The following is a 71,014-nucleotide window of genomic DNA, read 5'->3' as shown; positions in this document are numbered from 1 at the left end:
TCCCCTAGGTAACACTCCTAAGCCTATTTCAATTGATGATGATTCTATGCTTAGGAAGGATGGTAATGGTACCTCTATGGTTGCTATTACAAAACATCTCGCTATTCATACTAAGGCATTGCCTAAGTATGTTGCTCCTAACGTGAGAGGACCCAAAATTGTTTGGGTACCATCAAAAAGTGGATGAATGTGTATAGGTACCATGGCATTAGAGGCTTGATTCAATTGTTTTCATATTAATCAGTTGAATCAAGCATTGAAGCTTAATGCAATTATGTCCCAATGCCAAGCCAAGAATTAGTAAAGTCCAAATGTGCTTCAACATACAAGTGTCATGATCAAGTTATGGTGATTTATTGGATTATTTGATGGCTTGCTAAAATACTTGAGTTAAAGCTTGCAAATTGGATGATCATGAGCTAACCAAGGTATATATCTTGTTTATCATTTCATTTGGGTGCATATGAGTTGATTGAATTGGATAAATATTCATTGTTGCTTGCTATAAGATATTTGAATGGATAAATTGATTAGTAATCAAGTTTGGATTGATTTGTGTTGGATAAGTTCATATGATGACATATATAAGTGGATTGAATGGATTTATGTCTTGTGAAAGTATTCAAATAAGTTGATTTCAAGTTTGATTCACATTTGAAGTATAGCTCAAGTGATCGAAATCTGTCCTATATTGCAAAATCTGAGCTAGCTGTGATCTTAGCCATGTTTGAGTGATCAAAACTTATTGTATTAGCATAAAAATTGGTGTACATGCTCTAGAATTATGGTATAAGATCCTGTATAAATTTCATGAGAATTGGATAAGAGATGCTTTAGTTTTGGAGTGAATCTTGTCAGCTATAGTGCAGCAGTTTTCAGCATGTGGCAGTGGTGGAAGAATTGAAATCTGGTAGCAATCTAGAAATCAAATGGATCTCAAATTTTTATAGCTTCTAGATAACTTAGTTAACCACGTCTGCACCAAATTTCGTGGCATCTAGATTTGTGTTTTGGGAGATATGCATTTTTCTTTGAAGAGTACAAAATCTGCTAGAAAAGTGACAAATGTTGGATTGATCTAGAGTCACTTTGATTAAAAGGTCCTCAAGTTGGAAACATATTTATAAGTAATTGAGGCACCTAAGTTTGGTATTAAGATGATCTTTAAGCATGACAAGCAAAGAGTACAAGGCCATTTGATTGTGGAGTGTACTTTACACACATTCGGTACTCAAATTGGAAGATCAAGATCAAACTCAAGATGAAGATGAAGTTTAAGTTCTAGTGACTATTGGAAATCATTTGGTACGAAGGAAAGGACTTAAACAAGTAGAAAGAAAGGGACTTAAAGAAGAAATCAAGGTTACTCATCAAGTTAAGTCCATCACTTGGATCAATCAATCAAGTTATTTTAAGTGAGTATCAAGAATGATTCTTGGAGAGAGGTCACTTCTCCCTAGTGTAGGGGCTTACCGCCTATGAGTAGGTAAACCAAGTGTGGTACTTAGAAGGCTAACATGGAAGTGGTGATCCGAGAAATATTTGAGATGCTTAGTTGAAGCAATCGAAAGGGTTGACCGAGAAAAACAAGCAGCACCCAAAAGAGAGCTAATCATAATATTTTAAGTGGTATTCTCACATTGATGCTCTCATGCAAGCATTGATCAAAAAATTAATCAAGCCAACCACAACAAGAAAGTGCACTTGATCATAAGTGGTATTCATTTTATATGGGTGAAGAATGGAATTCAAAATGGTATCTATTGGTCTTCACCAAGCTTATAATTAGACTTCATATTGCTATTGGAGTAATGAATTGGAATCTATATGACTATCCCCTACTTCAACATAGCAAAGGTATCATTGTAATGTCCATGATCATTTCATCCCTTACTAGTATGCAGTTAGTGCATTAGTATATGCCTTATAGGATCATGCATAACAAACAAAAGTTTTACATTCATAGCCTACCACTATTGCTTGAATGATTACTTGATCTAGTGGTTAGTATATGAATTTATTCATGAGCTAAGTAAATCCAAGTACTTGATTTAATTTGGATTGCTAACAAGTGACAAGTACAACATTGGCAAGATAACCCTTGTAAAATGTGTGTAGAAACTTGTCATTGGTTCAAACCGGACTTGGAAGTTGAGGCAAATCAATTTAGTTCAAGTCAACTTAGAAGCTTGTGATAAGTAACAAGAGTATAGGCACAAGACAACAATGCAAATGGATATCTAGATTGTTTGTTACAAGTGGTATCTAGACTCAAGTATTTCATCAAGAATGTACAAGTGATGTCTAGATCAACTCACAAGTGATATCCTATAAGTGGTAATCATGAAGATAACAAATGTTCAAGAAATGGTTTTTTATTAATAAATCCAACAAGTGGTTCCATACTAAAAGATTCTTTCAAGTGGTCACATGGAATCAATCATGCAAGACGATGGTTCCACAAGTGATCCTCAACTTTAAGTGATCATCAAATAAAGAATGTATCCCTCACCTATAAGAGCTCAAGTGTATCAAATGAATGACCCATGCTATCACATAGGGGAGGTGTCCGACAAATTGATACCAAGATCAAAGATCCTATGTGTGGTATCTCAAGAAGCCCTACACAAGATACAAGTGGTACAAGTTACAAGTGGTATCTACAAGTGGTGTCATTCCAACAATCAAGTTATGTCCATAAAAAATGCAAGATTCAAGCCTCAACCATCTACCCCAAATGCACACCTTTGCATCAATGAGAAGCACACCTTTTTTTGGAAATTGATGACAAAGGGGGAGAGATTGTACAAAGATATGAAAGCTTTGAGATTGAGATCGTACAAGAGGGAGAGATAAGATATGAAAGCTTTGGGAGAGATTGAGACAAAGAAGTAGAGGTTGGACATGGACATGGACAAAGAGGGAGCAACATTGAAGAAAAGAGATGGATCAAAATTCTTGGACAAGAGAAGCACATAAGTAGGGGGAGCAAGCTCATGAACTTTGATTGATTGCATTTGTGTTGACACCGTTTTTTGCACGTGTCAAAATAATCGGAGTGGACTAATCGGCAAGGGGAAAGTTATTGAATACTTTGATAGCTGATGAAAGCCAGTTTGAAAAGATGGTTGCCGATAGCTGGTGATGGTCGATGGAAAGGTTGATTTGGACTCGGGCGTTGCCGATGAGGTTGGAGGTATTATTGTCGATGCCGATGAAGGGAGGCTTGAGGACTACTGCCGATGAAACATGGAGTATGCCGATGAAGGGAGGCTTGAAGACTACTGCCGATGAAACAGGGAGTATGCCGATGAAGGAAGACTTGAAGACTACTGCCGATGAAATAGGGAGTATGCCGATGGAAAAGAGGACGGTGAAGTTTCCATCGTAATTGAGGCGGACAGGGAAATAGATAGGAGTTGATTTCCTTTTCTATATTTGTTAGGGTATGATTCATGTAAGAGTCATGTGTTCCTTAGATATGGGATTGGTGTCCTAGTTGTGTTTGGTTGTGTCTCTTTAGATCAGGGTATAAATATGGAGTAAGGGGCAATGTAATAGAGAAATAACATCAATCAATATCAAAACCAATTTTTACTCCTATTCGCATCTACTTACTTTTCGGCGACTTCGTCAATTTGCATATTTTCCCTTTTTTACGAGTTCTCATTGATTCGGCGAGCTGCATCGTTTCAGTACGACCTTCGGCGATTCTTGAGTTCCGCGTGAGCACCTCTTGGCCGTGACTTCCAGGCGTATCGCTGTTGTCAGGACCAAAGTGTTCGTATCTTCATCCTTGTCGATTAGCAGGTCAAATCGACTGGCACGCTTTGGATATCGATTCGGGTATTAGCCCTTTGTGTTTGCAGATCCACTTTTGCATCAACACATCTTTTGGCACGCCCGGTGGGACAGATCAATCAATATGTTCAACTCCGAGATCGATTCAGGGAACATTATCGCAGTATCAGAAGAAGATCTCAAGGAAGAACAGAGGCAGGCTATGGAAAAGGCTGTAGAAGAATACAAGCAGCTTTGCCTGAGATCGTTTAGCTTGAACAAGAGTGGACAAGTCATCCAGAAGCAAGATTTGCCGTTGCCTCGGCAGGTTACCTTTGACTCCAATCCTGGTAAACTTCAAGAGATGGTTAATTCTGCAGTAAATCATGCTTTGATTAATCATTCCAATGTGCTGTCCAATACTGTTCATAATGCTGTGGTTCGAACTCTCAAAGAAGGACAAGCGGCGCCACATTACGTTGGGCCTGCCTATCATCAACCAGAGCCGGCATCTGTCAAAACTCCATCGGCTCCTTCGGCCGTTGTGGGTACAGAAGTTACTTCCCCTCCAGTATTGGCAGGCTCACCTAATATTCAATCTACACCGATACAATCAGATCAGGTACTACCAGGAGGGCGAGTTCAGCTTAATACAGATCTATCGGCATCAGCTATGTCAGGCCCTGTATCTCAGAATAGCCAGATTCCTACTAATTGGTGGGGATATGGCATGCCTCCAGAGTCATCTGCTTTCAATCCTAGATTACCTCAAGTGTTTGATGCAGTAGGAAGAGCGCCTATACCATCGGCCGTTTCGCCGATGGCTCAAGTGCCTCAATATGCCGCAACTACTTCTGTGCAACCAACTCCAGGAGGTTTCCAGATGCCTATGGTTCAAACATTCAATTCAAGTCCATCGGCGAGCTTACTGCCGATGCAGCAGAAAGCCCCTGCTATGAGTCAAACTGGGGTTCAGTTCATGCCTCAAACCAGTTATAATTATCCAACAATATCAGCAAATTACCAGCCATCGGTAAGTTTTGTACCGATGAGTTCTAATAATGATTGGTCAGGACAGTTACCTGTTCAACATACAGTTCAGCGAAATCAGCAGGTTGCAGGGATTCAACAAGGTCATATGCAAGCTGGTTTCCAGAATCAAGCATCGGCAGCCCAGCCGGTGAATCCTTTCCAACAGGCTAATGGGCCACAAGTAACGGCAAATATGCCGATTGCTGGAGATCGTGGGCTACAAAGATATGTGGAGGGATGTCAGCAGGCACCTCCTGTAGAAATTCAACCAGTTCGTCAGCAGGAGGCTGATGCTTTTTGGGCCGATAAGATAGCAGAAATTATGAAGGATCAATTTGGGATAAAGCCCAAGGTCAATACTTATTCTTATCGGACTCCATACCCTCCTGCATATGATTTAATTCCTCTCCCAAATCGGTACAAGGTACCGGATTTCACTAAATTCTCTGGGCAAGATGATACATCAACAATGGAACATGTCAATCGCTTCATTATTCAATGTGGAGAGGCAGCTAACAGAGATGAATTAAGAGTTCGATTATTTTCATCATCTTTGTCTGGATCAGCATTTACATGGTTCATTTCATTACCACCAAATTCTATTATTACTTGGGTTGATCTAGAAAAACAATTCCATAAATATTTCTTTGCTGGAATCCATGAAAAGAAGCTTACCGATTTAGTAAAATTGAGACAGCGTAATGATGAATCGGTAGAGAACTTTGTACAAAGGCTACGAGATGTAAAAAATAAGTGCTACAGCCTGGTGCTGGATGATCGGCAGCTTGCCGATCTGGCTTTTCAAGGGTTATTGCCACATCTTAAAGACAGATATGCTTCTCAGGAGTTTGAAAGCCTCAGTCATCTTGTGCAAAGGATCTCTGATCAAGATACTAGGGTTTTTGAACCTAAAAAGAACTGGAGTAAAAAGGTATCATTTGTTGAAGAAGTAGGAGATTCTGACTCTGATGAAGAACCAGTTATCGGCTTAGCTGAGTGGGTTAAGAATAAAAGGCCGATATCATGTCCCTTTGGTCAAAAAGAGCCAGAAAAGTTTACCTTTGATATCACCAAGGCCGATAAAATATTTGATCTTCTGCTTCAAGAGGGCCAAATTAAGCTATCACCTAATCATGTGATCCCATCGGCAGAAGAGTTGAAGAAGATTTTGTACTGCAAATGGCACAATGCAACTTCACACAGTACAAATGAGTGCAAGGTATTCAGGCAACAGTTACAATCGGCTATTGAATCTGGGAGAATTAAGTTTGGTACTTCCAAGGCCCAGAAGCCGATGAAAATTGATCAACACCCTTTTCCAGCAAATATGTTGGATGCCAAAGGAAAGACCAAGGTATTGACGTCAGAGGCTGCTGAGAAAAACGCGTCAGTGGACCCCCAACATCGGATAACTACCGATGATGCAAAGAGTAAGGGTTTGCTAGGAGAAAGCAGTAGTTCCAAAAATCCTCCTCGACCTGGCATTGTGATTACTCATCGAAGGCAACAGGAGGGTTGGCGTCAACGTAATGACCGATACCGACAACAGCAAGAAATGAGACGTCAGGAAGAATGGAATCGACATAAAGATCATTGGAGATGTCCGTTTTTCATCCATTGCTGGGAAGAAGGTATTAAATTGCCAACTGTTGAAAATTGCCCTGAGTGTAATGGTTATTACGGAGTCAATCGTTCAGAAAGGAGGTTTCAACGTGGTAGTCAGGGTTTGTCTATCAACGAGCCGATCAGAGGCAGAGCATCAGTGCATGATCGGCTGGGAGGAAGACTTAGTGTACATGAGAGGCTTGGTAAATGCGCTGGATATTTTCCAAGGAATCAAGAGGAGCTTGAGGAGATGGCAAACACAAGAGTTCCCGATGAGGAAATATTCTACAGGGACCCTAATATACGTCGTGTAGAACCAACTAGGACTTGTTATCAGCCGGTTTGGAAAACCAAGTTTCCTCGATGGTGCCCAGAGGGTTTGACAAAGACGCAGAGAAGGAGGATGCAACGTGAGCGTCAGGAGGATTTATACCAAGAGGAAAATTCCTCCAATGAAAGGTCTGGTCATCAGCAGTGGCAGGTGAAACACAAAAATAAGGGTCCATCGGCAGATGTTAATATGGTATTCATGTTGCCGATGGAGTTTCTGGCACTATCCGATAATGAGGAAGAAGTTGTTCTCTCTGATCAAGTAGCTCAGCTAACACTAGATCCAATGATGGCTATTTTTGAGAAACCTACCGATGACGAGAGACAGCATCTTAAGGCTTTATTTGTGAAGGGCAGAGTTGATGGGCAGCCTGTGTCTAAGGTACTTATTGATGGAGGGGCTGCGATTAATATTATGCCTTACGTGATGTATCGGAAACTTGGTAAAGGAGATCAAGACTTGACCAAAACCGATATGATGTTGAAAGATTTTGAAGGCAATGTGTCACCGGCTAAAGGGGCAGTGTGCGTTGAATTGACCATCGGCAGCAAAACCTTGCCAACAACGTTCTTTGTTATCAACGGCAAGGGTGCATATAATTTGCTTCTAGGGAGGGATTGGATTCATGCTAATTGTTGTGTTCCTTCTACAATGCATCAATGCCTCGTACAGTGGATTGGGGATAAGATTGAGGTCGTCCCTGGTGATTCTTCTTATATCGTCGCATCGGCAGAATCAGATACTTATGAGCGAACTAAATGCATATCAGGAGAAGCTTGGGAAAAAGAGTTCCTTAGAGTTGCTGATTATGAAATTCCACCGATCCAAGCAGTCGGTTCTGAAGAGGAGTTTTAATGGATAGGTTTGCCGATGATGGAAAATTAGGTCAAGGGTTCACATCGGCAGATGATTTAGTAGAAGTAGATATCGGTGGTGGTGATAGGTCAAGACCTACTTTTATTAGTGCTAAGTTAGATTCTAAGTGTAAGCAGCGAATAACAGATTTGTTAAAAGAATATAAAGATTGTTTTGCTTGGGATTATACTGAGATGCCTGGATTAGACCGATCGATAGTTGAACATCGGTTACCTATCAAATCTGGATTTCGGCCACATCAGCAGCCAGCGCGCCGATGCAACCCTAATGTACTTCCTGACATTAAGGCCGAAATAACTAAATTAATTGAAGCAAAGTTTATTCGGCAATGTCGATACGCAGAGTGGATCTCTAATGTGGTTCCTGTTTATAAGAAAAATGGAAAACTTCGTGTCTGTATTGATTTCAGGAATCTCAATAAAGCCACACCGATGGATGGCTATCCAATGCCAATTGCTGATTTGTTGATTGATGCTGCGGCTGGACATCGAATTATCAGCTTCATGGATGGTAATGCAGGTTACAATCAAATATTCATGGCTGAGGAAGATATTCCCAAGACTGCTTTCAGATGTCCGGGTCATGTGGGGTTGTTCGAGTGGATAGTCATGACGTTTGATTTGAAGAATGCCGGTGCTACTTATCAAAGGGCTATGAACTTTATTTTTCATGAGTACATCGGCACATTAGTGGAGATCTACATTGATGATGTAGTGATTAAGTCTGGAGATATCACAGCACATTTAGCCGATCTGCGAAAAATACTGGAGTGCACAAGGAAGCATGGATTGAAGATGAATCCTAATAAATGTGCATTCGGTGTATCGGCAGGACAATTCTTGGGTTTTATGGTGCATCAGCGGGGCATTGAAATCAGTAGGAAGTCTATTGATGCAATTAACAAGGTAATTGCTCCTGCCAATAAGACTGAATTGCAATCTTTGATCGGTAAGATTAATTTCATTAGAAGATTCATATCTAATCTGTCGGGTAAGATCAAGGCTTTCAGCCCACTACTTAAATTGAAAGCTGATCAGGAATTTGTATGGGGAGTTGAACAGCAATTAGCCCTTGATGAAATTAAGAAATATTTATCAAATCCTCCAGTGCTAGTTCCACCTCAACATGGGAAGCCTTTCAGGTTATATTTGTCAGCTGATGATACAGTTATCGGTTCAGCTCTTATTCAAGAATTTGAAGGGAAAGAACGTGTTATTTATTATTTGAGCAGAAGATTAGTGGATGCTGAGACGAGGTATTCGGCTATCGAAAAATTGTGTCTGTGCTTATATTTTTCTTGTGTCAAATTAAGGCATTATTTGTTATCTGCCGAATGTACGGTCATATGCAAAGACGATGTGGTCAAGTATATGCTGTCGATGCCGATATTAAGTGGTAGAATCGGCAAATGGATTTTAGCATTATCAGAATTTGAACTACGCTACAAATCAACTAAGGCAGTTAAAGGTTAAGTGATGGCTGATTTTGTCACTCAGCATTGTAATACGGTGGACTCTCTGGGGATTGCTCCCTGGACACTTTTCTTCGATGGGTCCACATGTGGTGAAGGAGCAGGTATCGGCATTGTGTTAATTTCACCTCAAGGAAAGAAGTATGAGTTTTCATTGCCGATTGTTGCTACAGCGACAAACAATCAAGCTGAATACCAAGCCTTGATAAAAGGGTTAGAATTGTTAAAGGAGATACGTGCCGATGTTGTTGAAATCTTTGGTGATTCTATGCTAGTTATAAATCAATTGGCTGGAATTTATGAATGCCGAAGTGAAGCTTTGATTTCGTATTATGAAAGATGTTTGCAATTGTTGAAAGGATTTAGAGATTTTCGTCTTGAACATATCTCTCGATTGCATAATGAGGAAGCTAATCGACTAGCTCAGCATGCTTCAGGGTATCAGCCTATTCAGGAAGTGCTAACATCGGCAGTTGATACCGATGACTGGAGGAAAGAGATTGTCGATTATTTAAAAGATCCATATAGAAAGGTTGAGAGATGTATAAGGTTCCAAGCTACCAAATATGTGCTCCTCGATGATGAGTTATATTATCGAACTATAGATGGAGTTTTACTCAGATGTGTTAGCAATGATGAATCGAAAAGCTTGATGGGTGAAATTCATGAAGGAGTATGTGGGGCACATCAATCGGCTTTCAAGATGAAATGGATGATCAGAAGGAATGGGTACTATTGGCCGACTATTCTTGAAGATTGTTTTAAATATTTTAAGGGGTGCCAGGGGTGTCAAAAGTTTGGTAATATTCAAAGAGCGCCTGCATCGGCTATGAATCCTATAATCAAATCATGGCCGTTCCGGGGATGGGCTATTGATCTCATTGGTCAGATTTATCCGCCATCGAGTAAGGGACATAAATTTATTCTGGTTGCTACCGATTATTTCACAAAGTGGGTTGAGGCAATTCCTTTAAAAAGGGTGACATCGGTCAATATGATTGATTTTGTGAAAGAGCATATTGTTTACCGATTTGGTATTCCTCAGACTATCACTACCGATCAGGGTACTATGTTTACATCAGGAGAATTTGATGAGTTTGCTGTAGGTATGGGAATTAAAATTTTAAATTCTTCTCCATATTATGCTCAAGCTAATGGTCAAGCTGAGGCTTCTAACAAAGGGATCATCAAACTCATTAAGCGCAAAATTGAAGAAAATCCTAGGAGGTGGCATACAGTATTAAATGAAGCCTTGTGGTCATATCGGATGTCATGTCATGGTGCAACCAAAGTAATGCCTTATCAGTTAGTATATGGACACGATGCAGTATTGCCTTGGGAAATTAAGGTTGGCTCTAGACGAATACGTTCTCAAAATCAGCTGACAGCCGATGATTATAATACTCTTATGAAGGATGAGTTGGAAGATGTGGCGGGTCATCGGTTAAGGGCTTTAGTTAGTATCGAAGAAAATAAGAAAAGAGTAGCTAGATGGTATGACAAGAAGGTGAAAGTAAAAGAGTTTGCCGATGGAGATCTGGTCTGGAAGTTGATTTTACCGATTGGGACCAAAAGTTCAAAGTTTGGAAAGTGGTCTCCTAATTGGGAAGGTCCATATCGGATAAATCAGTCTATTCCTGGTAATGCATATATTTTAGAAACCCTCGAAGGGGTTGTGTTTCCTAGAGCGTTAAATGGAAAATATTTAAAGAGATATTACCCTAGTATCTGGACAGATGCATAAAAGTATAAGTGCCGATAACAGTACTATCGGCTAGAATTATGCAAGGGTGTCAATGTCTCATAAAGTGCCGATACAATAAATAAGATTACACGTTCAACAAGGATTGGATAGCTAATATCGCACGCAGGCGAATCTGGTCGGCTTCCTCCATTTCTTTGATATCGTCATCGGCAGCACCCTCCACAAGCTTGAGTTTTTTCTTCATGGCTAAAGCTTTGCGAGCTTGGATATCTCTTTCTTGCTGAAGGGCTTTGACGGCATTGGGTAGCTGGCTTTCTTCTTGTTGAGCATGAGTTAAGGCTGCGTCGATTTCTTTCAATTCAGCCAATAGAGCTACCTTCCTTGCTGATAGATCCAAGATTTTCTGCTTAAGTGCAGCACCTGAAGTCTGCAAGTTGACGATGCCTTTGTGCTTCTCATCAGCGATTTGTTTCAGTTGTAGCATCTCTTCTTTAAGTTGAGCTTGAGCTGCTCTATCGGCAATGCGCTGAGCAGCCCGTTGATATTGCAGTTGGCGGCTTTCTAAGTGAGCTGCTGGGAAGAGTATTTCTTCAACATCGGCAGGGACCTGGCCACGAATTGTTTTGAAAATTGCCTTTGCGGGGTCCGAATCATCTACCAGTTGGGCGGTTCCTTGCTGTAGCAAGTTCAGGAGGGTTTCCAATTTGGATTTAGTCTCTGCCGATATTGTTCCCAGTGCAAGAGAAGAACTTGTCTCCTCTCCATCGTCGTCGGAAATGTCAATGGCAAAGGAAAATAAGCTGTTCGGGGAATCTTGTTCCTGAGAGAGAGAAAAGGAGATCAGTTAGGGGTAAGTATGAGTATTGTAAAATCAGATGGGCTGATTGGTTTACCTGTTTCAAGGCAATTTCCTGTGCTTGACTGGAGGAGGCAACCTGGAGTATGTCGTGTGGGGGATCGGCTGAGCTTGCCGATGGGATATCCTCTGTGACTTCATCGGTGGTGGGCTCTTGAGGTATGATGACCGATGACATTGGGGCAGATGTAGGGATCGGCATAGACCTTTGTCGTTTTGGCTGTGCTTCAGTATCTGTTGAAGCTTTGCGCTTTGCTTGAGCATCGGCAACGATTGGCTGGGGGGCATCGACACTTGTTGGTTGTGAAGCTTGGACATCTGGTACGTTTGCCGATGTACCCAATTGTTGCTGCAAAACAAGTGTAAGATATGATATTTAACAGATAAAAGGTAAAGTCAAGAAGCTACCTCTGAAGGAGTGGTGCTTGATATCGGCGGAATTGCCGATGATGATCCAGTAGCAGCTCTTACCCCCTGATGATTAAGGTTAATACAGTTTGTGATCGGCATAAGTGAAAATAAACAAGGTTGTTACCTTAAAGGCTTTGACCAAGGTTGTAGCAGCGGCCGATGGAGTAGCCCTGGATGTAGCCAATTTGGACTTAGAAGTGATGGTCTTGGTACAAATCTTCTGGTGGGTCAAAGCGGCTAAGGTGGGAGCGTTGTAGCCGATCGGCGATGTTGGGGAAACAGGCCGGAGATTGAAGGGTTTCCCACTTTTGCTCACCGATGGTGCTGGGTTGTTAACCTGTTACAAGAGAATCAGTTACTGATATATGAAGGGAAAAGCAGAAGGGAGTTAAAGGAAACTTACCGCGTCGTCAAGGATGGCATATTCAGGGTCGATCATGTGCCGATATGTGTGAGCAGAAGTTGCGAACAGTTGTTCTTTCCACTCTCGCCACCATTGCTTATATGACTCGGTGATGAAAGATATTGGTGTCCAGGTGGATATATCAACATCTGTAGTATCGGCATCGGGGGAGAGTTGTACTACCTTGTTCCAGTCTGTTCTGCAGGTGATTGTTTCCCTGGGTTTGATCACATCGGCAAAGCAGAGTTTGATTGGCAGTTGCCCAAAAGCCAATTGGCGGGATACTGCTGATGGGTTGTAAAATTCATATGTAATGTTGGTGTTTTTCCCACTGCCGAATGTGTTTACTGGAATTGCCCTGGGAGTGATGATAGCCATCATGAGCTCATTATCTTGATTCAGAGTGTCATCGGCAAAGTTGAAAAGAAGGGGGAATCTGTTTTCTTCGTCGATATAAGGCACCCAGGCCCTATGATCACGAGAAAGACCATTGTAGAAGCTTTGAAAGAATCTGCCGATTTGGTCTTCGTTGGCTTCTGTTCCAGGAAGGACAATTATGGCTTCACCAAAATTGAGGGGTGAGCGTGTTGCCGATTCATCATCCCCGAGCACATAGTCTTCAGCAATTTCTCGTGGGAATTGTTGAGCGAAAAAGTCCCATTGCAAACGTTTGTGCATATGGGCATTCAGCCACATGTTGATAAACCACCACGGGCCTCCCAGGTTGCCGATGGGTTCGCCAAGCAAAAGTTTCTGAGACACTTGATGAAGAAGATGATAAGTGGAGCTCAGAAGGTATCGGCCAAGAGGAAACCTTACGCCATTAGCCAAAAGTTCAGCTGCAGGGAGGAAGGCGTTGGTTGGTCCTACTGATCGACCACAGAAGATAAATTTTTCTAACCACATATTCAGGAATATGGCATGTTCCCTCTGGCTAAGTGTCCCGGTTTTCTGGTATTCTTGAATATATCCTGTCCAACCGCCGATGTTGCGGGTATTTACCCTATATTCAGACTTTCTACCATAGATGGAGCCTTCATCGGCAGTTGAGATGTCCAAGCCAGTAAGCATGTGGACATCGGCAAGAGTAGGAGTAGCTGGGCCATGTCCAAACATAAAAGTATTGGTCGTGTCTGACCAAAAATAAGCAGCTGCAATTATCATTGATTCATTTTTCTGCATATCGGCAATAGAGAGCCTGATGCATTGGTCTAGCCTTCGTTCTGCCCAGTATACTTGCATCGATCTATTAACCCTCAAGTACCAATCTTTCCACCCTTTGGTGGTTTTGGGCCAAGATCGGAATGTGTCTTTCCACAAATTCAGAGAGAAATTTTGGGCTCTAAAGAGGATTCTGTTAACCTCTGCATTGATCAGATCGGTTGGATCTGGGTTGCCCATTGGTCCAAGGCATTGGACGTGCGGCTGATCGGTTGGGATAATTAATTTGTTGCGCAGTTCCTAAGGTTATGGAATCCAGAAGACAGAAGAAAGGAAAAATCACCAACTGAATGAATTTGCAGAAAGATCAAAGTAAAAGGTAATGGAAGTGGAGCAAACCGCGGGGACGTCGAAGTTGATGGCCATTGTCTTGAGGAAGGTGGAGGTACGAGCCGGAAACTTGAAGTTAGCGCCGGAGAAGGGTTCTTGTTGGTTGAGGTCGCGCGGTTGTTCGTCGGAGTCGCCGCCGGAGAGAGAGAATGTCAAGGATTGGAGGCTGAAGATAGAAAATGAGGGTTCCGGAGAAATCTATTTATAAGCCGCCCAGAATAAGGGTATTTTGGACTTATCTCTATGTCGCGCGCATATAGGTCAAGGCGGTTCAGAGGGATATGGTAACTGTTCGCGCGATAATCAGGGGATTGTACAGATGAGTTGATAACAAGTAATCATGACTTGGAAGGGATATCGATACATGATATTTTAATTCTGAAAATGGCAGCATTATCATGTTAAGATCTTGCCGATGGGTTATTGTTTTGGTATCTTAACCATAATCAAGGCAAGAGTGGTTGGCGATTGTGCGATATTTACTGAAGTGCGTGAATTAAGATTAGATTTGATTGGATTTGATAACAAATCAAGTTTTGGCTTGGAGAATGAGTTACGGTAATCGGGCAAAGGCAAGCGTTATCTGGAGTAAATTTCGGAGCATTAATGGTTTTATACTCCGAAATTGGGGGGCATGTGTTGACACCATTTTTTGCACGTGTCAAAATAATCGGAGTGGACTAATCGGCAAGGGGAAAGTTATTGAATACTTTGATAGCTGATGAAAGCCAGTTTGAAAAGATGGTTGCCGATAGCTGGTGATGGTCGATGGAAAGGTTGATTTGGACTCGGGCGTTGCCGATGAGGTTGGAGGTATTATTGTCGATGCCGATGAAGGGAGGCTTGAGGACTACTGCCGATGAAACATGGAGTATGCCGATGAAGGGAGGCTTGAAGACTACTGCCGATGAAACAGGGAGTATGCCGATGAAGGAAGACTTGAAGACTACTGCCGATGAAATAGGGAGTATGCCGATGGAAAAGAGGACGGTGAGGTTTCCATCGTAATTGAGGCGGACAGGGAAATAGATAGGAGTTGATTTCCTTTTCTATATTTGTTAGGGTATGATTCATGTAAGAGTCACGTGTTCCTTAGATATGGGATTGGTGTCCTAGTTGTGTTTGGTTGTGTCTCTTTAGATCAGGGTATAAATATGGAGTAAGGGGCAATGTAATAGAGAAATAACATCAATCAATATCAAAACCAATTTTTACTCCTATTCGCATCTATTTACTTTTCGGCGACTTCGTCAATTTGCATATTTTCCCTTTTTTACGAGTTCTCATTGATTCGGCGAGCTGCATCGTTTCAGTATGACCTTCGGCGATTCTTGAGTTCCGCGTGAGCACCTCTTGGCCGTGACTTCCGGGCGTATCGCTGTTGTCAGGACCAAAGTGTTCGTATCTTCATCCTTGTCGATTAGCAGGTCAAATCGACTGGCACGCTTTGGATATCGATTCGGGTATTAGCCCTTTGTGTTTGCAGATCCACTTTTGCATCAACAATTTGATATGTGCATATTCATGTGCTTGCTTGCATTGCATAAGTTCTTAAATTCAATATGCATGCTTGTGTGGTGTATGCTAGTTGTAGAATTTGTTTGAGGAAATGAAAACTAGCATGCACAGGATGATAGCTAGACACTTGATATGTTCTTTAAGTAATGCTAGTACCTTGCTTTTAATGTTGATCTCACGAGGTATGTAGTGATTTTATTTCCAAGTGATATCTAGCTAACCATGATGCTAAGGATGAACTTAAAGGTGAAACTCCGATTGGTATCACACTTCAAAGGTTTACTCAAAACACCTTAGCATCATTTGGTAGTAATTACTCTCCCACATTTCTAATCTATGTATATGTATGAACTTCAAACCAAACACTCTAGCACATATGTAGGGGGGGCTAATACTACCATCTCAGGTTTGTGGTACTTGTCCAAAATTATTCTCACATGGTAAAATTGCTTGGACAAGCAACATGAATTCAAAAGAACTTAATTTCTATATCTTTGTAGAGTTGTCATCAATTACCAAAAAGGGGGAGATTAAAATGTCCTTGTGTGGTTTTGGTAATTGAGTGATAACCTAGGTGGACTAATTGTGTTTATGTAAGATACACAGATGATTAGTCCATAGGTACATATGTGTGAGCAACATATGCCATAAAGGTGAAATGGCTTGGAGATGTTGCAAAGCTCACACATGTGATGATGAAGGAGCTTATTGCACATGATACATGACATTGAGTCATGTGATCAAGGTGGAGAAGATCAAGACAAGACTTGGCTTGATGGACCGGTTGCAAGCGTGAAGGGCAAGTCAGAGGCTTTGGAGCGATGGACCACGTGGAGGTGGAGCTTGAGCAAGACTTGGCGTCGATGGACAAAGGCAATGGTGAAAAGCAAGTAAAGTCAAGATCGATGAACCAATATGATCACATGATGATATGAAGTGGATCATATCATTGTTGATCTATTGGTGCATATGTTGCATCAACATTGGAGGAGATGGAATGGAATGCGTAAGGCAAAGGTATAACCTAGGGCATTTTATTTCACCGGTCATAGGTGTGTAGAGAAGTTATCAAGAGGGGCAAACTTGTTTGCATATCGGTCATCTAGTGCCAACTTTGCATCATCGCTAGGATCGAGTGGCATGGCTAGTTGAGTGACTAATCCTTTGAAAAATGTTTGTAAAAAGCTAACACACATACATATGGTGGTGCACACTTGGTGGTGTTGGCACATTTGCAAAGGAGAAGATGTTAGAGTTGTTGTGAATCAACTTAGAGAAGAGAAAAAGGTTTTTCGGTGTACTCCAAACTATAGGATGGTCCTTGGATTGGAATACTGCTTTGATTCATTATGATTTGGATCAAGTATGCATGTGGGATGTGTAGCCCTCTGAGTAAGCTTTCCAAAATGTCCAAGATCATCGAAAATCGGAGTTCGAAGCTAAGAGTTATAGCTGCTTTAGTGCTGAAAGATTTGTGACCAAACACTGGCATGAAAAATGACCAGACGCTTAGGGTCTGCGTCTGGTCAGCACCTACGAGTCTGGTCACAACATCCGATCAGTGTTTTAGCGTGTCCAGAAGCGACCGAACGCTGGAAGAGTTTGGTCAGTGATGACCGGACGCGTCCGGTTGTTGAAAAACATCACTGGAACCTCTCTGTAAGTGATTGGACATTGGGTTCTAGCATCTGGTCATTATGACCTGCGCGTCCGATCAGTACGCGCTATGCCAAGTGAAGGGGTAATGACTATTTTAGCCCTTGGGGCTATAAAAGGAGTGTGTGGCCAGCCTTGGGCTGGTAGCTGAGCACCCTCATGCCTATGTGGCTTGTGTAGGAGTGCTTGGATGCTCTCTAACTCACTTGTTCTTGCAAGAGTGTGAATCAATTGCGAGTGAGTGTGATTCTAGTGCGTTGCATTGTGAGATTACATCTAGTGGCACTAGGTGATCGAGTTGCAAGCCGGTGGTGCTTGTTACTCTTGGAGGTTGCCACCTCCTAGATGGCTTGGTGGTGGTCTCCGTCAAAGCCCGCAAGAAGCTTATGCGGTGCTCTAGAGAAGAGCTTTGTGAGGGGCATTGTGCTCGCCCCGTGGGAGCCACGAAGAGCAACTCTAGTTGAGCGTGTCATTGAGCTACCCTCACTTTTGGGGTAGGTTCTTGTGGTGCCTGACGTACGGGCTTGGTGGGTGATACCAATTAGCCATCGAACCACCAAGTGAGCGGTCGACACAACGGGGACGTAGCATGTTGGCAAGCACGTGAACCTCAGGAGAAAATCACCGTGTCAACCTTGTTCTTCCCGTTTGTCAGGTTCATAAACCCAGGGTCCCTCGGGGACCGACTTCTGCGCCAAGGCTCAGCCCAAGAGTCTAAAAACAATAGGACAAAGGGACGGTCCAACAACTGATGAAAGGCCAGGCCCAAGAAGAGCAATGCCCGCTCGTCAGCTACTTCGGCCCACCTATCCGACTGGAGCGCTCGATTCGAGCTTCAGCCGCCTCTGGATGGCCTCTCCGATCGAAAGGCCTACCCCGAGCCCTACTTTCGACTCTGACCCCATGTCCCTCCGACCGGGGCTCGTAGGAACCCTGCTCACTATTCTTCTCCGACCGGCGCACTCAGAGCCAACTGGAGCCATCTGACCCGGGACGCCCGTTCGGTAGGAACCAGAAGATGTGCGAAGAAAGGCAAGGCAAGGCTCACAAGTCAAAACCACTGTACCAGGGACCATACCCTACATGGAACAATACTCAGCAGCCACCCTGACACAAATAGTATTGTAGGCGCTGATATCTCCCTCTATAGTATTGTAGGGGCCGCTAAAACTCCCATACGGTAAGGCCCTCCGCGTGTCTCTGGACATCGATAGCGGTATAGGCACCAGGATTTACCATACCAGGTGAACATAGTGAGACTCCTCACATGACTCTAGGAATCAAACAGTATTTATAGGTACCGACGTCCACCATCCCTGAAAAAGGCAGCACGACCTTCTGTGTGCATCTGACATTCTACAGTGACAACAACAGTGTTGTAGGCGCCTACCACTATCTTGTATCTGTCGGTGTGGGCAACAAGGCTCGGTAGGCATGGGCAACAAGGCTTGGCAACATACGTACCCTCACCCTCTCACTTGTAAAGCCATTCTCTTCATCTATAAAAGGGGGTGTGCTTCCTCCAACAAAGGGAGACCAGACCAATTCCAGTAGGCCAGAGTTCCTTAGATCGATAGCTCACAACCACAGAACCACCAGGTTTAGATCTCAAGCACCCGCTTGAACACTTAGCTCATAGCAAAGTTTCTGTCATTCTCGGCCCTTCCGGTCGGAGCTGACCGGACCTCTTGTACACCCTATCTTTCTCCCTCTCGTTTGTAACCCCACTGCAAACTTCGAGCACCCGGGCTTAGGAATAAAGCCACCGACCGACCCCAATTGGATGTAGGGCACGTTGCCTGAACCAATATAAATCATGTGTCATTGAGTGCTAGGCCACCTTCGATCACAACGTACAACAAAACTATAAATATTCACTAGTTGGTCACTTTCTGCACCGACACCGTTGGTTTGTAATCCCTCTACACAAGCTTATGATTACTTTTATATACATTATGCTTGCGTAGTTGCTCTTGTGATTAGTTAGCTTGTGTAGCTCACTAGTTACCTTCTTGCTTGTGTAGCATAGAAGTAGCTCCCTTGCGTGGCTAATTTGGTTTGTGTAACCTTGTTAGTCACTTTGCTTAGTTTGTGTAGCTAAGTATTTGTGTTCTCTAATTTAGCATTGGTTGCCTTGTTATTGAGCATTGCTAGTGAGCTTAGTTGGCTTTGTGCTTTTGCTTATTAGCATGTGTAGGAGCTCCCTCATTGCTTGAAATACTAGTGGCATATGTTTGTGTGACCTTGCTTTTAGAGTTGGTTATGTGAGCTCTAGTTAGCCCGACACCTTTGTTGCTTAATTATGATCTTTACAAGGTGCTAGAGAACATAGATAGAGGGGTGTAGTCTTGGCTAGACTGATAGTTTTAATTCCGCACTTGTTTCGGTTAGCCGATGCGATTAAGTTTTAAAAATGACTATTCACCCCCCCACCATCTCGACCCTTCAACAATGCCAAACAGATTTAAAAATGATCAGTTGTCTCGTTAAATTAAATATCAAGATCATCTTGAAAAAGTTGAAAAAACATTAAAAAAACACAGAGCTTACCAGGGTTAGAACATGTTGCAGTAGATAATTGTTATTTGCAGCTCATTATGGTTGAATATATAAAAAAAGAAAAAGTAGTGTCGTGTTGGATTATTAATTAAATAGTAAAATGCAAACAAAAATTATTTTTTTATAAAATCAACAAGCTGTTAGGTTTGAATGGCTTCCTTATGTTCGTTGAACTAACAACATGTAAATACTTTGGTGCATTTTGCATACTGAGAACCGGTTTAAAATATTTGATTACAGGCACTCTACATTACCATCTATTTGGAGGATTCATAATGATTTCACAACTGGAAGTGTGCGCATAGATAGGCGAGCTACCTTGCCCCTCGTCATGGAAGCACGGGTGTTGCAGAAGTGCAGAGTCTGGAACCAAGCATTAAGATGAAGCAGTTGTGCTGGGGCTTGGGCTTGGGGTGAGGGGCTTCTACCTTCTAGGATGCCTCCTCTCTGGCAACATAGGGGTTTCTACTTTTAGTGGTAGAATAGCAATGGCTCTTTTCTGAGCATATGGGCAGCGATGGGCGAGTTTCAGCACAAATCTTATGATACACATGCAAGTATAGAGTACGGTTGATATTGATAATAAGGAGTTAAAGAGCTAGCTGATTTTCATCAGATAGTAGAGGCAACATGATTTTTCATCAGTATTCAATTCTAAAGAATGAACTGCAGGCAAGCAACTGACCCAAAATTCTAAATCACATACCTCCAAGATGTAGATAGGACTGGAGCTCCTCTTCGCAGTGAAATACCATCAAACACCTACGTTGCATCCAAAAGCAAAACATGATTAATTTAAACATGACCGCCTGCAATTGCTCCCTGCTCATATCGGGTGAAATGCTAGATCCAATGCCAATCCAGAGAGTAGAGTGTGGACTCACAGCCATAGAGAATGTGGAGGATAGAGACGTTGGGGAAGGCCATCGTGGAATCAGCCTCTGCCATCGCAACCATGATCCAGCCTTCGCCACCGCAACCATGGATCTGGGGTGGGGCGGCGCACACGACAGAGTGGGGGTGGGGGCACCTTTGACTCTTTGAGGGAGTTGTGCCGCGGCCTCGTAACCCATCACTGTCGGGGCAGGGGTGTCCTTAGATCCGGCCAGCGCCGCGTCCTCGGCGGGGGCGGCGAGATCCCTGGAGTGATGGCGGCGGCGCCGGAGCTGTGGCCGGCCAGCAAGGATCTGCAGCCGGGCCGCTAGGGTTTTTGGCCTATTGCACGTTCATCGCGGCGCCGGGGTAAGAAAACAGGCGGGGGACCGGCGTCGGAGTAGGCAGGCCAACGCAGCGGCTGTGCGGCACAGGCGGGATGAAGACCGGCGTCGGTGGAGGCAGCTAGGGGGGGCTCGCATCCTGATGTTGCGTTGTGTCGCACACGGGATGCATGGGAGCGAGTGGCTTTGGTGTCGCACACTCGCTATCTATTATACTAGTCAATGTTGATGGCAGAAGCGTCATCAAGCCAGCATAACGTGACAAGAAAATTTAGATGGTAGCATATGAGACAAAATGTTTATATGGGTAGAATCAAATGACACGAAAGACGATATGTTCGTACTAATAAATCTTGGCCCTATTCGCTTTGCTGAAAAAACAAGCAAAAACACTGTTCTGGTTGATTTGTTGTGAGAGAAAAATACTGTTTCGACTAAAAAAATAAGCTGAAAAAGACGGATTATAAGAGAAACGAACAGAGCCATTACGAAGTATGGTGTGTCGTCATCAAAGTCACTTGGTCAATAGCTTATACCGGTTATAATAGAAATGAGAACATGCTATGTGCTGCAGGATGGTGCAGTCACACATGCTAACAACTACTTTTTATCTAGGGAAGGGGATCAATGCCCACCCTGACGCTTCTATGTAGTTCAAACCATTGACTAATTATAATTGACAACGAGAGCTTATACTAGCAAATAAGCATCAAAATAAGTTTATCAAGATTCAAACAATTCAAGCTAGGCACCAGCCATAATAGAGCATGATTTTAGAAAAAAAAAACTAAAACTAGTTTTCAAAAGCTTACTGGGGGTTTTAAAAAACTGGTTTTACTGATTAGGGAGGGAAATTGAACGACCGTTATAATTGGAGATAAATTGGACCTTTTGAACTACAGAAAGAGCGGGTCGTCGCTAATCTGTGGATGTTTCAAAGGAATGAGTAGGCCAGATTGAGGCCCAACAGAAACATGTGCCATATCCAGAGAAGCCCAATAAGCAGGCAACAAAGATTCTGCCCTGGCAACTGAGTTCATTTCGTGGCGGAATTGAGCGCACGGCGGCAGCAGGCAGCTAAGACTCCTTTCCCTTGGCGCCGGCGAGCCGCCGTGCCGCCCCACCCTTCGAACTATAGCTCGGCGCCATCACCTTCCCGTGGAGCCACTCACTCGCCATGTGCTTGAGTGCGCGTACTCTATGATCACGGGCGCTCACCTACCTCCGTTCCGAGCAGCCCGAGCGATCTCGGCCCGGCTCTGCCCGTCGCGGCGTCTCTGCAGCGACGGTTCCAGAAACGGCGGTGAGAGTCCTCCAGACACTGGACAGCGCAATGGCGACGGAGTCCGTGAGGGAGGGGAGGAGGTGGCAGGCCTGAACGCCGGCCGCTTCCCGCGGGAAGTACTCCTCCGGCTGCCGCCGCCCCGAGGCCCGCCGGAGGGTGATGACGATGACGGCGAAACTTTTTCCCCTGGACACAGTTCCAGGAGGCGGTTCTTCGAGGATGTGAGGCTGGAGGCGGACAGGATCTTTAGGATACTGCTGCAGGATGGCCCGGGGTTCAGCGCCCGCCAGGCGCTCGATGAAATGCGCCCGAAGGTGTCCATTGCGCTGGTGAGGGAGGTGCTGTTCAGGATTGTTGTGTCCGTGGACAGTGTGAACCGTGAGAGGTACCCGAAGCTGGCGTATAAGTTCTTCATATGGGCGGGGCAGCAGGAAGGGTACCAACACGGCACGAGCATGTACAACCTCGTCATGAAGGTTTTCGCCGAGTGTGGGGAGGTCAAGGCGATGTGGCGGCTGTTTGAGGAGATGATGGAGAAGGGGCTGCCTGTCTCTTCCCGGACGTTCCACCTCTTGATATGTGCATCTGGGAAGGTTGGGTTGAGGCGGAGGCTGGTGGAGAGGTTCATCAAGTCGAGTACTTTCAACTACCGCCCATTCAGAAATGTGTTTAATGCAATATTGCACACACTTCTGACCATAGAGCAGTACTCGCTGATTGAGTGGGTTCACGAGAAAATGATCCTTGAGGGGTACTCACCTGATGTCTTGACATACAATGTGGTGATGCGTGCAAAGTATATGCTCGGGAAGTTGGATCAATTCCATCGGTTACTTGATGAGATGGGAACAAATGGGCTTACGCCGGACCTCCATACTTACAATCTGTTGCTTCATGTGCTTGGTAAGGGAGACAAACCCCTAGCAGCTCTCAATTTGCTGAACTATATGAGTGATGTTGGGTGTGTGCCAAATGTGCTCCATTTCACAAATTTGATAGATGGTCTTGGCCGTGCTGGCAACCTAGAAGCTTGCAAGTATTTCTTTGATGAGATGATCAAGAAAGGGTGTGACCCAGATGTTGTCTGCTATACTGTTATGATCTCAAGCTATGTGGCAGCTGGGGAATTTGAGGAAGCCCAGAGGTTTTTTGATGATATGCTGGTGAGAGGGCAGCTTCCAAATGTGTACACATACAATTCAATGATACGGGGGCTTTGCACAGTAGGGGAGTTTGATAAAGCATTCGCTATGCTGAAGGACATGGACTCACATGGATGCACGCCAAACTTCTCTGTGTACAGTAGTCTAGTAAGTAGACTGCGGATTGCTGGGAAGGATACTCAAGCTAATAATGTCATTAAGTACATGACAGATAAGGGTCATTATCTTCATCTGCTGTCAAGGTTTGGAGGGTTTAGAAGATGGTGAGATGAGATGCTCTATAGTTAGATGCAGAGGTTCATTTCTTTTGGCTGTTTGTGTTTCTGACAGATGGATTATGAAGGAGTATCCTATGGAAGTGGTTACACTATAATTTTTATGCTTGATGTAGCACATGTCCTGCGGGATTCTTTGTTTGTTGATGAAGTACAGAAAAGAAGTGTTGTATGCTGTTCTTGTTTGAGATAGGGTGGTGGACACTAGTCATGAGTAATCAATAAATCTTGATTCCCTGGTCCTCTGATCTGATAGAATGAAAAAGATTTATATTGCTCCCTCACCTAGATATGCTCAAGAAATCATACCTAGATAGTTGCATGACCTGTTACTGTTAGCAACATCGCTGCAGTAACTAGTGCCTTTCCTGGTATGGGTTCTGCACAGAAAGTCATTTCTGCCAACCCTAGCATAGGATTTGTTGATTACATGTTAGAAATTAGACAAGCCTGTAAAATGCATCGTGAATTATCTTTAAGCACTAAGAGGTGGAAGTCTATGCATTATTGCCCCTTTCCGGTGTTGTTTAAGATATTGGCAGTATCTGCAGCCTGTTCGGCTGGGGCTGAAACGATCGTATACGATCGTGGATTATTACTGCTGGCTGGTTTGGTGTGAGAGAAAAATACTGTTCTGGCTGGAAATTTACGATCGTTTACGTCCAAGCGAACAGGCCGCTGATCACTTGACTGCTTTATTGGTACTCATACCTGTTAAAAAGTTTGCCTTTTCTTTAAGTGATAGCGATATGTGCAACATGGCAGTTTAAGTATATTAATTATTATTCATATAGATTTCAAGATTCAGTCTGTCCAGTCCTCCGTTGCTTCAAGGAGTATGCATATGATTCATTTTTTTTAGATACAGGTCTGCCAGGATATTTGAGTTTCCTGATAATTGTTAGTTAGATTGAGCATCTAGCCATCTAGTCTCTCTTTTCTACCTTAATTGAAAGGCAGAGCTTCTGTCACTTTGCTGCATAAAGAAGGGAACATCTAATTACTTACGAACATAAGTTGGTTAGGAGGTAGCGTAGATGCTAAAAGGAGTAAAAGCAATGCACAGATTGTACTTTTATTTTTAACTAATACTGTATGCACTCTAGTATAAATATTACATAGTAAGTCCACATAGCAACATCAGTCCAAAGTCAAAGCTATTGCAACTGAAGATAGGTGAGGCCATGTGATGATATTATATGTTTTATAGGTTTATCACTTCTTCTCTTCTTTCTTCTCTTCTTTCTTCTCCTCTTTCTTCTCTTCTTTCTTTTCCTCCTTTTTCTCCTCTTTCTTTTCTTCCTTCTTTTCTTCTTTTGCAGGTCCAACAGACACAATGTCAATCTTCCCAATCTTCTTTAACTTCTTGGCAATCGCCACCGTGTCCATCTCGCCTATGATGGTCATCTTGTTCTCCTTCAGATCTGCTGCTATGGAGTCAATACCTGTGCACGGAAGAATGTATGTATCATCAAATTTTCTTGCTGACACATTGTTCTTTCTTCTTGTTCAGCGCTTTGTAGAAGTATATTTATTTTCCATTTTATGTGTTGTACTGCTGTTAAGATATGGCATGAAGAAAAACCAGACTGAGAAAACATTCTTTCGAAGATTATAACTGCTTACTGCTAACAAGTAAATATCCTCATAGCAACTAGAATCGAATAGACAGGTTGCTAAGTTTTCTTCAGTCTACACGTTTTTCAAATATTTATGTACTGGGTTTGAAAACCCCAGTTCTTTTTGTGAAACATATACCAACCCCTTGTACGCTGTTCACCTGCACCGAGCATATATAACAACTTTCATGCATAAAGAAGAGTCCTTCCGACCACACACAGATTTCCTGAGTGGTCCTCATCTTTGTGTTAGCATGTTTGATAAGCGAATTCCACCTAATATGATTTATCCTCTCGAGCTTCTGTCTTAAACTCTACTTAATGAAATACACGTGAAGTCGTGTTCTCGAAAAAAAAGCTTCTGTCGTAAACTCATCCTAATCATTGGAAGTATGTGCCTTAAAGATTGAACGGTGGGCAAACAATGAAACAAACAATATGCTAGTTTGTGCAAATACCATATCCAATGCCTTCTTTTGCAGAACATATTTTCCGAGCCTCAACAGCAAAACAATCCATCATCCAGAAAACAGGAAGACAGTCAACCAGAGGGTGGATGCAAAATGTTACCGTAAATGTCTGCAACAGCTTCGATGGCCTTCTGCTTGATCTTGTCATCTGTCATGGTTGGAACCCGGAGCACCACCTTCTGCTGCGGACCGATCAAGCAACACAGAGCTATGAGCAACCGAGGGAACTGAAGAACCAAATCAGGAGGGAGAATTCTGTATACCTGAGCCATCTCAAAGCTCTGGACAAAGGAGTGGAGGATAGGAGGGGAAAGGCAGACGCTATGCTCGAGAATGCCCTGCGATGGGTATGTTCATACACGGAGAAGAAACCAAAGCTAATGCTGCTGGTGGATTCCTTTATATAAAGGCGCGAGTGCACTTGGCCGTCTGTTCTTGGTGCTGAGTAGCCGGGTAGGCCGAGGGGGGCTGTTTTTGGCTGGCACTGCAGGCTGAGGAGGTGAGGTTGTCTATTTCGCCAACCCACAGTTTTGTGTCTTTTCTGTTTGTTTTCTTATCTTATCTTTTTTATTTGAAGGAAACAATATATTGGTGCGTTCGCGTACGGAGATAATTGCTATTATAGGACGCGAAACAACGGGCTTCGTTATTATAGGACTCCAATCGTCGACTTCGCTAAAACGACATTTGAAACGTTGGCACTTTGTTTTAGATGACATTTGGTCCTTTTAATCACTTTTCTTATTTCAAATACATGTATTTTGTCATGGGAGGACCGTATTGCCCTTGTGCGTGGGCTGCCTGGCTGCTGTCGCCGCCGCCTGGCCTGGGCAGGCTGGCTGGCTGCTGCCCAGCATGTGAGAGCGCGACAAGCACCCGCGGCGGCCTGCGCGCTAGCGGGGTGGCGCCGAGCACGCCATGCCGGACAGCGCGACGAGCACCCGCGGCGGTACGCGCTCGTTGCCGCTCTTCCTCCTCGCCGTGGCCACAAGCTCGTCTTGCTTGACTCCGACGACGATGCTTTCGATGGTGACTCCGACGAGGAGGAGGTGGCGGTGCAGCTCGCCGCACAGCGCCGGCAAGCTCTGGCTGAGAGCCTGAGCGCGGCTGAGCCGAAGCCGCCACGTGCTCCGTGCCCTGCCCTGCTGTTAGCTTGATGACAGCATCATGACATCGTGCCTATGTCATATACTTCATTTTTCCTCTTCAAATATAAAACCAAAAATACATAAATACCTTTACTCATCCTCGTCACCACGGCCAATGCTCGTCACCATGTTTCGTTTCATCTTCGTCTACGCACCGTTTCGTCTGACCGGTGGGCAAGCTGGCTGGCTGTCACACATTATTAAAATTCACAAAAATACAATAAAATTTCTAAAAAAAATTAGAGTAAAATTCTGGACATATAACATAATATTAAGTACACATGTGAGATGAATTTATGTGTACTTAATATTGTGTTATATGTCCAGAATTTTACTCTAATTTTTTTAGAATTTTTATTGTATTTTTGTGAATTTTAATAATATGTGACATACCCGGCGGTGGCGGCAAGCGTGCCAGCCAGCCTGCCCAGGCAACGGCTGCAGCAAGCCTGCCAGCCGGGCGGCGGCGGTAACAGCCAGCCAGCCTGCCCACCGGTCAGACGAAACGGTGCGTCAGACGAAGATGAAACGAAACGTGGTGATGAGCATCGGCCATGGTGACGATGATGAGTAAAGGTATTCATGTATTTTTGGTTTTATATTTGAAGAGGAAAAAGGAAGTATATGACATAGGCACGATGTCATGATGCCGTCATCAAGCTAACAGCAGGCAGGGCACGGAGCACGCAGCGGCTTCGGCTCAGCTGCGCTTAGGCTCTCAGCCAGAGCTTGCCGGCGCTGTGCGGCGAGCTGCACCGCCACCTCCTCCTCGTCGGAGTCACCATTGAAAGCATCGTCGTCGGAGTCAAGCGAGGCGAGCTTGTGGCCACGGCGAGGAGGAAGAGCGGCAACGAGCGCGTACCGCCGCGGGTGCTCGTCGCGCTGTCCGGCATGGCGTGCTCGGCACCACCCCGCTAGCGCGCAGGCCGCCGCGGGTGCTCGTCACGCTCTCGCGCGCCGGGCAGCAGCCAGCCAGCCTGCCCAGGCCAGGCGGCGGCGGCAGCATTTGCCAGGCAGCCCACGCACAAGGGCAATATGGTCCTCCCATGGCAAAATACATGTATTTGAAATAAGAAAAGTGATTAAAAGGACCAAATGTCATCTAAAACAAAGTGCCAACGTTTTAAGTGTCGTTTTAGCGAAATCGACGATTGAAGTCCTATAATAACGAAGCACATTGTTTCGCGTCCTATAATAACAATTTTCTCTCGCGTACGTGCGGTCGGCCTGATTCAGTGCTGACGCGCAGTCAGGCTCGTATGACTTTTGTGTTGACAAAGTGACTAGTAATCCCTTGTTAGCTTCCCAGAGGAAGGGATTGGAAAGGGGAAGGGGAAGTTGGAAGAACAGCCAGATGACGGAAGGAGAAGCTTAGTATTCAGTTGTTCTCATATGTTTTTCATACCCCTCGGTCTCTCTCTCTGTTCCTATGTATACCGCCCTTAGCCATCGGCGCGAGTCTCACAGACGCAGCTGTGCGTATCCTATGATTCACGCCCACTCATCTCCACCGAACCGCACGTTGGTGCGTCGGACGCGACTCCCTTTCCTTGGTTCAGGTTCAGCCTGGTTCACCGAGCCCGTGACGCGTTCAGGTGCTCCATCGCCCTCCTGGTTGGTGGTTGACTTAGGTTCGACTTCCTTGGTGACGCTGACATCCCCTCCCCGACGAAGACCTGCTTGTCCCCAAGCAGGAGCGTGAGGAAACCTTTGCCGGAGAGCTTTAGTGTCTTCCTAGGTAGCAAGAGATGGCGGCAGATTGGACCATTGCACGAGCACCTGGGGAACGACGTTGTGGTCGGTTGTGTGGATGCGCCTCTGGAGAATCTTCAGTGGTATCTGCAACCTGTCGAGATTGTGGGGAAGATCAGCCACTGAATGAGATGTGGGGATCGCCGTCTTGAGCTGGGACACATGGAAAACGGGATGAATGGCTGAATTTTCCGGCAGCTTGAGCTTGTAAGCGATTGCGCCCACGCGACCGATGACCTGAAACAGGCCAAAGAATTTGAAAGCTAGCTTTTGGTTAGCGTGCGCAGCCAAAGAGGTTTGCACATAAGGCTGCAACTTGAGGTACACCCAGTCGCCCACTGCAAATTGGCGTTCGAAACGAGATTTGTCAGCTTGTGTCTTCATGCACTGCTGAGCCGGGCTAGGTGTTGGTGAATGAGAGTGTTTATCATTGATTTTTTTCCTTCATCCAATCAGCTAGGGGAACTGAGGAAACAGAACTGTCTTCAGAGATCCCAAAGTGGTGCGGGTGATGACCATAGAGGACAAAGAATGGTGAATACTTCAATGAAGAATGCCATGTGGTGTTGTACCAATACTCAGCCAGGAAGATCCAATCAAGCCACTTAGCTGGACAGGAACTGACAAAGCAACGCAAAAAAGTTTCCATGCACTGATTCACACGTTCCGTTTGGGCGTCGGTTTGAGGATGGTAAGCTGAAGACATCCGAAGAGTGACGCCGACCAAACGGAAAAGCTCTTGCCAAAGCTGACTAGTGAAAACCTTGTCACGGTCCGAGATGATTGACAATGGCAGACCATGGAGACGATACACATTGGTGATAAATGTTTTGGCCACTGTAAAAGCAGTGAATGGATGAGCCATTGGGATGAAGTGTGCATACTTGGAAAAATGACCGACAATCACCAGGATACAATTCTTGCCCCCAGATGGTGGAAGGCCCTCCACAAAGTCCATCGAGATGCTTTGCCATGCCATACTGGGAACCGGTAAAGGTTGGAGTAGACCGGGGTATTTGGCACGATCAGGATTGGCTTGCTGACAAGTAGGACATGCAGCCACAAACTGTTGAACGGATGATTTCAGACCGGTCCAGGCAAAAAGAAGCTTGATGCGTCGGTAGGTGGCAGGACAACCAGAATGACCGCCCACTGGGGAAGAATGGAAAGTTGTGATAATCTTGTGTTGTAGAGGCACATCAGGTCCCACCCAAATACGACCCTTGTACCGAAGCAGCCCTTGGTGCATAGAGAAATTAGGCTCAGAGTTTGCAGAGATAGCTAGCTTGGCCATCAGTTCCTGAGCCCGAGCATCCGATGCATAGCTCTGGATGATGGCATCGAGCCAGGAAGGCACTGGGGCGGAAATGGCAGACAGCTCCTCTGGATGGCCAATGCGAGACAGGGCATCCGCAACCCGATTGTCAGTACCCGACTTATATACTATTTTGTATTGCAAACCCAACAATTTTGTGAACACCTTCTGTTGCCATGCAGTGTGAAGTTGTTGATCACTCAAATGTATGAGGCTCTTGTGATCGGTGAAAATGACAAACTCACCGAGCTGCAAATAGGAACGCCACTGATCAACAACAATAATGATAGCCATGTATTCTTTCTCGTATGCTGACAACCCCTGATTCTTGGGCCCAAGAGCTCGACTCAGAAAAGCAAGTGGATGGCCCTCCTGAAGGAGCACGGCACCAACTCCATAGTGAGAAGCATCAGTCTCAATACAGAATTGTCTTTGGAAATCAGGAAGGGCTAGCACTGGAGCAAAACTCAAGCATTTCTTTAGAGTCTGGAATGCCGAATCATGTTCAGTAGACCACATGAACAGTGAATGCTTCTCCAACAATGTTGTCAGCGGCTTTGAGATGACTGTATAATGTCGAACGAAGCGGCGGTAGAAACTGGCAAAACCGAGAAAGCTCCGAAGTTCCTTGACTGTAGTCGGCATTGGCCAGGAAACTACTGCCTCAATCTTAGCTAGGTCTGTAGCCACACCTTTAGCACTGATGACATGGCCCAAATAAGAGATCTCAGTTTGCGCAAACTTGCACTTGGAGAGCTTGATGTGCCACTGATCTTGAGCTAGCAAAGACAAAACCAGACGGAGATGACCGAGATGCTCCTCAAAAGACTTGCTGTAAATAAGGATGTCATCAAAGAAAACAATAGCACACCGGTGGAGGCAAGTTTTGAGAGTACTGTTCATGGCTCCTTGGAAAGTGCCAGGTGCACCAGAAAGTTCAAAGGCGACGACCTTGAATTCATAGTGGCCCACATGGGTGGAGAACGCCGTTTTGTGCTCTTCACCTTCCTTTAATCGGATCTGGTGATAGCCCGACAATAGGTCCAGGGTGGAAAAATACCGAGCACCTGCTAGCTCATCCATGAGTTGGTCAAAGACTGGAATAGGAAATGTAGTCTTGATAGTAAGGGCATTGAGGTATCGATAGTTGACACAAAATCTCCAGGAACCATCCTTTTTACGGACCAGCAAGACAGGCGAGTTGAATGGTGAAGTACTTGGTTGGATTATACCCTGTTGCAGCATAGAATCAATCTAAGATTCAATTTCATCCTTGAGGGCTGGTGGGTAACGGTATGGTCGTACTATGACCGGCCAAGCCCCTTCAATCAATGGTATCTCATGGTCACAGTCCCTCTTAGGTGGTAGTTGGTCAGGTGGACAAATGACAGAAGGAAACTCAGTCAGTAAGGCACCGATGGCTGGAGGGAACTGACCCTCGGTGGTAGGAGGTTGTGGAGTGATACTGCATATGTGCACCAACAACTCATCATTCCCAAAATCCTCTAATAATGGATTGCCTTATAACCGGACCGTAGTACCTTTATAAGGAATGACCAACCAGCGATGCAACCAGTCCACCTTCATTGGACTGAAGAGTTGTAGCCAATCCATGCCAAGGATCATGTCATAGTGTGTGATGGGCAAGACCTTGAGATCATGAGTAAACTAGTGCTGTTGAATAGTCCATACTGCTGCTGGCAATTGTGCAAAACACTGCATGAACTCACCATTGGCTACTTTGACAGTTAGTGAAGGACACTGAACTGGGATAACTGACAGTTGAGATAGTAGGTGCTGGCTGATAAATGATGTGGAGCTACCTGAATCCAAGAGGATCAAGACCGGCCGCTGCTAAAACATGCCTTGGAATTGCAAGGTCTTTACCCCCGGTTGCGCTATAGTGTCAGAAGATAAGCAGTAACAGGTTTCTTCTGGCTCTGGTCCCTTAGTGCCATCTTGTGTTGGATCTTCTACTGGTTCTTCAGAGAAAAGAGCATAGAGCTCATCCAAAACATGGAGTCCCACTTGTTGTGCACACTTGTGGTCACGATTCCACTTCTCTCCGTAGTGATCACACAAACCACGGGCACGCCGGTAAGCCTTGAGATCGGCGAGCTTCTTGTCCAGTGGTTTGTGATTCAGCAAGGGTTTGTCCACTATACCAACTTGCAAACTGTCTTGTCGTGGAGGAGGGGAATAGCCAGCCTTCTGATGCCATGGCTTGAACTCACGTTTCCATGATGACTCCGCAGCCTCTTCCTGCAACAACGCCAAAGTATACGCAGTATCCAGAGAATCGGGGCGCTGAACAAGAATGACAGTACGAATATCTGAATGTAAGCCATCTAGGAAACGAGTGATGTAATGCAGAGCATTTGTGGAGGAATCATAGGCTGTGAGCTGGTCAACAAGTTCAGAAAAACGATCAACATAATCTTGCACAGAAGAATTTTGGTGAATGCAGTTCATCTTGTGAAGAAGGTATTCATGTTGATCGCGATCAAAACGGGTATGCAAGGCTTGACAAAATTCAGACTAGGTCATGGTTTTCAGTTTGTCAGTAACTGATTGGATCCAACGTTTGGCAGGGCCAAAGAATTGCATGCGTGAGCACTGAATCTAGACTGAGGGATCAACAGAGTACATGTCAAAGTAATCTTCAGCGCAAGTAATCCATAGTTTAAGGTCAGTGCCATCAAAGGTTGGGAAGGACATTTTGGGAAGCTTGCCGGTGGGGTTACGGTGGGTTTCAGGTGGGCGATTGCGGGATAACACTAAGTCATATGCAGTGCCATGAAACTTAAGGGGATTTGCAGAGGAGTTGTCCATACCCGTGACCGGGGAATGAGTATAGGTTGTGACAACCCCAAACTCATTCTCCCGGTGGTGAGGATCAACATCGTGCCCGTTGGGGCGAGCAGCCTTGTAGCTAGCAGATGCAGATGCGGCGTGCTGCTCCGACTTGACTGGTGGTTCGGTGAAGATAGCCGGCTCGAGGTGAGCGGTGGCGAACTCAATCACGGATCGGTTTCAGTACTTGTCAAGCTTGCCGATGCGAAGACGGAGGTCGTCGACGATGCCTTCGTGTTCATGGCGCCAAGAGGTGAGATCTGAAGCGGTCTTCTCAATGGAGCTGAGGCGTGCGTCCTGGCAAAGTTCGGAGTCGATGATCCGCTGCTCGACCGCCGCGTTGGCCTCCCGGAAGCGCTTGTCTAGGACTTCATCCGCTTCGATGAATCGCCGCTCCAGGAGATCCGTCTGCTTGTCGATTTTCTTCTGGGTAACGACTTGTGCGGAGGTGAGTTTCTGGAACTCCGCCAACAGGAGCTGGATATCCAGATTCATGGCGCCCCGACGTTTGGCGGAACGAGTATAGTGGAAACGGATTGGAGGTCTTGGTGGTGGTGGCGGCGGTGGTGGTGGCGGCGGTGGTGAGGAATCCAGGTCGCGTGTTCTCGACTCGATTCGCGGATCCGGAGATTTACAGGAAATCAATCGCGCAACCACAGCTAGCGGCGGCGCGACAAAATCTACCAACCACGGCAAGTTGCGAATCAGAGAAGAGAAAGGGCACGCGAAGGAGAATCGGAAGGCTCTGAATACCAATTGTTAGCTTCCCAGGAGGAAGGGATTGGACAGGGGAAGGGGAAGTTGGAAGAACAGCCAGATGACGGAAGGAGAAGCTTAGTATTCAGTTGTTCTCGTATGTTTTTCATACCCCTCGGACTCTCTCTCTGTTCCTATGTATACCGGCCCTTGGGCTATCGGCGTGAGTCTCATAGACGCAGCTGTGCGTATCCTATGACTCACGCCCACTCATCTCCACCGAACCGCACGTTGGTGCGTCGGACGCGACTTCCTTTCCTTGGTTCAGGTTCAGTCTGGTTCATCGAGCCCGTGACGCGTTCAGGTGCTCCGTCGCCCTCCTGGTTGGTGGTCGACTCAGATTCGACTTCCTCGCTGACGCTGACATCCCTCCTCGCAGAACTCTGGATTCAAGAAGAGGTACGAAAAGGACGGTTGATTATTGATACCACTCTTTCGTTATGCCTTTTTATTATTCTGTACCTGTTGTGAAGTCTCTGGTGTGCTTGCAGGCGCTGTGTGTACACAAGCTGTGAAGGACGGACTGAAGGCCCCGCGACAAGCCGACGCTAATCGACCACGCCACCGAACGCAGAAAAGACGCCGGACTTCATTCTGGAACCAGAAGGAGTGTGGCTGGATGCGGCATGCCAAGTGCCAACACGGGGTCACGGTCGAAGGCGTCGTCGTCGACCTGACGGGGTGGTGACGGTGTGGGCGGTGGCACTACGCCTGGTACAGACGTACAGTGACACCATTCTTCTTTATCCGATTATCCGATTCCATTTTGAGAGAGTGATGTGACTCGGGGTCTCGCAGGCGCTAGATGATGCTGGACGCGGCAGCCAGCACAGGCCACAGGGCGAGAAAAATGGGCACTAGCGGGTTGTTGTTCGCCGGTTGTTTGTCACAACGGAAGAACTGCACGCGTGTGGCTAAAATTGTTCGGAACAGGAAACGATTAAAATCCAGAGACTCCGCCTCCGGCCTTCTGGCAGTGCTAGCGCCTGACTGGGGTTTTGAGATGAAATTTCCTTGGAAAAATTTCATTCCAGTGACTTTTTTATGTCTTTAAAATTTGCAAATTATAATACCTAAACTTCGGAATATCCTCCGGGCTCCGGCCTTGTTGTTTGGTTTACAACAGGCCAGCAGCCATCAAAGGTATGCACGGTGCACAATGCACAATTGGGCCGGGCTGGTGAACCCCGTGTTGAGTCCGGTGCAGAGAAAGCCTGTCCCAGTTTTTTTAAATTTTTTTTAGAGGGGAGCCTGTCCTAGTGCCAGCAGCAAACTGGTCCAGATATGGGCTGGGCTATCATCAACTTAGGGGCTGCTTGGATTCTTTGCTAGCCACTGTGTTGCCTTGCTCAGTGAGAAATCAGATGTGGACTTGTGTTTGAATCTTGAGCCAGCTTACCCTGTAGTCCATGCAGGCAAGATTTTGCCTTGCTTCTGTGGGAGAGCCAAATTGGCTCACCCGCGCTAGCAAGGCAAGCTTGCTCGGTCAGGGCCAGGCGAGGCAAGGATTGATGTAAACCAAGTAGCCCCTCAATAACTCATGGAGCTGCTGGAAATGCCCTGACAGATCAGCATGCTTATTCATCTTAAAAAGGAAGTAGACCTTGTTATTGTCTCTGTCACTTGTTAAAGCCATAAACCAAAATATTTTGGTCTTTTGGATGAGACTGGATCATGCTGCTTTACGCAATTTAATTTGGCCCCTCTATTAGAGGGGTTAATTAGAGATTCTTTTCAAACAAACTTGGCTGTCAAGTTTTTTGCCAAATATACCTGCCTCTCACGTTTCGCTGGATCAGAGGTAAAACCTTTCTTCCGATTCTTAAGGTCTGTTTATGTTGACCTTATGCTTACTACATAGTCCCTTTATCCTGAAATATAAAATGTTACTTTACTTAAGATCAAACTTTGTCCATTAATTTCTCTTACAACTATATAATTTATGATGAAAAATTGACAATTAAAAGATATTTCTAAATATAATAAATTCAACATAGCCACTTTTGTACTATAAACTTCTCAAACTAATTATTGTCAAACATAATAAAGTTTGAATTTTAAAATACATGCACGCCATATATTTGGGCACTGAGGGAGTAGCGTTCTTTGAGGAAAAACAGATCATGTCAACGTTGTGGCCTATGTGTTTTACACTCTGATAGCTCTGAACATTTTAGCAATTTCAATTTATCGCATTTTTTTTTGTTGCCTTTTCACTTTCTCAGTGACAGGTGACATACACCTCCATAACGATGTTGAACTGACTTCACTAGTATAGTGCCCGTGCTAACGCTACGGTGCCATCTATAAACACAAATCAACCAACAAAGAGCATAATAACTCAGACAACAAAATAATAAGCATAATAACTCTGTTAAAAGTGAGATGAAATTCAGATGAGCACATACTAAGAAACATAATAACTCAGCTAACAAAAAAGTATAACACTTGTACGTTTTATGCACGGCTAATGTGTTAATAATGATATGAAGTTCTCTCCAATTATGTGTTTTTTATTCAGTTGAGCAACACCAACTGGCAACTGAGGTTATCATCATGCATGGAAATGTGCTACAAAGAATCATCTCCAGCACCTTCTGGTTGAGCAGCGACATCATCCGTGCAGTCCTTTAAATCCACCATGTGAAAAAAAATCATTTTTCCACGCAAAAAGACGCTAAAAAATAAACAAGCATAGACTGATAGACTGAGCAAACAAAAAAGCAAATCGAACCTGGCACCTGCTTCGTGGAGCCTGAAAATGGCAGTGCTTTGCTTGGTGAGGCAGCAGCAGAAGAAGAGCTCTGCGTTTGCAGCATCAGCCTCCTGTTGGCACCCAATACTGCACTGCACTGCAGCGTTGCTGCTGGCTGCTCAGGCGCACCAGGGAGAGCGAGCAGCGGCCGCCCGATGACCATCAGCCTGTTCGCTTGTTCGTAAACGATCGTAAATTTCCAGCCGGAAATAGTGTTTTCCTCTCATACCAAACCAGCCAGCAGTAAATAATCCACGATACGATACGGCCTCCCGAACAGACTGCATCTATGCAGGAGCTCGCCCAGGCACAGCACGGCGTACACCACCACGACGAGCTTGAGCAGGAGCGGCAGGTACTGCGAGAGCTCCACGCTCAACGAGTGCAGCACCTGGCAGAGAAGGAACAGAGACAAACGTGATCAGAGAAATGAGAAAAATATTAAACGTCCCGTCCAAGGGCGAGGAGTGGCAGCTGGCGTGACGTACAATATGATAACACATAAAAGAATGAGTGACATCTAGTATAGCACGGCAATATCAATCACGAATCAATACCTGAGCTTGCCAAATGGTTTCATGACAGTCAGCCAGTGCCCTGTGCACCTATATCACTTGCCCCTCAAATCTGCAATCCATCAAAGCAAAGAAAAAAATTGTTTGACGATTTAATTTATTAGTCTCCAAGTCTATCGCTGTGCTCAAGATATATTTGTTTAACACATAAATATACATTGTCATCGTCTTATTATTGTTTGTGACAAGACCTGTCAAAATACAGAATTTAAGCAGATATAAGAAGAACCGTGTTTCCCTATGCATGCCTAATAATGATATAACAATAGTACAATACTACCCAACCAGAAGACAATACATGGGGTGAGATCTAAATGACGCGAATAAGCACAAACCTGTATGACGAGCCCTCGGCATCAGTGGATCTGACACTGTTCCCATCGCCAAACGCAGATCCGGCTCCTCCTCCATTACTTCCTCCTCAACGGCTGAGGCGGAGGTCCAGGCCGCCCCCGACCTCCTGGTTCATGTTGATCAATGTCCATGGGTTGATCTGGATGTCATCCTTCTTTCCTGAAGGATCCATTTGGTCGCTCTCGATCCTGATCGACAGCTTCCAAGCACTCTGTGTCATGTTTGAAGTGAGCTTGGTTATTATTATAAACGGTTTACTGACTGGTATTATACAGCAGCAGCAGTAGTACTGCTGCAATCGATAGCTGCTTACTTCGGGTCTTTCAAAAAAAACTGCTTACTTCATAATTCGGTCAAACCAATAGATTCGTTACTTCATAAATCAAACAGTAAAACATTTGTTGTATCTCCCTTCAACTTGTTAATTCAGATGCATACAACTGATCCATCCAAGAATAGTGACATGATACATTCTTCAAACCAATAGATTCGTTAGCACAATTAGCATTAACACTTCCACAGAAAAAAAAATCTATCACATTCACGTGGACGCAGATGCAATTTATCTGTGCTATGGGCATGCTGAAACATTTCAGGGGCCTGTTTTAGAACTAATGTCTAAAACTCATAATTTGGTCAGTTAGATAATCAAATATATTGCATCAGATTCAGATGGCCTATATCTTCTCTTTCAGGCAAGAGAGGACAAAAGCATATGCACTATGTGTCTAATTCTGCTAGTACACGGCCAGCTCGTTACTACCCTCAATATCAAGTTCGCTACAATTAAACACCACCAGGATGCATCCGGATTCCCAGCCTAATAGAACTGAACTGAGCTCGAGGAGTTTCCCGAACATATGAAGAATAATCATATCGAATTTCCCACTCTTCCAGTCTCCAAACTGTTGTTTGACTGCTACTTACTATAGACAGGATCATACCCAGACTAAATCACAGTGTGTATTCCGAATACCACAATACAAGACCCAATCCGGCGACAGCTGCCGATTCCCCTCCCAGCAACACGAAAAAAGAAGACAAGAGGATGGCATTAGGGCCGCAGGGGCGTGGCGTACCGCGAGTTCATCGACGTCGATCTTGACGAAGATGGCGTCGGTGACGCGGGAGGCCAGCTCCTTGAAGGCCGGCTTGATGAAGTGGCAGGGCCCGCACAAGGACGCCGAGAACGGGGGGCAGGGCCGCCGCCGACGGCGGCTGCAGAGGGTGATGCCCTCCACCCGCCGATGGTGCAGTGTTAGATCGTCAGGTTGACCGTCCCATCGGGCATCGTCTCCGGCTTCGCGAGCGGATCAGGTGGGGCGGCGGACGGAAACCCTAGCCGCGTGAGGACAGCTAGCAGTAGGAGCATCTGAATCTGTAGAGAAGAGGACACAAAAACATGTCTGTTCGGTTCTCTGGCTGAGACATGACCGCTGCTGAAGTGCTGATTGTCGCTGGCTGTGCTTCCTGGGATGAGCAGATTCACTACGCTACACAGTAGAGGCAAACCAAGGAAAAGTAGATTCACTTAAATCCCACAAAAAAACAGCGAAAAAAATGAACAGGTACTACTACTACTAACAACACACAAGTTCACACCACAAGCAAGAACTAAATCCATGACTATCTATACACAATCGAGAGAAACACATTTGGATTCGAGTGATGGTATTGAAGGCTACTGCTACGTACTACTACGTATCTACGAAGGGCCGCAGCTCGAGCACTCCTTGCCTGCGGTCGCTGTCGCTGCGAGTGGGAGCACCGCCGCCGCAGCTACGAGTGAGGTCGCCGTCGCTGCTACGGAAAATTTTTCCCCCGCTCGTGTGTGATTTCGGGGAGGGGTTGCGGCTTGTGGGGAAGGGGAGCGGAGACGCATGCGACGCCTTACGGGGAAGGGGAGCGGAGACGCTCTGGGGTGGGAGATCCAGAGAATATCGGCCGTCGGACGTGGTTGAGCAAGCAGAGAGAAGAGTTAATTTGGTGCGCATGCTTTTAATGTTATTTTTCTCTGTGTACGTTTTGTAGAGTGGATATAGTTTAGATCATGATTGTAGAGATGAGATTTGTTTGGTGGCTGTAGGATAATTTGAAGTGGTGTATTATAGAGATAGAGATAGAGATAGAGATTAGTCTCAAAACCCACCAGCCGTGTTTGGAAACAAAATGGGAGAACTGCTCAGTTCAAATTTAGAACTGAATCCAAGATTTAGGTCGAGACCCCACCGGTTCAACACCAGAGCCTCCAAATTTACTTTTTCTAATAGGAGTACTATGTACTCGGATTGATATGTCCTGGCAGCAAATGAGACTCGGATTGATCAAGCCCTCGCGTGCGAGGACTCGGATTACCCGTCAAGCACTCCCTGGATTCCACTTCCACCATTGGATTGGGAGCCCAACTTCTGTGGCGGGTGCCTTGCCCCTCACGAAGCCGCCTCGTATAAATCACGGTCACCGATCACACGGCAGGCGCCGCCACTCGAGCACTTCTCCGACTTCGATCGCCCTGTTAAACCCCGGGACCGGGAAGAAGCTCCAGCACGCCGCGGCGCGGACGTGGGGGCTCCATCCGTCCCGTTCTACCCGGACAACCGCCGCCGCAGGGGCCGGCGGCGAGTGCGGGGGCCGCCCGATCCACGCCATGGAGAAGGTGAGCGCCCGCGGACTCGACCTCCTCTCACGCCGCTTTGAATTCTCGAACGCGATTGGCGTGTAAGTGCGACGCCCCTGTTATAGGCTGCGCGGGAATTGTAGTCGCGTTTACGGCGAAAGTTTTTGGGTGGAGCTTCCTCTTCCGTTCTGTTCTATCCAGCGCAAAAATTTTAGGGGCCGAACAAAAGTGCGACAGCAACATGGTCGTCTCTACCTCCGCTCGATCTTAAGTCTTTACCTCCGCTCGATCTTAAGTCTTAACTCCACCTATACGATAGAACTTTGCCTAAAAATTCAGGGGCTCCAGGGCTCCGGTATCGGTAGGGGGCTCTAGCCCCCCGCCCCACCGTTGGCAATCTGGTGCCCTTTCTGTGATAAGAGCGTGATGCTCTTGGCGAATTGTGTGTGTGTGTTTTAATAAGAATTCAGCTTGCGTTTGTGGTCTTGTGGAAGCATCGTGCAATGTTTAGTTGATGCGTAGTGAATGCTGCAACTGATTTCATTTTTATCGGTCTGATTCTTTTGTTGTCGTTGGTGTATCGGCTGCAGCCGCTAGATGAGAAGGAATTGGAGCGGAAATTGAAAAAGGATCAGAAGGTACTAACTTGGATGAATTCCTGTAGTGTTCATGATGGAACTGGAAATTTGGTCGAGTTATGTGGGCTATGTATGCTCAGTTGTAACCAATGTGTTAGGCGTGTTCTCTTACAGGCGAAAGAGAAGGAGAAAAAGCTCAAAGCGAAGCAGAAGGAAGCGGCTAGGCTCCAGGTGGCGGCAATGACTTAATGGCCCATTTCGTTCACTGATCTGATTAATCTTTGTCTCATCTCTGTGTTGATGTCGGTTATCTGTAGGGGCAAGCGGCATCAGATGGAGGTCGAGCTAAGAAGAGCGATAAGAAGCAGAGGAAGAGAGGAGCCACTGATGAGAGTTCAGAGGATTTCATTGATCCTGATACCCCTGCTGGACAAAAAAAAGTGCTGGCTTCTCAGATGGCGAAACAATATAGTCCAGCTGCTGTTGAGAAATCGTATGTTGCTTGTTGTCACTTTAGTGAATGCTAACATCAGAGCCTTTGCAACTCATTGTAAGAAGCATGTGAATAAATTGTTTTTTATTTCCCTTTTTATCATGTAGATGGTATTCCTGGTGGGAAGCATCCAGATATTTTGAAGCAGATGCAGCAAGCTCAAAGCCTCCATTTGTAATGGTAAGTGTGCCTTCATTTTCCAAAGGGTTCTTTTAAGAAGAAACATTTGCTCACACACATTATGTTGCTGTTCAGTTACATGATTTCACACAGTGAGGTTGTTTGTTTATTTATGCAATATAGGAATCATTTGACACATCTATGTTTTATACGTTGTTCAGGTCCAGCCACCCCCTAATGTGACGGGGGTGCTTCACATAGGCCATGCAATCACAGCAGCTATTGAGGTAGTGACTATTGATTAATGTCCTTTTATTTCTTCACTATGTGTTATGATGTCGCCATTCATGCCCTTTTATTTTGATGCATGGAGAATAATTCAGGATGCTATGATTCGCTGGCGGAGGATGTCAGGTTACAATGCATTATGGGTTCCTGGAATGGACCATGCTGGCATAGCTACACAGGTATTTCTGTTTACTGTCATCAAATAAGTTCAACACATAAAACATACTCCACCCGTTCCAATTTGATAGTGCATTCTTTTGGACTTTTATATTTTAATATATTTTTTCTATAAACTTTTTCAAAGTTAGAGATATTTAACTTAGGACAAAGCTAAAGTGGCCTATAAGTAGTTGGGATACAACTATATGTTTCCTCTACATGAGAAATTATGTGTTATTGCAATACCACCCATGGTTGATAATTCTCTTCTTTAAAGTATGGGAGTGGGCTGATTATCTCTTTGTCAATACTCTATGGTAGCTTGCATCAGCTAAATTATTTGTTTTGCACCATCAGGTGGTGGTCGAGAAAAAACTCATGCGTGAGTGGAATCTATCAAGGCATGATATAGGACGTGAGAATTTTTTATCTGAGGTAAGTGCTTGGTTCCTTAAGCATAACGTACCTCACTAGTGGCAATGGAATTATAATGTTCAAGGTGTATTGCCACATTGATGGGCATTGTTTAACACTTAAGTAGGATTTAGTGCCAAAATATGTTTTTCATTTCATGCCAGTGTGCACTGATGTCCATACAGCGACGAAATTTTGCATACGTCAATCAATCTACCATCTGACACAGAAAATCCCAAAGTCTGTAGTGGCATTATATACATTGCTCAGTTAACTTAATTACCTGTGAAAAAGTTAGATATCATCCATATTATAAGTTGCCGGTTCATTCTTATATTTCCTTGTTCCCTTTTTTCATTTGTTTCTTTCACAGGTCCTCAAATGGAAAGACCAGCAAAGTGGTACCATACTGAAACAGCTTCGCATGCTTGGGGCTTCACTTGATTGGTCACGTGGGGTATTCCTTTTTGTTTTCCTCGATGGTTTAGCTTGGGAAAAGTCTACATTTATGTATGGAATACTATTTTGTTTTGTTTCAACTCTCAAATTTCCTTGGAATCTATGTTCAGTGTTTTTCAATGGATAAGCAGAGATCAAAAGCTGTGACCGAGGCTTTTGTTAGGCTGTATAAGGATGGCCTAATTTATAGGTTAGTTTTCCATAATCTTGAAAGTTCTGTAATCTGTATGTGGTATATTTGGTTCTACATCGACAATGTGTGTGTATTTTTTCTTATTATGTGTTATTTTGGAATTTTCCCATCTTGATTGATATATGTCTTCTGGATGGATTACCCTGATCCCTGATGCAGGGCTCATCGTCTTGTGAACTGGGATTGTGCACTTCGAACAGCAATTTCTGATATTGAGGTACATGAGACTTCCACATTTCCAACAGAACGGACAGTTTGGTTCCTTGCATAACTGCAGCACCCACATGTTCCAGTATAATATAATAATGTATCCATTACCTATTTCAGGTTGACCATAAGGATCTTACAGGAGAGACTTTGTTAGAGGTTCCTGGTTATAGATCTCCAGTGCAGTTTGGTGTTTTGATATGTTTTGCCTATCCTCTAGAAGAAGGTATTGGTGAAATTATAGTCGCAACAACGCGGATAGAAACGATGCTTGGTGATACTGCCATTGCTGTTCATTCGCAGGATGAAAGATATAAGCATTTACATGGAAAATATGCCCTGCACCCTTTCAATGGCCGAAAACTCAAAATTATTTGTGATGCGGAGTTAGTGGATCCTAATTTTGGTACTGGTGCTGTCAAGGTTGGTGTGTTCATAGTGGTGTTTTGGATATCTTGATTTTGATTTTTCCTATTTGGTCTATTTATTACATATTGCTATAAGTATCCACTCTTTTATATATATTGTGTTTATTTATTGCTATCCTGCAGATTACACCAGCTCATGATCCCAATGACTTCAAGGTTGGGGAACGGCATAACCTTGAGTTCATTAATATTTTCACAGATGATGGGAACATAAATGAAATGGGAGGCTCACAATTTTTAGGGATGCCACGTTTTGTTGCTCGTACTGCTGTTATCGATGCATTGAAGGATAAGGTGTTGCTAGATGATTTATTTTTGCTGCTATTCATAATTAATTCTATTTCTACCTCAATCTTGTAGTCGAGAAATTCAATATGGTTTGCTAGAATTTATTTTTATTTAAGTTTCTTAACCATCTTAGAGTGTATACCCAAAATTCACGATTCAGTTGAATCAAATAGGGGAAAAAATATAGTTGAATACTGTTTGATTGTATGTTCCAATAATCTATAGAGTAATTGTGCACATATTCCTTGAACCTGAAGCTTAGCAATTGTTACAAAGAGTAAACTTAATTGTATTACAATTGGTGCATCAATACTTGATTGTTGCTTGGTACCAACATGTTTTATTTCTTCAATTGGCTTTATCTTTTCCACTCCAGCTATAATATTTAGTTAGTGGGAAAAACCTGTTTTATATTAATACTATATGACATTTGTGTGAAGATTACTGATATTTGTTTTCCTATTTTTATTGAAAGTTTTGCCTGTTTGTTTATCTTGCTGTTATTATCCATCTTTTCCTGTATTTTATTGCTATTGTAATTGCAATATTGTAAACAGTTTGCACTTGTCAATCAAGGATCTGTACCGAGGCACAAAGAATACCGTGACAAGCTTGAGTCTTTGTTCAAGATCTAAAGATGTTGTGGAGCCAATGATGAGGCCCCAGTGGTTTGTTAGTTGTAACTCTATGGCAAAGGTAGCTCTTGATGCTGTCAAATCCAAAAAGATTGAGATCATTCCACCACAATATGAGCAAGACTGGTATAGGTAAACACTTCTGTTGGAGTATGAGAGTATGAGTGTATTAGGCCCATGAGGCCCATGTATGACTAATATACATTGCTACCCTTCTAGGGTTAGCCCAAGCCCAATGAGAATTCCAGCATGGTATCAGGCTAGTTTTCCTCCCTCCCCTTCCCCAACCAGCCACCAGGCGCCGCCGGCCGGCCTCTTGCCGCCGCCATGGCTGGCCGCCCTCCCCCTCCCCCTCCCTCCCCAACCTACTTCCACGTTTTCCCCTCCCTTCCCTACCCGTCGTGGGCCCAGCGCGCGGGCGCCGGCCCCCTTGCCGCGGACGCGGATGGCCCGGCCGCCGTCGCTGTCGCTGCGGGCGTGGGCGCGGGTGCCGGCACGGGCGCGGGCGCAGGCGGCCCCGCCGCCGCGGGTGCGGGCGCAGGCGGCCCCGCCGCCGCGGGCGCGGACACAGGCAGCCTGCCCACTGCCGCCGCCGCCGCTGCTGCAGGGGCGGGCGCAGGCGCAGGCAGCCACGCCGCTGCCGCTGGGGGCGCGGGGGAGACCCTGGAGCCTTTCTTCTTCCCCGCTCCCCCTCCTCTGCCGCCCCCTGCCCCTCTCCAGACGGCAGGGGCCAACTCCGCTCTCGCCGCCGCTCTCGTGGCTGCACGGGCTGCTGCTGCGGACAGCCAGGCCCGGGTGCGGGCGGCCGCCCTCGCTTTGGAGCGCGAGCGCGACGCGGCTGATGCCCTGGCCCGCCAGATCGCTGAGGCGGAGCAGCTCCTCGTCCTCCCTACATCCTACGACACCGCGGCCACCTCCTCAGGCTCGACGGGTCACCGCGCGTCTCGCACCACGGTCATCTGGCACGACCCGGCCGACCCGCACGTGGCTCAGCTCCACTACCAGGCCGGGGGTGTCCAGAACATCCGACTCCTCGTCCCGGTCGTCCTCGAGCCTGAGTCGCCCTCTTACGCTCGTTGGAGGGACCTGGTTCTCCTCACCCTCCGCCGCTACGCCCTCGACGACCACGTCCTAGTCGACGCCTCGGTCGCGGTCCAGACCCCATCGTGGCTGCGCCTTGACAGCGTCGTCCTCTCCTGGATCATCGGGACGATCTCCCTGGACCTCCACGACCTCGTCCGCAACTCTGCTGACGCTCGCCGGGCCTGGCTTGCGCTCGAGGGCCAGTTTCTGGGCAATGCCGAAGCCCGGGCCCTGCGTCTCGATGCGAGCTTCCGCACCTTCGTTCAGGGTGACCTCTCCGTTGGCGATTTCTGCCGGCGCATGAAGAGCATGGCGGACTCCCTGGGCGACCTTGGCTGGCCCGTGGAGGACCGCATTCTGGTCCTCAATGTCCTCCGCGGGCTTCAGGGAGCCACCAGTCGCCCGCGACTCCACGGGGTGCAGCCTGGCCCTCTTTCCACAACCCGTGGTTGGGGCGCATCTCCATGTGGCCCTTCCCGGCTCCAGGTGGAGAGCCTCGCCCACCAGTGGCCTTGCTCACTGGAGCTCCTCCGGGGTTTTACTCCCCGTCTGCGTGGGCTACACCTCCCGGCGCATCTTCGTGGGTGCCACCTCCCGACACCTTGCCCGGGCCTGTCGGTTGGAACCCGGCGGCCTTGGCCAGATCCTTCAGCACCATGGCCCTGACACCGCCTGCCGGTACCGACTGGATTGCCGACTCGGGTGCCACTTACCACACTACTCCAGACCCTGGTATACTCTCCTCTATTCACCCTCCTTCCTCTCATCCTTCGTCCATCATGGTCGTGAATGGTTCGTGTATTCCAGTCACGTCCGTGGGTGCCGCCGTGGCAGACCCCACTGCTTACCGGAGTCTTGCAGGTGCCCTTCAGTACCTCACCTTCACCAGGCCAGACATCACCTATGCAGTGCAGCAGATATGCCTTCACATGCATGATCCCCGAGAGCCTCACCTCACTGCGCTCAAGCGCCTCCTCCGTTACCTCCGCGGCACTGTACCCAAGGAAGACACACAGAGCGGAACGGCACCCGGCAGAGGCCCTTTCCCTCCTTCCTGCAGGTCCGTGATGACCTTGTCATGGAGGAGCTCACTCAGGGCGTCCAGCCAGGGTCCACCTCCGCGCCAGGGTCCTCGTCTTCCTCGACTGCCCTGGCCGCTACTCCTCCGGCGCGTTCGTTCGCTCCACCGCCGTCGTCGCTTCTTGGTTCTCCTCCCCCCGGGCCGGGCGGGGGTGGGGGGGGGCCGTGGCGGCCGCCGTCGCCGCGGAGGGGGGCGTGGGGGCCGCGGGGGCCACCACACACCGGCTCCTCCAGGGAGCCACCAGTCGCCCGCGACTCCACGGGGTGCAGCCTGGCCCTCTTTCCACAACCCGTGGTTGGGGCGCATCTCCATGTGGCCCTTCCCGGCTCCAGGTGGAGAGCCTCGCCCACCAGTGGCCTTGCTCACTGGAGCTCCTCCGGGGTTTTACTCCCCGTCTGCGTGGGCTACACCTCCCGGCGCATCTTCGTGGGTGCCACCTCCCGACACCTTGCCCGGGCCTGTCGGTTGGAACCCGGCGGCCTTGGCCAGATCCTTCAGCACCATGGCCCTGACACCGCCTGCCGGTACCGACTGGATTGCCGACTCGGGTGCCACTTACCACACTACTCCAGACCCTGGTATACTCTCCTCTATTCACCCTCCTTCTCCCTCTCATCCTTCGTCCATCATGGTCGCGAATGGTTCGTGTATTCCAGTCACGTCCGTGGGTGCCGCCGGCACTCATGGTTCCTTTCTTCTTCCTGACATTCTTGTTGCACCCTCTATGGTTCACAACCTTCTTTCTATTCGTCGTTTTACAGCTGACAATTCCTGTTCTGTTGAATTTGACTCTTCTGGTCTTACTGTAAAGGATTTGGCTTCCCGGCGTCCTCTTCTCCGATGTGACAGCACGGGACCCCTTTACACCCTTCGGCTTCCGACGTCTGCTTCCTCTTCGTCACCGTCTACTTTGTCAGCTGCCTTCGCCGCCACTCCTTCTTCCACCACTTGGCACCGTCGTCTCGGCCATCCTGGACGTGATGCTCTGACGCCGACTGGGCCGGGTGTCCGGACACTCGGCGCTCTACCTCCGGCTACGCTGTCTTTCTGGGCGGCAACCTGGTGTCCTGGTCGTCCAAGCGCCAGCCGGTGGTCTCCCGATCCAGTGCCGAGGCGGAGTACCGAGCTGTCGCTAACGGCGTGGCTGAGGCCTCCTGGCTCCGACAGCTCCTTGCCGAGCTCCACAGCCCTCTCTCCCGGAGCACGCTGGTCTACTGCGACAACGTCAGTGCGGTGTACCTCTCCACCAACCCCGTGCAGCACCAACGGACCAAGCATGTGGAGATCGACCTACACTTTGTCCGTGATCGGGTTGCCATCGGCGATGTTCGGGTCCTACACGTCCCGACCACCTCCCAGTTTGCCGACATCTTCACCAAGGGCCTCCCGTCATCGACCTTCACCGAGTTTCGCTCCAGCCTCAACATCATTGGTGGCTAGTTGCGTCTGTGGGGGGGCTCGTGTGTGTGCTTCCTTTCATGTCCAGTCTGTAACTCCGCTGTGACGGTAGTTCAGACTGCGGGGGGGTGTTGGAGTATGAGAGTATGAGTGTATTAGGCCCATGAGGCCCATGTATGACTAATATACATTGCTACCCTTCTAGGGTTAGCCCAAGCCCAATGAGAATTCCAGCAACTTCTTTTCCTTCAGGCATGCATCCTTTTTTATGGTCAGTTTATGCAACATGTTCACCCTCCTGGATTACAGAATTGATAGAACAATGATCAATACCACATGACTTTTCGGTGTTGCAGATGGCTTGAAAACATACGTGATTGGTGTATTTCAAGACAACTTTGGTGGGGACACCGCATACCTGCTTGGTATGTAACACTAGAAGATGACAAAGAGAAAGATATGGGTAGTTACAGTGACCACTGGATTATTGCAAGGAATGAAAATGATGCAATCTTGGAGGCAAAGCAGAGGTATCCAGCAAAGAAATATCAGTTAGATCAAGATCCTGATGTATTGGACACATGGTTTTCATCTGGCCTCTTCCCATTAAGTGTACTTGGTTGGCCAGATGATAAACCTGATGTTAGTACTTTCTACCCTGGTTCTGTCCTTGAAACTGGCTCCGATATCCTATTCTTTTGGGTAGCACGGATGGTGATGATGGGAATGCAACTCGGCGGGGATGTTCCATTTCAGAAGGTAAGTATTCTGAGAAAACTGCAGTGCCAATCTTTTGTCAATTGCAGCTGTGCCGAATTCTTGCTCTGCCAATTCCACTTCTGTGTAGAACAGTGTAACGGTCTTTTTTTCGATCGTGCTAGGCACGTTTTTCATTAAGCAGGAGAGTGTAACAGCCTTTTAACATTAACATTGATCCTGGGGGCATGGACAAAACTTTAGGAACAAGGAATCTTTGATGGGGCCTCTCCTTCCTTATTGTTGGCCCTTCATTTCTTCATAGAGGATGCAGGACTTTGGTGCTTGGGTACAGGTACAAAGCTCCAGCTCCAGGAACTGGTCATGGGTAGGGTAGAGGGCTTGGTTTGGGTAGAAGGCTGGTTGTGAGCCCCCCCCCCCCCCCCCCCCCTGCTGAGGTCGTTGTTGTTTTTTGTTATCGGCGATTAGTCCTAGTTTTTTTTGTTTTGCAATCTTCTTTGGCCTCCTAGAGGACACTGAAGTGATTGCTTTGTATGAGGCTCCCCCCAATACACACACACTTTTTTCTCTCTAATATAAAAGATGCGTAGCTCTCCTGCATGTTCTAGAAAAATAATAATTAGTTAAAGGTTAGAAGTCAATAATATTTAATAGTTCCTTTTTAGGCAAACCCATGCCTAATGCTTGAGCTATTTAAACCTCCATCAATTTGGTCTGTTAGAGAACATTCTTGTTAGTCACTCGGATGCCCTGCACTAGTAAGCAGTAAGCTTACCAGCACACTTACTCACTATGGCTAGAGGTAGAAGAAGATATTGAGAACAGCTCATACACACACTGCACAAGCCCAGCGCTGGCCGAAAGCTCTGCTTCTGGATGTGGCAAACTGAACTGATCTGTTGTATTGCCTTTGGATATAATATATACAACTCTAGCTGTACCTCTACCAAGTAGAGTACACCAACTACCTACTCCTAAGGTACAAGGGTACACCAACTTCCTACTCTTAAGGTACAAAGCTTAGCTCAGCCATCTCCACTCTACATGGCTGAAGTAAACCACTACTACTATGGCCTACCGCCTTACTAGCTACAGGAGCTGATCGGTCTCCAACTCCCAACAGGGAGTGGTCGGCCGAGCCGACCATCCTCCAACAATGGAGAAACGGGGGGCAGCAGATTATGTCTTACAATTCTAACTAGCGTTAATCACTTTAAATCATTTCTTCCATGTAAATCCCTTGCGCTAATTGATGTACTTTTTGCACCTATATGTCACAACATCTACTTGAAACTAGTGTAGTTTACATAATCACCTAAAATGCTAACATGATTTCTGGGTCTAACTCAACTACAATAGCTTTAGTTGTGCTGAACGTGAAGAACACCAATTCCCTAGTGACCATCAGAAACTCCATTTTGCGCACATAGTAGAAATGATGCCTTACAATTAGAAAATGAAACCTTGATTAATGACTTTCTTTTGCGTTTATTTATCAGGTTTACTTGCATCCCATTGTCCGTGATGCACATGGCCGTAAGATGGCCAAGTCACTGGGAAATGTCATTGATCCCATTGATGTAATAAATGGCATATCACTGGAAAATCTTCAGAAAAAGTTGGAAAAATGGCAACCTGGATCCAAAAGAGTTAGAGAAGGCAAAAGATGGCCAGAGGAAGGATTTTCCTGACGGAATTCCAGGATGTGGTACCGATGCCCTTCGCTTTGCCCTGATTTCCTATACTTCTCAGGTTATATGTAACTCCAATTCATTTTATATTCTCTGTGTTGCCTTTGCCAAACTTCTTGTAGTAAAATATGTTGTATTGCAGTCTGACAAGATAAACCTGGATATCAAAAGAGTGCATGGGTATCGACAGTGGTGCAATAAGCTGTGGAATGCCATTCGTTTTGCGATGAACAAGCTTGGAGAGCAGTACAGGCCACCAGCAACTGTTGATGTGTGTTCTTTGCCACCAGTCTGCAAATGGATACTCTCAGTACTTAACAAGGCTATTGGCAAGACTGTGACATCATTAGAAGCATATAAATTCTCTGAGGCCACATCCTCTATATACTCGTGGTGGCAGTACGAGCTCTGCGATGTATTTATTGAAGCAATAAAACCTTATTTCAATGAATCTCAAGAGTTTGAATCTGCAAGAGGTGCATGTAGAGATACACTATGGGTATGCTTGGAGATTGGTTTGCGCCTGCTACATCCATTCATGCCTTACATAACTGAGGAGCTTTGGCAGCGTCTTCCTCAGCCTAAAGAGGCTTGGAGGAAAGATTCCATTATGATATCAGAATACCCCTCAGTTGTTCAGGTAAGTTGCTACTTTTCCACGAGTGTTTAGTGCAGTACAGACGGGCATTCTAAATACAGGCATAGGAGTTGCCTCGGCTCTTGGGAGTTTTTCCCTGAGCGTTGCTACTGTGGCACGGGAGTTTGGCATGGAGGAATGCCACAACTCTTGTACGTAAACTCTCTTTTTCATGCTTAATTGAAGGGCAAAACTGCCCGCCATTGCGGCCCAAAAAAAAAGTTGCTACTTTTCATAGCAAGTTTGTCTTTCCAAGAATTTGATGTTCTGAATTCCAATTTGATTTATTTTAGTATGCGAAAATAGATGGAGTCTGATAAATGAAAAAATTGCTATACGGTTTGAGAAAAAAATATTTAATAGAGGGAAGCAGCATTGTAGTGAATATACATATAGAAACGAACAAAATTTATAAGGCATATCTACCTCAGTTTGAGAGATTAGATAGCTCCACATCCTGCAATACAACTTTGTAACCCCTATTTCACTCTAGAATTTTTTTTTGATTGACAGAAATGGACAAATGAAAATATTGAGGATGAAATGGAGATTGTGTTAGATATCGTGAACAAGCTACGATCACTTCGGCCATCAACAGATACATATGAAAGGTTTGTTTGTGTTAATGAAATGTGTTATCTATGTTAGCAGTGTGCGAGAACGATGTGTATTGTTTCTGACATATCATTAGATTCTTCTGATTCATGAGAATTACTTCATTTGAATCTAATTCCACATTTTTCTGTGTGCATCTGAACAGACGTCCTGCCTTTGTGCTCTGCCGAAGCTTCGAGACTGTAGCCACCATTCAGCGCTACCATTCCCAAATTACAACGCTTACATCTGTATTGTCTCTGAAGGTTTGATGGATTATCCATTTTTTACGCTTCCAGTATTTATTTCATTATCCATTTTTTATGCTTCCAGTATTTATTTTACTAATATCCGTCGATGCACTGGAAAACATAAGCACTGATCCAAACGGTAATCTACCAGATCCTGACAGAGGATGATCCGACTCCACCTCACTGTGCCACACATATAGTAAACAAGGATCTATCCGTGTACCTCCAGCTTCGGGGAGCTCTGAACACTGAAGCCGAGCGCGAGAAACTAAGGAGAAAGAGGGAGGATATCCAAAGGCAAGTGTGGTCACAATCTGTCTTCCCTATTCAACCATCTCTGTATCGGACTAGTTTAGCAATTCCACAGTGTGTATTCAGTGGTCTTTTTTTCTATTACCAAAATGCAGGCAACACGACACCTTGTCGCAGAAAATGAATGCTTCGGGCTACCGCAAGAAGGCTCCGCAGAGGAAGCAAGACGAGGATACGAGGAAACTCGCTACTTTGTTGGGGGAACTCGAGATCATCGACGAGGTTGAGACTAAGCTAGACGCAAACAACTAACGAAGTTAGATGATTGACACATCAGCCTTCTCTTCTGAACGAGCTATACGAATCACTGACGTAGATTTTGCATGTGTTTGGATGGATGATTTCGTGGAACTCTGACAAAGAAAGTATCTTCAATATGTAAATAGCTTGTCTTACAGTTTCAAAAAAAAAAAGCTTGTCTTACGGCCCTGTAATTAATAACCTCTGTTATTCATTATTTTGTCAACTGACCTATGTGCCCATCACTATTTTGTCAAATGTTACTACCTCCATTCGTAGGAGTCATTTTGGCCTTATACAGTTAGTCAAATACTATATCACTCTCCTTGTTTCATATGCAATGCACTACGTCTTTTTTAAAACGATAAATAATATGTAACGGAGGAAGTAACGTGCTTGACTGTACGCGGAGCCCACCAACTCGCTCACAGAGGTGAATTATGAAAAGACTAGTTTTGATCGGTCTGCAGAGGAGATTATTAACATTTACATCTAAGAGATAAATTGTAAAATACATTCTATAATTTATCTAACAAAGCTTATTTGATATTGTAATTATTGTTTATTGAATAGACTTAGGTTAAATTTAGGATGGTTTGACTTAATACATTTCAAGACGATGGGGGTGACGGTGCAAATGAACATATTGCCGAAGCAGACCCAGATGGCCAGATCCACCACACCCACGCTTCTGGGAGACCTCGAGTATTTCGCACCAGTATCAGGAGTCAATAAAATTATTTGTTTAAGGCAATGAGTATATAGGAAATAAAATTCAGAAACAAGTCATTAACATAAGCACTCAGAAAATTCCCCAAGCTCATTAGTCATCAGCCAGGAATAGTTTCCCGCCTGTCCAGAAACAAACCAAACTGCACCAAGCAATATTACACTGCTTTGTAAATATTTTTTCCCCCGAGAGTAGCTCACCTTGGTAAGAGCCACATAATTCTTGATTAGCGAAGGAGCGCAAAAGGTGAGGTAATTCCGCAGAAACAGAACCGTGCTGTCCATTTCCGCATGTGGATTGTCAGCATGCTACACGTCGCTGACAGCTTTCTTCAGGGCACCCATGTATGTCAAAGTCTTCTCCACATGAGATCCGTAGTAAAGCGAAAATATTGCCTCTGCTTGAGCGAATGTGGCTGCTGCGCTTGCCCCATCTCCCAGGGACAGCAGAATCGAAACAAGCTTGGTAAGCTCGTGCGCGATGATGATGTGTTTCGGGTGGTACAGCTTCTCGAGGATCTGCAGCATCACAGGGGTCACTTCTTCAGCATAATGCAATAGCATATGGACCTCACCTTTTGCGGAAAGATGTTCCAGATACTCAGAGGGCCCCAGACAAGTAAAAATCCTGAGTGGCAATTGAGGATGAGAAACATGGTTACCTGAATTGATGCTTCACAGTGCTTTCTTGCTCGTTCTTGGTCTCCTACCTTTGCAAAGGCCTCTGCAATTGTGTCTTCGGCCTACATACTTCCACATGTTCATAAGAACACGACTTATGTGTACAGTTGTACACAAGTGCAAGTGGACTTGGATACAGAATTTGAACAAAGACAAATGAGCAACCTCACCTGCGCAAGAGCCTTGCTATATGGGTGCCTCAGCTTCTTGAGTAGTTTTAGGGATTGTAATGCCTCTGTGATGAGAGTCTTGTCTAGCAATGTAAGTTTCTTCAACCTGTCAAGTGCAGTTGTTATCACAATTCCTGGTATGGATGAAACCCCAAATTTACAATTCCTAAAAGAACTCAAGAAGTTGAGGTAATCAAATTTGAAGTTTCATATGCAATTGTGAAGAACATACCTATTGATGGTAGATTCTTCCCTGTGTGATGTAGCCAGAGCAGACAACACATCAATATGGGATCTACAACTCGTGCAACATCCATGATCTATGTTCAGACTGACACCAATATTTCCTAAAAGAGATTTGGCGACATTCTCCATATCCTTATCAACCTTTGATACATCCTAAACAAAAAGAAACTCATCGTCATGTCATCTGTGATCCATCATCATTAAGTACTCCCTCCAGTCACAAGTGATGTTTTGAAGTTATCTTAAGTCAACCATTCAAAATTTTGATTGCATATTTCTTTTTATATGTTGAGTTTGGATATTTAAAAATAACACGAGTAGATTTGTTAGGTGTCATGAAATATTTAGTGTCATAAAAGTAAACAAATTTGCTTTGATTCATAAATATTCTGTAGCAAAAGTAGTATTCAAAGTTGTGTTTTGAAGACCATGTTAGTCTAAAAGGGAACTTATTTGTGACTAAAGGAGTAAATGAGAAGATATTTAAAAAAAAAACATAGTATACGAAAATAACCGTACAGGCAATGATAGTTTGCAGACATAAGATCCTCCTAGGGAAACATTCACAAAATTCTCTTTGGACCTGTAGTAAGTTGATTCTGATATGGCACCAAGGCAGTTGCTTTGTGGACAACAAAATGAATTCAAAACAAGGTCTGATAGATTTAGCTCTGAGCAACTTGAACATTGACAACTGAAGTAGTAATTCTCTTGAAGTGACTTCTGTCTCTCTGAAAGTTGCATCTCACCAACCTAGAAATCAGAAGCATGAAAAGTTCAAAGCATAAGGCATTCAACTCTGCTCCAGAGAGAGATGGAGGAAACTTGGGGGGGGGGGGGGGGTGTTCAGTGAAACCTGTGGACCATATGACAGTTCAACTGGGCTCCCGGATTTTACAAATTCTGTAGTTCTCAGCACGAGCGCACGTGAAAGAAAATATGCATGTACATTGGGCTGACATGAGTGATTGAACAGGCTACCAGATACATAAACAGCTTGAGCAACCCTGACCTGACAGTGAGCAAACAAAACACAAGACAAAGGTTACAGAGCACAAGACCACAATTTAGAGTGAGGCGCCTTTTATGCCAATAAACCAGCCTCATATACTGTGATTATAGTTACTTGATAATTGATACAATATTTTTTTAATAACTTTGAATTCCTCTTTCTCCGTTTTTTTAATCTAATTCAGTATTGAGCTTCTGGGTTGGAATTGTGTTCTATCGGCGTCAAAGTTCGGCTAGGCGGCGACTACTCGGCGACTACGCGCGCCTAGTCGCTGGGCGAAGCCCGTCGCCGCGACTAGGGGCATAGTCGCGCATCGCGGCGCTAGGCGGAGCCGTCCGCACGCCGTCGCGACCACTGCCCAGCCGCAGCCGTCGGGCGCAGCCGCACGTGCACCAGCCTCAGCCGTCGGGCGGCCGCGCGTGCGCGTGTGCCCGCTCCGGCTGGCCGCGGCCTCCGGTGGACGCTGCACCTCCCCTGGCTGCCGCCTGCTGCCCCTCCCCACGCCGGGCGCGGCCCTCTGGTTGAAGCCGCCCCTGCTCTGCTTCACTCGGGGAACCAGGCGCGGCCCTCTGCTCTGCCTCGCCGCCCCTGCTCGCGGCCCTCTGCTCTGCTCAGCTTTCTCTTGGAGCAGAGTAGCTGCTCTGCTCTGCTTTCTCTTGGAGCAGAGGAGAGCTCCGTTGCCAAAACGCCTAGGCAAACGCCTAGGAGCGCCTAGGACCGAATACTCCCGACTAGGCGCTAGGCAATGGGTCAGCGCCTAGATTCCGCCTAGCGCCTAGCTGAACTTTGATCAGCGTGAGATAACGCACAATGATTAACAGGAACCAAACGACCTTTTGCAGGAACCAAACGACCTTTTGCAGCTCTAATAGCTGGATGATAGATTGCTCCCAGTCCCAGAAAAAATTACAGAAAGTATAAAAAGACAGACCTGCTCCACACCACACATGTTTGCACCTTCAGCTCCAGAAACACCTGTATTTACTGTGAGCTCTGGGCTTCCATCCACCGACCTCACTCGGACAATAGCAATTGAATTGACTTTAATTTGAAATATCAAAAGAACCAGCTGTAGAGGATAATCAACACATGAGTTTCTTCTTTCCCAAAATAAAATGTGAATGTGATACTCTATAATTTTTGTATACCTCAGGGAAAAAGTTTGTAGGGAATTGCAGTATATAGGAAACCATAGTAATGAGAAACAAAACCATGGTATAGATAAGAACATCCTTGAACCCAAGTACCATAGGGGTATCTGACTGAAGCTTGAGTTCCAAGCTTGCCTGATTTCTTGTCTGACTGGCATGAGGCCAACCAGTGGGCTTTAGATAAGACGCTAGACACAGTTGCAGACTTGCATTGCGGGATGGCTAGTGATCTAAAGGCTATTTACAGTCGTTGAAGACTGACTATATAACAGTAATCCTCATTGATTATGCTTTTCTTCCATATTTTGTTTGGTTTGATGTGTTTACTTAGTTTGCAAGTCAAAGACCTTTTCGTTCTGTACCACTTTTAAAAAATGGAATGACACAAATTCTTGCATGTTAAAAAAATGGCTTTCCAGGTATAAAAGCAAATAAAAAATGTGCTACTAAAGAGGACTACACAGAAGGAAGTTCAATAAATACTGGTCTTGTTGAGATGAGATTAAGGTTACTGAGGAAAATGAAACTGGCAATCTCCAAGGAGGACTGGTTATCTCCATCAAAACAGTATGGATCAAGACATTTGATAACAATTAGCATTGTGACAAATTTATATAATAATTCAAAAACCTGGAAACTCGAATTGCCATCAATTTTAGATTTCAGACCATACTCATTAACCTGGTATATTAGAACGATAATCTCTGAAGATAAATGTCATATATACCTGTGATAAAGAATCTTCTGTCCACAAAAGGTCTGATCTATAATAATTTTGGAGGCATAACAATAGGACAATTGCATATATCTGTGATTCCAACTTGTTGGCAGGAGAATGTTGATCATAATGGTGAACTAGATCCTGCAATAGCGAACTTAGCTCATTAATTCCTGATATGATATCATCTATGCCATAACATTTGGGTGCTAACAGCATAAGAGAATGTCAACCTAATTTAGAAATGAGGTACTTTACCAAATTTGGGCCGGATATAGCAAAACTGTTTCCAGACAGCATCATTTTTTCTATGCTGCGTGCCATTATTCGTCCAGCTAAAACTACATCAGTTGGTAAAACAGCTGCCCAATTGGCACCTCCACATTCATGCTTGTGTTCAGCAAATAGCTTAGATCTTGGAGACTTGCAACTAGTAGAAGTTATACTCAGGTTTGCAATACTTGTTGAATATCCAAGATGAGTATCTTCATCACAAGAAATATCACCTACGGATTGCTCCTGGCACCTTTTTGAACAGTAAATTGGTATTGTACATGAAGGACAGAATACAACATCTGCTGGAGTTTCACTGAAGCAAAAGTGGCAGTATATTTCACGGGAAGATTTCATGATAATCTGCATTCAACTGTTGCAAGTAAGAAACACACAAACCTTCAGTTCATGCACACAAACTGAAATTAGAAGCAATAATTATTCATCTAGTTGAGGAAAAACAGGTTCATAGACATGACATAAACACCAGACCTCAGAAAGCAATCTCGTATGCACATTAAACAAATATTTAGGGCCATTCATATATGCAAATTGTAGTGGCTTCAGCGATACATACTATAGGAAGACGGAGAAATGTCATTTGGCATAAACAGAGATGGGTCTTAATTAATACCGCGGCAAGAGGATCCTCGACGTGAATCAACGAAGCTGGGGGGATATCATCTGTAGAAGCCATTCCTCTACCTTTGTTTGGTGTTGAGATACTTTCTATAACAACCTTATGAGATTGTCCTGTCAGTTAGTCAAATAATATCTGTCACTAAGTACGCATCCAACAGAAGAAAGTAGTATGGACTGCACATAAGAAGTTCTAACCTGCAAGAGGCAAATCTTCATCCTTGCTATCACAGTTTGATGTCCCAGCTTCATTGACACTTTCATGCTTTTGCAAAATCAACTTTAGTTCTTGTTCTATGTTATTCTTCCCTGAAGAAGTCACTTCCAGGCTCAATGCAACCTCTAAATCATGTACTGCAGATGAATAATTCTTAAGCACTGTTTTTACCATTCCCTTCCTGTACCATGCCTGAAATGCAGAAACAGGCGAAATGAAAAGAGTAACCTCCATGCTTTTGCTTGAATTCTTCAAAACAGAGACCTCAGTATAATTATGTGAAACAGCAATGTCATGCCTTAGAATAATTAGGTGAAATGGTTATGGCCCTGTCACAATCCCTTAGAGATTCTTTGAACAGACCTAATTTCTGCATAGTTGAGAAGAATGATTAGAATACAGAAACTCTTCAGCCAAAAGTACAAAGTAATATTATTTCCAGTGACAGAAATAAATAGTAGCAGAAAACACATTTAGTACATCCACTCCAAGCTTTTCAATATTTTTCACAGATCTTAACCAACAGTCTCTAAAGCTTTGTGGAACTGTGGGTATAGACTTGTTCTGCTATCCACCTGCCACAAGTATATCTTCACGCCCTATTTTCAGCCTAATAGACTCAAATACTTATTAAACTCGATACTAAAAAAGGGCACAAATTTGTCCGCTGTTCATATTCTGCAAACAAGTAAATGTAAGACTAACATGCATGGTGGAGGCTCGATTGACATATATTGCAGATACCAACTTCACATCCATGCCATCCGAATTAATCGGGACATGACGCAATGCCTGCAAGATATAATTCAAACAATCTGTTATTATCATGATAGAATATTCATCAATCAGCCACAGCAAAATTACCATTCCAAATGGATGGATGGGGATCGGTTGTGTAAATATGCCACTATTTTAACAATCTAACTGACCACAAACTTCAATGGTGAAAAATACAATTTCTTCTGAACTTGGTAGCTGCCCACAAACTTCAATTCTAGGATGACTGCAGATTAGCTGCTTAACTTTAGTGTTACAACAGATGAAAAATGTAATCAGGGGCAGAGCCAGGACAGGTGCTGTCCGTGCTGCAGCACCCCCTGAGCCCATGAATGTCTAAGCAATCCATGTATTTTCAGGAGTCTAAGAACAGTTGGGAAGTTAAATTCGAATGTTATAACACCGATCTAGCTAGAATGTAAGCATAAAGCACCTCCTTTCAAACAGTCATGGCTTTCATAAAAAAAAAAAAAAAAAAAAAAAAAAAAGTCATGGCTCCGCCCTCTGAATGTAATCATAGCTACAGAGACATCTGCTTTTGAAGTGTTACATCCAAAAGATTGTATATTTGGTGTGAAACACTGAAACAATACACTCATTTAAGCTCACCATCCAATTCCAATGTAGCGATATTTATCGTTTCTTTCTGTAATTCTTTTAACTGTTCCGTTGATATGCTTTCTTGGCACAGCAACAAACAAAGATGTTCAATTTAAGAACCACCTGGCTCTTATTTATAATATCAATCAAGTTTACAGCCGTTATATAATTTCGACCAACCAAAGTGAAAATTCAATCCGCATGTTCCAAATAAGTAGGTGGACGCAAACCTGCGAATAGTACCGGAGAGCTTGCCCAAACTCCCTCCTTGAGAAGCACGCATTGCCGTGGCCCTTGAACTCTACAGCCTTCACCTTGTCTTTGCGGCACAGCGCAAGTTCGGGGTCGGTCAGCTCTTGCATAACCTTGCAGTCGGAAACAGCCATTCAGAACCAGCGATCTAGCAGCCAAACTCAGGCCTCCTGGGGTAGAGCCGTACAGGGGCATCGAGAAACTAAAGGGGAGGGTGGGCGGTGGTTACCTGGTGGAAGAGAGGAAGGGTGTGGAAGAAGGCGAACAGGCGAGAGGTGGTGGCGGGGAGGTCGGCAGCCGTGCCCTCGCCGACGGCCCGCTGGAGTTCGGTCGGCACCGCCGATTTGAGCCGCTCCATGGAGAGTCCGTGGAGGCGGCCGGAGGGAGAGTGTGGATTGGTGACGTCAGCTTTAAAACCCAATGGCGGGCTATTGGGCCATTTTGAGCCATATTTATACAAACTGTTGGTCCACTTACAAGTTTGGGCTGGGCTGGGCTAGGATAGCACAACTATTATTTAGTAGGAAAAAGTCAACATTACCTCCTCAACTTTTGTGAAAGTCCGTTTTTCCTCTCTAAACTCCAAAACCGAGCAAAACGCATTCCTCAACTTTTAAAACCGTTCATCTTATCTCCCTGGCCCTGTTATAAGCAGTTTTAAAGGCGGTTTTATCTTTTTCTTTTTTATCTATTTCGGTTGAATCTTTAAAAAATCACAGTAAATCACTAAAAAAATAGAAAAATATAATTTTATTGGACTCCACATGAGTAGATCTACACAGTGAACATATAATATGGTATGCTTTAGTACAAAGTTTTTGCTATGGCTTTAGATCTATGATTTTATGTAATTAATTAGAATAATTCATAACTGCATTTTCTATGGTCCAATTGGTGGCTTAGCGTCCGGTCAGTTATAACACAGCGTTCGGTCAACTCAAGGTACCATTGAAACTGAGACACGTGGCTATCGTTGGGCGACCGGACGCTGAGGTCCAGCGTCCGGTCAACTTGATCGGAGTGTTCGGTCAGCCCGTGTTGTGCCCAGTGAAGGGGTACAACGGCTCTATTTCGTAGGGGCGTCTATTTAAGCCCCATGGTCGGTTGAAGCTCATACCTTTGGTAATTTTCATTGACATAGCAACCGTGTGAGCTTAGCCAAAGCCCTTCCACTCATCTCCATCATTGATTCATCATCTTTGTGAGATTAGAAGAGAATCCAAGTACATTGCTTGAGTGATTGCATCTAGAGGCACTTGGTGTTCGTGTTTCGCTACGGATTTCGCTTGTTACTCTTGGTGGTTGCCGCCACCTAGATGGCTTGGAGCAGCGAAGATCGTCGAGCGGAGGTTGGTGATTGTCTCTGACTCCGATCGTGGTGATTGTGAGGGGTTCTTGACCTTTCCCCGGCGGAGAGCCAAAAGGTACTCTAATGGATTACCCGTGGCTTATGTGATCCTCATTTTATGTTGGTTGTGCGGCACCCTATTGAGGGTTTAGCGTGTGAAGCCAATTAGCGCGTGAACCTCCAAGTGAGTGAATCACCACAACGAGGACTAGCTTGCCGGCAAGCAAGTGAACCTCAGTAAAAATCATTGTGTTTATCATTGATTCCGAGGTGATTGGTCTTCATTGTTATTCATCCTTATGATTGATTGGTTCCTTCATCTACACGGCGGTATAACCTTCTTGATCACTCTCATTACATTATCGCAAACTAGTTGTCAAGCTCTTTAGTGTAGCTAGTTGTGAGAGCTTACTTGCTTGGTTGGTGTGGCTCTTTAGTTAGCCTTTGAGAGCACACTAACATAGAGTAGTATCATAGCTATTGTGTGAATAGATACTATCTAAACTAGAATTATGGTAGGTGACTTGTTTTTTGAGTAGGCTAGCACAATACTTGCTTTGCCTCGTAATTGTCTAACCATTTTGTTAAGCGTTGTTGTAGAAATTTTATTAGGCTATTCACCCCCCTCTAGCCATTAGGACCTTTCATCATCGCTATTTCTCTTTATGTTAGTTGCTTCTAAGTTTTGACTAGAATCCAACCTGTTAACACAAGGAATTCGCCATATTCACGGCCATGCAAATTTGTAGGTGATGGAAATAAAAACGACGATGCTAGACTCATCCTCCGAGCAAGTCACTTTGATCGTCATCTCCATCAGTCACCTGCGAAGCCTGGCCAACAACTGCCTCGGATGTCTAGGCTGCAGCGGTAGCCATCCCTGCGCTGGACTCTTGGCTCGCGGCACTGGCCACACCCGAGGAGGCGTCCAGGCCTGCGCGGCTGGCGGGCACCCCCAAGGTGGCGCCCAGACTAGCACGACCGGTGGCCAGGCCTTGCTCGACGCCCTAGCTCACGGCGCCAGCCAGCCCCGATGTGGTGGTGCCTAGGCCCGCACGGGTGACTCGGACACTCGTGACCAGCCAGGCCGCTATGTTGTGGCGCGGCTGAGGTAGATCTGGAGCTGGCCTGACCACAGGTGGGACCTCGTCGGTGGCGCCCTTCTCCATTGCCAAAAAGTGGCGGCTAGGGTTTGGCCGCCCGACGCATGCGCGTGCCTATATTGCGACTGCGAGCGGCTACGCTTCAACACATGCAGAAATACGAACGGGTAAGGGCATTTCGGTCTTCTCGCGTTGCTCCAAAGGGTTGGTTCACGGTAGAGACAAACGGACTGGACAGAAGGGCCAAGAAAGGAAACGAATTTCGTTTTGGGACCAAACAGGGAAGTTTAAAAAAAGGCCAAGAAAGGAAATACAATTCTTTTAGGTCCAATGAACTAATTTTCACTGATAATTAACAGAAACTGATAGAACGAGAAACCACAAATCATGCTACTACAATCACTTACCAAATCCATTTTCTACTAAATCATGTAGTTCACCAATATCTTTTGAAAATAAAGTATATATTTTTTACCAAGAAAATTCAAGTTGCCTTTACCAATTTCTAAACCACGCCATGTGTGGGTTCCTAGTAGAACTCGTTTAATTGAAGTTTTTTTAGGACACGAAAAGAAATAGTGTATTAGGTGTGTATGGTTTCAAGTGTGTTCCCATTCTGTAATTGACTATTATAAGAAGTGAAGTTCACTCACATTTAAAAAATAGTAAGATTCCAATTATACATGGAAGAAATCAGTAACATAGACCACAGGCAATAGCTGACAGAACTCCTTCACATACCAAAAAAAAAATAGGGCGTCCATCCCTTCACATTCTTAATTATGACGGTCAAATTGATGATTTGATGGGGTTTTGGCCTGTTCTTTTTCTCATCAATTGGATGAATGAATCCCACCCTCTAGCCGAGTGTGAAGGGCGAAAAAGACGAAATATGATTATTATATTTATCTTAGGGTTGGAATGGCTAAAGGCCACCATTTAAGGAGTAGGTAGCTCTTCGGCCTTGAGGTGTGTAATACTTTTGATCAATAAGTAATACCCGACATGGGTAGTTCTACATGCCATCCCCATCCTGCTGATTTAGATATTGAAATACGTTGGTACTATTGATCCTAAAATATTTACCTAACCCTGACAAGTCGATTTTCTAGAAGTTTCACCCAATTTAGCTAAAAAAAAGAAGTTTCAATCATTTTGCCTTTTTATTTCTGTGCTACTACATTTATGTCTTTGTCCTATCCTTTATTCCCTCTTATGCACTTGGAAAACACCACGCTCTGCCACTGAGCGCGCGCGTGTGTGTTCACGGGCTTCCCATGTTTACTCAAATGGAATTCCGTGGAACATTTTGAAAGGATGCCATCAACTTGGAGGGGATACCATGGAACAAGTTGAAGAGATATATTAGGTGCAACTATGGAACATATTTTCTGAAAATACTTGGCTTCTCCTTTCAATTTTGAACTTTTTGCTTCACGTTTGATGCCAACATTTAGCAAGATGCAACTTGTAATAGCACATGTAACAGGAATATCTGGTGCAGGATGAGGATGACCTTTAGAACTTGTAATAACAAGCATACGTGCCTGTGCGTTGCAATGGAATGTACGCCTTATGCAGGATCACCTGAACGACTTTGTGCGTCGAAGATTTAAGCATGTTCGCTTGGTCGTAAACGATCATGGATTATAAGCCAGAACAATATTTTTCTCTCACACCAAACCAGCCAGCAGTAATAATCCACGATCGTTTCAGCCGAAACGAACAGGCTGTTATATAACAGTCATGTTGTTTGTTCCAATAAATATTGCTGGACACACAAATACACATGTTTGTAATTCATATGTGCACGGCCATGAATCCAAGTCAGATGCTGATCAAGAGAGACACAAGGGCAGTTTGGAAAGTATGAAAAGGGGGACTGAAGAATCTCTTCAATCTTTAATATTAGGTCATGTTTGGATTCCATGAATTAAAATAATATCTAGAAAGTACTTTCTATTTTATTATTAGATTACTTTCGAATTCATATCAAATCCTAGGAACCAAGCATAGCCTTTATTTTTTTCGAGAGTGCGCTTTGCATATATTTCATCACAGCATGACTAGCGCCTGGACGTCCGGACGGCCGTGCCTGCAGTCGTTTTCGCGCCATTTCACCGCCCCCACCCCCCCGCAGGGCCCACGTCAGCCTGAGCGTCACCACCATCGAGAAAAGAGGGGGAGGGCGCGCGGCGGATGCCTAGTCGGCGTCGGAGAAGGAAGAGACACTGATGCGAGGCAAAAAAACGAGGAGGGAGATGCAAATATCCAATCTACTTTTGAAACATCCAGATGCAACGCTTGCAACGTACGTCTAAAGGTAGATGAAATACTTGAAATATGCATATGAAACACTTGCTGTAACACCAAATCTACTTTTGAAACATCCAGATTGAACACTTGCAACATATGTACGAAAACAACTGAAACACTTGGAACATACATCTGAAACACTTGCAAAAATATATGCAACATCCTGATGAAACACTTGCAAACATACGTCTGGAAAAAAACAGATGATACATTCGTAACATACACTTGAAACATACATGTATAGCCATTGTAACATGTGCAACATCCCGATCTACTTTTGCAATATCAAGATGAAACATTTGAAACACTTGAACCTGATCTACTTTTACATCATCAAGATGAAACATCTAAAACACTTGAAACATACTTTTGCAATATGGGCTTTCAATGCAATGTCATCTTGTTAAGACTTGTCATTGTGGAGCTTGACGGTGGCACATGGAGCTCGTCGTGCACCAGCGGCGCGGGCAACTCGTCGACGGGACGGCTTCACACGAAGCTCACCCCGCCCCCCCCCCCCCTCGGTTGCTTGCTGGAGCATCCATCGTGGAGGCTCGCCGGCTCGGTGGAGGCGGTCGTGGCTCGCCAGATTGGTGCAGGCGGCCGCGGCGAGCAGGCAGCGTGGTGGAGCACGGCCGCGGCGAGCATGGCCGCACGGTGGAGGTGGGCGTGCGCGACGGGGCAGCGCGGTGGGGGCAGGCAACACGGTGGAGGCGGACGGTGGACAATTTTATTTTTTTCGGCAGGGTGCGGATGAGAGGAAGCGAAGACACGTTAGCGAGTGGGGAGACGCGTCCGTCCGCATGGATGCCCGGGTGGAATCATTATTGATTTCATTAAGAGAAGATTGGATAGTTTTTTACACCCACGAACCGTCTGGAGCAAGCTGCCGAGAGGTCAGCACTGAACAAGGCGGTCACCCAAAAAAGCGAAAGGAAAAAAATGCACTACGGAGCTATTACAGGAGTATTGGCGACTGAACCGCACAACACAGGTCCGTTCACGAAGAAGAACGCACAAGCAACACCGACATGCCCGAGAAACCCTCCCCAACCCAGCAGTTCCCTTCTTCAAACACGCTCGCCGACCAAACATAGCCTTAGTTACTTCTATAGATTATTCAGGCAGTGATAGAGTCATAACAGTCTCTGTCAACTGAAATTGATGCTTCGTCCTTTTCTCTCTCTTTTTGATAAGGCATGCTTTGTCCTTAGTGCGGTCAACTTGCTCCACTTGTGCGATGTTTCAACAACCTAGATTCTAAACAGAACACTTGTAATTTAATAAGTTTGTTATTGAACTTGTTTTCTGTATTCCAAACATGTTTTGATCTACTTACTTTATCTTACGTTGTTTCTTATGATTTTCTCTCCGTTACTTGTCACGGCTACGGAAGAAGTTCCTTTCAATTTCACACCTTTTTCCGTGAACATACGCCAATAGCGCAAGTTTTTCATTAAATGCAATTTCGCACTTTTGGTTGACGTGCCGAGGGTTGACACTAGAGATGTAAATGTTGCTAATATTTTTTTATAAATCTAGTCAAACTTATTGGCACGTAGACTGTGCGCGACAAATTTTAGGGACGTAGGGAGTAATAAATTGTAATTATCAAGCAGTGACAAAATCTTGGGTACATCTCTGCTGTTGAAAGTGATTCTTTGTCCTTGGTGCAGCCAACTTATTACACTTGTCTTGATGCGAACTTGCTATGCTTCATCCTTTGGTTCAAGCAGCTGGAGATTTTAAACAGTTCCTTGAGCCCTAATGTTTTTTTAATAGGCGACCTTGAACCATCCGATTTGTTAATATCTTGGTCCATTGACAATTAAACTGTGTGATTTTGGTCCATCCGACTGCTGATATTTGTCCCATTCAGCTATTAGTCATTGAAAGTAGATTTTTAAGGTGCGAGCTATACTGCTGTCCCATCCTGCAGTTACCTTTTTTTAATGTTATTATATCCAGTCACACTAATTAGTTAACAGAAGCTTAACTTATATCATGTATATATGTGAGCCGCAAAGACATTCAAAATGACAGCACCAAAGAAAACTAAGCTCTCGCAAAGGACTAACAAATAGTAGGATTAGAACAGTTTTTTCCCCTGCCCTGTAAAGAAGATGGCATGTAAACAACGTAAATAAATGGGCAACTCTTGGAGTTTAAAAAAATTAAAATTAGGAGTCACTCAAAAACGAAAGAAACCAAAGAGCTAAAAGAAGAAAGATGTAAGCAGTTTATGTTTATATACGATCAAACTATTGATATTTGTGTATACAACAGAAAAATTGGGTGGAGGGCCAACGACAGACACAGTTAAAGGTTCCTCCAGCCCTCCAGGCAAAGATGAAGCTAGCACCCATTGTCAGTTACTAATATCTTTCCTTCTCAATAAACAGTGCAATAAACATCGATCTCCGCCCTATTATTGATGTCTGATTGATTGATTCTATTCAAAAGGTGGACCTCGTCGTAGTAGATGTTCATGTCAGTTGTTACCCTGGTAATCACAGTTGACGACCTCGACAAGTTCCAAGTCTCCTACTGGTTCTCGATTGCCCTAGCATGTTCTTCAGTGATAAAGAATGAAGCAATACTTCGCAGAGCAGTACCCTAGCTAATCCGAACGCTCCCTAGAGTGAATAGGCAAAGAAGAACATCTACTTTCATAAAAAAAAACAGGGATAAAGATTGAAATAAGAAAGATTGTGAATAGTTGAACAGTGTAACAAAAGGTCCTCGAACCATTCACATACATATATAAATATAAACAAGAAGGATAGCGTGATTTGGAATAAAAATAGATAATTATATTTACTTGCATGAAGAGATAAACTATTATAAATGAATGTTAGTGCATAGTGTAGCATATTAATGTAGATAATTAAAATGCACGTTTGTGAATGATGTAGCTCATTTTTACAGATAGTTTCCATGAAAAGATAACTATCATAGGTATATGTGTTAGTGGCCTGCTGATGTGGATGGTTTGTATGGAGACGTATCAGTGGGTTCGCATATATATATATATATATATATATATATATATAGAACTACTATCCTGTAGCTGGCTACAGAATAACTTATTCTGTAGCCACTTTGAGTTACGATAATTACTATGTTATTTTACGAGATTATAGTAACTCCTTACTAAGTGGTTTAATATAACGTTATGGTAAATATCCCCATGTGTTATAATAACCCAACTATCGTAAATATGTATTTATATATATATATATATATATATATATATATATATATATATATATATATATATATATATATATATATATATATAGACACACACACACATACATATATAAAGGAACAAAAATGTAGCCAAAGCTCCTTGAAAATAAGATGCAATTGTTAGTGCATACCTTTCATCTCGTTAATAGCGTCCAAGACATTGGTCTTCACATTGCTATCTTCCCTGCACATGCTCTTTTTCCATTCAAAAACTGTCTTTTGGTAACCAGTCAATTGCAGTAGACCTTCACAAGTCCCTGTCTCCTGTTGTTTTTTTTCCTAAGTTTTAATTTTCTTCAGTGTGCAACTAACTTAAGAGGCCCCTCTTCATTTGAAGTCACCTTCTCCTGTACTTTTTTTTAGATAATGGAAAGAGTATCCGGCTTCATCCCTTGAAGAGGAATCGGACCAACTTATTACAACTCAACAATTCTGGGATGACAAATTTTTTATAGAAAAACCAACTCAAGACCTGATTCTAAACGAAGAAGGCCATCCATAGGACGCAAAAGGCTTATTGGCGTGGTCTCCAAAGTTCGAGAAGCCCCCCACATAATTGCTTGTTCATACTCGTACCATTGCAACTGGGCTCAAAACTAAAGACAATGGGTACCCCTGAATAACACTTGCAAAAAAGAGAATTGGGTAAACAATTGTCAAAAAAACATTTTGTTTCTTGTTATCCATATTGACCATAAAAGGGTTACTGCACCAATCAGTAAGAGTGATTGAAAATTCTTATCTTTCCAAGAGTACCGAACATCAAATAAGTTTTGGCATTTCGAGGTGGATTAATTCCCAACACCATATGGACTGCTCTCCAAACATGGCATGTGAGCATTAAAAAATATGTTGGATGGTTCAAGGTTTGCTAAAAAAAACAGCAGGACCTATCTCTATTCCAATTCCTCTTTGTCAAGTTATCCTAAGTGAGAATAACCTCTCTTTTGAAAAACCAGAGAAAGATTTTAATCGTCAAAGAGAATTCTCAATGATTGATGCTTTTTTCGGTGAGCGTGCCATGACACATATATATTTCATTAAGAGAGTGGGATAATACAATAACTATTTTGTGTACTTTGGTGGCAATGGGCACACCCATTTGTAAAGATAGTAAGCGAGATTACAAAGCACGATTACAGCATGTAGGGAGTGTTTGATTTGTGAAATGAAGTGGTCCATCATCATCTCACTCTCTAGTTTTTTGTTTGTTTTATATAATAGAATGAGTTGATCTATTATCACTTCATTCTTCACAAGCTAATAATTAGTAGTAGTTGAGGAATAGGGTCATTCCACTAAATTTGAGGAATGGACTCATGATACATCAACTCATCTAGATGATTTTATTCTCCAAACCAAACACTCAGATAGTGAATTTGTGACCAAAAGCAAGAGAAGCTGATTGATACATTCACAACAACAAATTTAGCGACCGAAGATGCCTGTTACCAAGCTGATGAATCCACTGGCTCCCTTCCTCTACAATGCGCTGGAACACATCAACCAACATGGCCACCACCTGGTCAAAGAAACACTTGTTCAGTTCCTTCCACATGGACCACACAACAAGTAAGACTGCAAGACGAGTGAGTCGAAGCCACGTCTCGAGTTATTTGCCCCCTGTTTTTTTATGGACGTGGAGCTCAACTCTAGTAAGGCCTCTACCTAAACTCCTACTTTATTTTTTTAGACAGAAGAACAAAAAACGGACTCCAAGAGGACCCTTACTCTAGCCATTAAAAGTAGGAGGTCCACAAATTCCCTCCTCAATCACTCGCTCCTAGGGCCTCAGCCTTAGATCCGGTGTCCCCTATTCCTAGCACCGGCCTCCTTCCATCCTGGCACGAACCCCTTCTCCCTGGCGTAGATCTAACCTCCCCTGCGTCGGCCTGCCTACTCCTCGGCTCCCTTCTCACTTGGCATCCCCTCTCTCGACATGGCTACCTCCTCCCTGGCTCCTACCCCGTCCCGGCGCGGTATCCACACCTTGGCGTCCCCTTTCCTGGCACCGTACACACTCTCCCGACGTCCCATCTCCCAGCATGCCTCCTTCATCCCTGATGCCCTCTCCCGACACACCCTCTGCTCTAGCTCAGCCTCGCTGTCGGCACCTCCTCTCGCTAGACTCCACCACCATCGGCCTCCCTCCCAGTCTGCTCCTCTCTTGGTGTGCCCCTCTCCCAACATGTGAGAAAAAATGAGAGATGGAAGAAAAAAGAAAAAAAGGAGTAATATGACTGACAAATGGGTCCCAAAGAAGTATGGATCGTGATTTAAAGGCTGTTGTTGGAATTGAGCCCAGAAAACATGGTCCTCAAGCGGATGGCATATGGCCTAGTGGTGAAGGCTCCAAGGGAGGAGCCGACCAGCGGGGTGTGGTAGAACCGCCCGAAATACCACGCTTACGGAGGTGCTTGTCTTCCACCAGACACTAATGAAAGGTCCTTGTGTAGTTTTGGTAATTGAGTGACAGCCTAGGTGGACTAATTGTGTTTATGTGAGATACACAGGTGATTAGTCCACATGTATATGTGTATGAGCAACATATGCCATGAAGGTGAAAATGGCTCGGAGATGTTGCAAAGCTCACACATATGATGATGAAGGAGCTTATTGCACATGAGACATGACATTGAGTCATGTGATCAAGGTGGAGAAGATCAAGACAAGACTTAGCTTGATGGACCGGTTGCAAGCGGGAAGGGCAAGTTGGAGGCTTTGGAGCGATGGACCACGTGGTGGTGAAGCTTAAGCAAGACTTGACGCCGATGGACGAAGGCAACGGTGAAAAGCAAGTGAAGTCAAGATCGATGAACCAATATAATCACATGATGATATGAAGTGGATCATATCATTATTGATCGTGTTGGTGCATGTGTTGCATCGACATTGGAGGAGATGGAATGGAATGCGCAAGGCAAAGGTATAACCTAGGGTATTTCATTTCACTAGTCATAGGTGTGTAGAGAAGTTGATGACCGAGTTTAGGATAGATGGCCGTACTATCAAGAGGGGCAAACTTGTTTGCATATCAGTCATCTAGTGCCACTCGAGTGATCCAACTTTGCATCATCGCTAGGATCGAGTGACGTGGCAAGTTGAGTGACTAATCCTTTGGAAAATGTTTGTGAAAAGCTAACACACATACACATGGTGGTGCACACTTGGTGGTGCCCACTTGGTGGTGTTGGCACATTTGCAAAGGAGAAGAAGTTAGAGTTGTCGTGAATCAACTTAGAGAAGAGAAAAAGGTTTTTCGGTGTACTCTAAACTATAGGATGGTCCTTGGATTGGAATATTGTTTTGATCCATTATGGTTTGGATCAAGTATGCATGTGGGATGTGTAGCCCTC

At 44.8% G+C, this 71,014-nt stretch overlaps 4 protein-coding genes, 1 long non-coding RNA gene and 2 pseudogenes across 7 annotated transcripts; 3 read left to right on the top strand and 4 right to left on the bottom strand.

Annotated features, from left to right (window-relative positions):
* Positions 1-22,023: 22,023 nt before the first annotated feature.
* LOC136486462 (pentatricopeptide repeat-containing protein At3g60050-like) lies at positions 22,024-24,016 on the top strand. The gene has a single exon (XM_066483361.1). The coding sequence runs from the start codon at positions 22,172-22,174 to the stop codon at positions 23,684-23,686; it is 1,515 nt and encodes a 504-aa protein (XP_066339458.1). The 5' UTR covers positions 22,024-22,171; the 3' UTR covers positions 23,687-24,016.
* Positions 24,017-24,726: 710 nt separating this feature from the next.
* On the bottom strand, positions 24,727-26,271 carry LOC136486449 (heavy metal-associated isoprenylated plant protein 39-like). 2 transcript variants are annotated; one of them, XM_066483349.1, is made up of 3 exons: positions 26,047-26,271; positions 25,884-25,962; positions 24,727-25,139 (listed from the first exon to the last, which is right to left on the bottom strand). In XM_066483349.1, exons 1-3 carry the CDS (start codon positions 26,053-26,055, stop codon positions 24,910-24,912), a joined length of 318 nt encoding a protein of 105 aa, XP_066339446.1. In that variant the 5' UTR covers positions 26,056-26,271; the 3' UTR covers positions 24,727-24,909. The 2 variants fall into 2 exon arrangements, with proteins under 2 accessions (XP_066339446.1, XP_066339440.1); XM_066483343.1 differs by having other exon boundaries at positions 24,729-25,139; positions 25,884-25,965; positions 26,047-26,267.
* Positions 26,272-28,422: 2,151 nt separating this feature from the next.
* Positions 28,423-32,830, bottom strand: LOC136458309 (uncharacterized; annotated as a pseudogene).
* A 3,816-nt stretch (positions 32,831-36,646) lies between these two features.
* Positions 36,647-38,742, bottom strand: LOC136486445 (uncharacterized). The gene is made up of 4 exons (XR_010766801.1): positions 38,371-38,742; positions 37,273-37,502; positions 36,920-36,989; positions 36,647-36,753 (listed from the first exon to the last, which is right to left on the bottom strand). It is a non-coding gene; the product is annotated as an uncharacterized lncRNA (long non-coding RNA).
* An 877-nt stretch (positions 38,743-39,619) lies between these two features.
* Positions 39,620-52,397, top strand: LOC136486436 (valine--tRNA ligase, mitochondrial 1-like; annotated as a pseudogene).
* Positions 44,498-46,030, top strand: LOC136510342 (uncharacterized). Its single transcript, XM_066504830.1, has one exon. The coding sequence runs from the start codon at positions 44,498-44,500 to the stop codon at positions 45,917-45,919; it is 1,422 nt and encodes a 473-aa protein (XP_066360927.1). The 3' UTR covers positions 45,920-46,030.
* Positions 52,398-52,934: 537 nt separating the features above from the next.
* Positions 52,935-60,034, bottom strand: LOC136486427 (uncharacterized). 2 transcript variants are annotated; one of them, XM_066483315.1, is made up of 15 exons: positions 59,869-60,034; positions 59,618-59,752; positions 58,716-58,802; positions 58,309-58,380; positions 57,992-58,202; positions 57,789-57,907; positions 57,140-57,517; positions 56,891-57,025; positions 55,944-56,081; positions 54,857-55,012; positions 54,520-54,753; positions 53,987-54,153; positions 53,755-53,860; positions 53,566-53,646; positions 52,935-53,422 (listed from the first exon to the last, which is right to left on the bottom strand). In XM_066483315.1, the coding sequence occupies exons 1-15, from the start codon at positions 59,995-59,997 to the stop codon at positions 53,213-53,215; spliced, it is 2,358 nt and encodes a 785-aa protein (XP_066339412.1). In that variant the 5' UTR covers positions 59,998-60,034; the 3' UTR covers positions 52,935-53,212. The 2 variants fall into 2 exon arrangements, with proteins under 2 accessions (XP_066339412.1, XP_066339419.1); XM_066483322.1 differs by lacking the exon at positions 59,869-60,034 and having other exon boundaries at positions 59,631-59,675.
* Positions 60,035-71,014: the final 10,980 nt, after the last annotated feature.

The sequence above is a fragment of the Miscanthus floridulus genome, chromosome 1 (genome assembly GCF_019320115.1).
Source record: "Miscanthus floridulus cultivar M001 chromosome 1, ASM1932011v1, whole genome shotgun sequence".
NCBI classification, from domain to species: Eukaryota; Viridiplantae; Streptophyta; class Magnoliopsida; order Poales; family Poaceae; genus Miscanthus; species Miscanthus floridulus.
The sequence above is the reverse complement of the archived record's forward strand: the minus strand, read 5'-3'. Positions and strand labels throughout refer to the sequence as shown.

What these genes read in the sequence shown, in the direction of transcription:
- LOC136486462 (XM_066483361.1), top strand. Translation starts at nt 22,172, where the DNA reads ATGATCACGGGCGCTCACCTACCTCCGTTCCGAGCAGCCCGAGCGATC.
- LOC136486449 (XM_066483343.1), bottom strand. An exon ending in AGCTGTTGCAGACATTTACG is followed by an intron (nt 25,140 to 25,883) that starts GTAACATTTTGC and finishes TTCCGTGCACAG; the next exon opens with GTATTGACTCCATAGCAGCA.
- LOC136510342 (XM_066504830.1), top strand. Translation starts at nt 44,498, where the DNA reads ATGGCTGGCCGCCCTCCCCCTCCCCCTCCCTCCCCAACCTACTTCCAC.
- LOC136486427 (XM_066483315.1), bottom strand. Translation starts at nt 59,997, where the DNA reads ATGGAGCGGCTCAAATCGGCGGTGCCGACCGAACTCCAGCGGGCCGTC. An exon ending in TGAAGATTTGCCTCTTGCAG is followed by an intron (nt 57,908 to 57,991) that starts GTTAGAACTTCT and finishes ACTAACTGACAG; the next exon opens with GACAATCTCATAAGGTTGTT. An exon ending in TCGAGGATCCTCTTGCCGCG is followed by an intron (nt 57,518 to 57,788) that starts GTATTAATTAAG and finishes AGTTGAATGCAG; the next exon opens with ATTATCATGAAATCTTCCCG.